At 38.0% G+C, this 72,089-nt stretch overlaps 2 protein-coding genes across 2 annotated transcripts; both read right to left on the reverse strand.

Annotated features, from left to right (window-relative positions):
- Nucleotides 1-34,343: 34,343 nt before the first annotated feature.
- Nucleotides 34,344-46,892, reverse strand: LOC126812441 (extracellular matrix organizing protein FRAS1). The gene is made up of 12 exons (XM_050538831.2): nucleotides 46,755-46,892; nucleotides 45,795-46,000; nucleotides 44,988-45,144; nucleotides 43,972-44,172; nucleotides 43,200-43,381; nucleotides 41,219-41,302; nucleotides 39,894-40,944; nucleotides 38,741-38,901; nucleotides 37,933-38,039; nucleotides 35,814-35,980; nucleotides 35,190-35,282; nucleotides 34,344-34,516 (listed from the first exon to the last, which is right to left on the reverse strand). Exons 1-12 carry the CDS (start codon nucleotides 46,816-46,818, stop codon nucleotides 34,344-34,346), a joined length of 2,646 nt encoding a protein of 881 aa, XP_050394788.2. The 5' UTR covers nucleotides 46,819-46,892.
- A 3,827-nt stretch (nucleotides 46,893-50,719) lies between these two features.
- On the reverse strand, nucleotides 50,720-56,579 carry LOC126812435 (extracellular matrix organizing protein FRAS1). Its single transcript, XM_056098411.1, has 7 exons — nucleotides 56,556-56,579; nucleotides 55,507-55,599; nucleotides 54,558-54,708; nucleotides 53,913-54,136; nucleotides 53,082-53,180; nucleotides 51,854-52,019; nucleotides 50,720-50,745 (listed from the first exon to the last, which is right to left on the reverse strand). The coding sequence occupies exons 1-7, from the start codon at nucleotides 56,577-56,579 to the stop codon at nucleotides 50,720-50,722; spliced, it is 783 nt and encodes a 260-aa protein (XP_055954386.1).
- Nucleotides 56,580-72,089: the final 15,510 nt, after the last annotated feature.

Raw genomic sequence — 72,089 nt, forward strand, 5'->3', positions numbered from 1 at the left:
TCTACCCAGTTGATGCATTAATCAGCGATTTGAACCATACGGCCCTCTCCACCGACATGCAGCAGAATGTAATAAGTAGAAACAAATAAATTAGATGGGGTTGAAGGTCCTACGTACCTGTACCAGCAGAGCCATTGAAGACCAACATAAGCCGTGCAGTGTTCATCGAAATTTTCCGGCGTGATTTCCCCATGTCAGTGACGCAGAGGGCCTAACAAGGACAGCTGTCTAGTCGTTTGGATGGGACGACAAATCGATGACTAGTAAAAGATCCTATTGCAGATGGAATTAGATGCAAGTGCCGCTGCCGGGCAAAAGTATGCTGTATGGCGTATGCCCGTCTTCATTAACCCAGTCGGGGTAGGACGTTAAACCCCATTTCATTTCATTTCTTTTGTTGCTTAGGACGTTAAACCCCATTTCATTTTATTTCATTTCATTTGTTGCTTAGTCAACCCATATCAGCTTTACAGTGTAAGCCATATCGCGTGCTATGATGTTAAGCGACCTTTCTGCCTAATCTTTATGGAATTCCAACTGTCCAACTGTCACGTGTTGTTTTCAGTGGACGTCAACGAGTACGTGTTTTTTGTTCCCATCGTCCTGCCAATCTCGATCCAAGAAACGGGCCTAAGCTCCCACCCCCTCCCAACCCCAATTAGGCACCGATTCGTTGCATGAATTACATATTAATGATCCTTGGAACATTTTTCACATCTTGACATAAACAGTTAATTCGAAAACAGCTGATTGGATAATTTACTGGAAACTATTTTTAGCGCACAATATCAGTGATTCGGCTAAATACGTGAAAATATCTGAAGAAAGGCGAATTTGAGCCGCCATCTCGGATTTTTGTGAAGCGACCGACAAAGGGTATACCACGTGACTTTCAAAATGGCCGACAATTTTTACCGGAGATCAACAAAAAAGGGTAAATGTGGGAGTATTTATGAAAATCAAAACGGCTAGATTGAAGAAAAAACATACCTGGGTGAATCGACAGAGGTTTGATTGCCTGACATTACGAATTGTTGAAAAAAGAACGAGCCGAAGCGAAACAGGTAAAATCGAGGCCTCAACAGGCATTGCATTCCTGTTATCTTTTTCTATTATATAATGTCTAGTTCGGTGTATGCACATAGGGATGGAAGGTCAGATTCCTGTGGTTTGCGTGGCGACCTCTGATTGGGCGCTGCTGTTTACTTGTCTTCGGTAAAGGTAAATAACGTAGCTATAAGTTCAGGAATTTCTGCGTACTCCAGCGACGGTTACATATTGTAAAACTCGTGGTCGTTGTTCGGGAACATGCAGCAACACGTACATCGGCCTACCTCATTGATTCCTTATATAAGAGCTAAATCTGTCTATTGAGGGGATGAAGTGGGGTGGAATGGATGACCGAATGGTTAGCACGTGCGCGCTCTTTCATAAGGTGAATCATTGAGTAAACTGGCGTGGTTTCGATTCCTCGATTTTTCGCGACAAGGGACCGAAGACAAATTGGCAACCTATTCGCCTAGCGGCAGATTCGACCGATCAAACTGGTAACCTTTTCGTTGGCAACCTATTCAGAATAAAGACCAGAATCGCCCAAACTCATCTATATTTATCAACCAATAAAATTCAACGTTACATATATAAAATGAAAGTAGAATATATTATACAGTACACTACTAAAATACAAGCTATTCCTTTTGTAGACTTCACACAAGAATGACCCTAAAAGAAATGACCATTAACGCCTCTCCAGTAGGTCTGGCATGTACGTAAAGCCCAAAAGAATAAGCCCAGTACGCAGATACTAATGACGTATTATGTAATTATTAGCACGAGGTTTTTTGGTAAGTTTTTGATGTTGCCAAACGCGCTGGTCTAGTTCCAATTGAAATTTATAGTTTTGGTAGGACACAATTTGGATGGAAACTAAATTTATGTAAAAAAAAGTAGATAAAACACCCCACTTTAATGTGCCTAAACTTTCCTGCCAACTAAGTCATATATTAAGGTGTATTTGTAAATTTATTATAATCTTATTTACTTGCTGCCCAAGTGTTGCAAATTGGCAGCCTTAGCCCCATGCCATATAGCGATGATTATAGCAAGTAATGATTAAGTTTTGATGTGTCATTTCATATGAAAACGTATTTGTATTGATGTACATGTAAGCATGATTTCTGCCTAAGCTGTGTTTGTGAAGTTTAATTAACGTATATCTTGTTGGAAATCTATTATTTGACAGTATGCAGGAAAGGCCTAAATTTAAATAGGGACATAGTCTAGTCCACGACAGATTACGTTTACATGTTTAGATGTGTGTTCTTCTTGTTGTCTTTTGTCTCGTTGCAGCTAATGTTGTCACATGTCACAAGTGTGAGTTTTCCCATGCGTCGAACGATATTGGAATGAAGTTATAATAATGTCATAATCATTTTAGAAGAATGTCTTTGCTGATGTGATGTTAAAATGATGTTACATGTAGTCTGAATCTGCAGTTCAGATTATGTCCTGTTGATTTGTCATGTTATGTGATTGATGTCCTGAAATATAATTGTCATTAAACATTGTCATTGTCATCGAAGAATATTGTTCTGATGTTTGGAAAATTATTCAGCAAACCTACCGCAATTCTAGTAGCCGTAATATGTCTAGTTAGCAGAAGTTACACATTTAGCTCAGAATTAAGGTGTAATTTCGGATTATCGTACAAAATTTTTAGCATCTTACTAAATATTTTCTGAAAAGTAATAAAATAAGCTTTCCTAATTTTATTCATAAAAGATGATCCGAATTTGAACTTCGAAAAAAATTCCGGTATATCTGTACATTTAGAATATTGAAAAATTGGCTATGTTCAGGTTGAGAGCTCACCCCTTGAATATGGCTGTGCCAACTTTTACTAATAATATTTGTAAAGCTTGTTGAATTACCTTTCTGAATATTTGTAGTTGGATGCTCAGAATTTTGTACGATGATCCGAATTTTGACACGGAATATTAACGGTCTATCCTATTAGAATATTGATGAATTGGATCTGTTCAAGTTAAGAGCGCACCCCTTTAATATGATTGTGCCAACTTTTACTAATAATATTTGGAAAGCTTGTTGAATTACCTTTCAGAATATATTTAGTTGGATCCTCAGAAAGTTGTACGATGATCCGAATTTTGACACGGAATATTAACTGTTTTTCTCTTTAGAATATTGAAACATTGGCAGTATTCGGGTTGAGAGCGCGCCCCTTTAATATGATTGTCCCAACTTTTACTAATAATATTTGAAAAGCTTATTTACTTACCTTTCAGAATATATTTAGTGGGATCATCAGAATTTTGTACGATGGACCGAATTTTGACTCGGGATATTAACGGTCTTTCCTTTTAAAATATTCCTAAAAATTGGCTATGTTTAGGATGAGAGCGCACCTCTTTAATAATGATTGTGCCAACTTTTACTAATAATATTTGGAAAGTTGACCTAATTATCCTTCAGAATATATGTAGTTGGATCCTCCATTTTTTTGTACGATGATCCGAATTTTGACTGGGAATATTACCGGTCTTTCACATTAAAATATTGAAAGATTGGCGACATTTAGGGTGATAGTGCACCCCTTTAATATGATTGTGCCAACTCATATGAATAAAATTTGGAAAGCTTATTTTATTACCTTTCAGAACATGTGTATTAAGATGCTAAGAATTTTGTCCGATATTCCGAAATTACACCTTAATTCTGAGGTAAAGGAATAGCTTATATTTTATTAGTGTACTGTATAATATATTCTACTTTCATTTTATACATGTAACGTTGGATTTTATTGGTTGATAAAAGTAGATGAGTTTGGGCGATTCTGGTCTTTATTCTGAATAGGTTGCCAGCTTGATCGGTCGAATCTGCCGCTAGGAGAATAGGTTGCCAATAATTTGTGTTCGGTGCGACAAGGAGTAGGGTCGCCTGTCCAACTTCGTGGGTTTTCTCCGGGTACTCCGGTTTCCTCCCTCTGCTAAAGATTCCTGTCCGCAAGGGAATTATTGAATTTAAAATTGAACCATGTGTTAGTTCCGAAATGACCTAATTTGTGTCTAGCTGACGTTAAATCCTCTCTCTGGGTCCTCCGCCCCCCCCCCCCCCGCCCCCACTGCTATAGACCCCTTCGCACAAACGATTATTGAAATAAAATTGAACCAAGTGTTAGTCCCAAAATGACCTAGTTTGTGTTCGGTGGACGTTAAATCCTCTCTCTCTCTCTCCCTCCCTCCATACCGCATTGATAATGCATTATGATAAGATACCGTGTAAATACAAAGATTGTTAATTACCTGTAGTCAGTTCAGTGATCCCATATACTAATACCATACCAATAAGGGCAATACGCTGCATTGTCATCTTGTTCTACCCTTTCCTTCAGAGAAGGCCTCTTTCTCTGGTATTCAACCGACGCCCTGATCTGTTCCAAAATAATAAAATAAAGATCTTGAAGTTGTTTGTGATAATATATCGATAAGTTTTAACCTTCGATAAATCATGAAGAGGTGAGATGGTGAATAGCTTACCTTGTTACTGATGACAAGACTTTATTCCACTCTAAATAATATTTAATAGATCGATCGACACCTATAATTCATTGTCTTTAATACATCTCTTCTGTTTTATACCTCTCTATTTAAACTGTCTTTCAACCAGTTTTAATCAATCAAATCTATTCTAGAAAAGGCCCTTCCCTGCTGTGTTGTCTTACTGTCTGAGAATCACTAACAACGCGAATCTAATCAATTCTAACTCGAGAGAAACAATGTATGATGGTTTTTTTTATCTTCGTTTGTATTCAAACATAACATTCAGATTTCTATATTAAAGACCGTCTGTCTTCATTAGCCACAGGCATTTGAAGCGATTAAATTAATCTTCTTACTGCTAGTAAATATATAATATATACAATTGATACAATTAATACAATAACAGGGGATTAAATATGAGCTAATCCCTTGCACACAAATTGGTCGCGACGTATTATATAATAAAGAAATCTGATTACAATACAGATCTATATTTGTTTGTTTATTTATACTTTCCATGGCCTACACTACATGAAGATCTGACCAGTTGTACTGGGAGGTCGCGTCAGGGGTCGTACGAGCGGCTTTTGACCTCTGACGTCAGACATTGATTAATCGTCGTAACAGATCGTTTCATTGACTAATTCCTCACATCAACTAGAACGCCTGTTACATAAGAACTCGTCCAGATTCTAGTGTAGCGAAGACAAGTAAAACAAAATTTTGAACTATAAAAAACGAAACGAAATAGGATCTGTGTTTTGATTAGATTGATAATAATGTAATTTTTAATCAGTTATATTCGGCGAAATATGCGAAGAGTTTTTGTCGTCAGACTATTTCAGTCTACACCGGTAATATTTTCCTACATGGGATATGTTTAGCCCCGTTCACTGAGTCGCTTCCTATGTACATTCTGGCACAGGATTCTTGTGCTAAATTCAATATTTGTCCCCCGCCTTTCGAAGAAAGCAGGGGACTATTAAAATGGGTTCGTCCGTCTGTCTGTCTGTCCGTCACACTGTTTGGGACACAATAACTCAGGGTAAGCAGAGCGATACGCAATTTGATTGGCCGAGAATTTGGAACACAATAACTCTCCTTCTAATTAAGCTAGAATGTTCAAACTTGGTGTGGGTGTTTATGAGGTCAATGCCTTAATAGAGTGCGGAGATGAGCATTTTCTGCTTGTGGTAAGTAGAGATAAGCAATTTGATTGGTTGATGCTTTGGGACACGATAACTTTAGTTCTAATTAAGTGAGAGTGATGAAACTTGGTGTATAGTTTCATTACATCAAGACCTTGACTGGGTTCGATGATGAGAATTGTCTGCTTAGGCTAAGGAGCAATAAGCATTTTGATTGGTCAAGACTTTGGAACATAACAACTCTGCTTCTAATTGAGGTAGAATGTTTAAACTTGATGTAGATGTTCGTCTTGACTTAGTTCAATGATTAACATATCGAGCTAAAGCTAAGCAGAGATAAGCAATTTCCTTGGTCGATGCTTTGGGAAAAGATAACTTTGATTCTATCTGATAGAGAGTGATGAAACTTAGTGTATAGTTGATAACCAGTTTGATTGTTCGATACTTTTGAAAAAAAATAGATGTGCGATTAATTAATATGTGTCATCTATTTATTTGGGGATTTCGGCGGGGGACATCAGCCTCACTGTTGGCTTGTTTTATTTTGTCTTAAATATTGGATATCAAAAGCCCAACTTTCCATGGTAAGATAACATCATCAATGTTGATTTAAATTGACTGATAAGCCGTGTTAACAGTGTCGAAGACTGTGGATGATGTTGCGTTAGAGACTTCGCTCCTGCAAAATACATCTTCTTCCTACTGCTTCGCTATATACTACAACAGCCGCCATATTGAATTATTGAAATAAAATTGAACCATATGTTAGTTCCGAAATGACCTAGCTTGTGTCAAGTGGATGTTACCCCCATCTCTCCCAACTCTCCCCCACCCCCTCTCTCTCACTCTCTCATCCTTTATTCCCTGGCACTCCCTGTTCTGCACAACCGAGGATCAAGCCCAGGCCCCCCTGGTTAGCAACCGTGGCATCTGGATGTATTAGCTCTCAAACACACAAAAATAAAATCGACATTATGGAAAGTTTATAATACACGATTTAAAGCCTCAGATTCACACTACCTTCCTGAATCGACAATCGTTTCCAGAGTCGACTAAAGATAGACGATGCACAGACAGATCATAATGTACGGTAGACGATACACAGACAGATCATAGTATAAGGTAGACGATACACAGACAGATCATAATGTACGGTAGACGATACACAGACAGATCATAATGTACGGTAGACGATACACAGACAGATCATAGTATAAGGTAGACGATACACAGACCACTTGGAGGCAGACCACCATTAATTTCCTCATTGACTTCAATGTTAATTCTGGCCTCTTTGCCCAGATTTTCGTTGGGCTGAATGCTTTTCACTACAGATAGAGGAACAAATGGTCATGTCTTTGTACTAAAATTTGTATGAGGTTGACCACCAAAATTTTAAGATACACAAACTTGAAGAAGCATACTAAAAACATGTAACTAGTTGATGTACATATCACCGTAGCCAACCTGATAACCCCATTATCCTTCCGCCTCAAAATCATGAATATTTACCCAAACCTGGCAGAAAATGTTAATGCAATCCCTCTTCGTCCATTCTACACCACAAAATCAACAATTGTTGGTACCGAAATGGTGAAATTTAATGGTGGTCTGCCTCCTACATGTTTTTATAAGTTCATATATCATCAAAATTCTTTTCTTTATAACTTCACGTTTATTGTTGAAACATTATTATAATACAAAAAATACCACAGAAATGGTGACCCTTTAAGGTTATGTACTGTTTTGTATACTGGTTTGCAGCTCAGGTCCATGGGCCTTTTGTTCTAGACTTGAAGATTCTTGCTTAATTTTTTCAAAATGTGAGTTCTGCACAAAGATGTAAAGAGTTTCAAACAAGTCACATCAAAAATATTCAAAATATTGGAATATTTTTTAAAAATTGACTTTCTTGTACCCTTTTTTCCAAAATGGTCCATTTTTTTACACTTTGTATGTCTCAAAATGCTTATATTTCTCCGTAAGGGGCTGGCTCACTTACCGGGAGGTTTAGAGTTTCATCCACGTATCAGTATTATAGGACGGACCCAGGGCTCAGTGGGTAAGGCACTTCCTCATTAATCAGGAGGTCCGGGCTTGGATCCCCGTGTTGGCCTAGAAAGTTCCCCAAAATTTTACAGCGTTGTCGGCGCTGAACAGTAGGACGTTAAACCCCATTTCATTTCCATTTAACTGACACAGTTTTAACCCAAACTAAATTATTTTTGTAGGCCTACTACAGTTAACTCACTAATATGACGTCATAATGTTTGGATGGCCGAATGGTTAGCACGTGCGCGCTGTATCATCCTGTCATTGAGTCAACTGGCGTGGTTCCGAATCCCCGGTTGTGCGTGACAATGAGTAGGGTCGCCTGTCCAACCTCGTGGGTTTTCTCCGGGTCCTCGGGTTTCCTCCCATTGCTAAAGACCCCTACGGCGCAAGCCAATTATTGAAATAAGATTCAACCATATGTCAGTCCCGAAATAACCTCGTTTGTGTCGAGTGGACGTTAAACCCCATTTCTCTCTCTTTCTCTTTTGATCCTTGCCCTGGGAAATTAAAATAAAACCATTGGCACGTGTAATATGAACAATCTCTGTAAGTAAAAATAATAAATCATAGTTTTTATTATTTCAGAGACGCGGTTCAGTGACGATGGCGCTAGTGCACTAATCAGGGGTTCGCGGGTTCACCCTGTCACACTCGGAAAACCTCGGCAGATTCCGTTACTCTACATCTAGCCTCGGCTGTATGACGGTAAGTGAAATGTACCTACGCCTATACAATTGCGATGCGGCACCTGTTTACTTATTAGAAAAAATTCCCGTTTTTAAAAAGAAGTGATCATAATTGTGTCGTTCGAAGCGTGTGTACAATATTTAGTGCAAAGTTGTCCTTGTTTGAAGAATATGGGATAAACTTGAAAGAAAAATAGCTTCAGACATTGAAATATTTGTATGATAAAACATTCCTCAAAGGCGTTGTCATGGGCAACGCTGTTGGTAATTCGAGAACTTGAAAGTAGTTGCAATGCCGGACTTCTTCATACAGCTGAGGCTAGATGTAGGTTTGCCGAGTGACCCTGTCAGTGGTGCTGGTCTAAGGGCGTGGCCAAGAAAGGCGCCTAGAAACACAGATAGCTGTAAATCAAAACAAGAGTACCCCGTCCTATCTGGCATTGGGTCAGACCTAAATAATAAGGTCACCTGCTAATGTTGTCTAGGTCAAGAGATGTAAACAGCGCTAGCGCTAACCCAAACCCAAGATCTAGCCCTAACTCTTACCCTAATCCACAATCCTCGACAACAATCACGTGTTTATATCTCGTGATCTTGACGATATCTGCAGGTGGCCTTAATATTTAGATCTGTCCGCCGTAGTGGCCAAATGTTTCTCCTGTCTATACCCACGTTTATTAGTTTGGTTGGTGAGGGGTTGGATGGCCGAATGGTTAGCACGTGCGTGCTGTATCATAAGGTCTGTCATTGAGTCAACTGGCGTGGTTTCGAATCCCCGGTTATACGTGACAAGGAGTAGGGTCGGCTGTCCAACCTCGTGGATTTTCTCCGGGTCCTCCGGTTTCCTCCCACTGCTAAAGACCCCTACGCACAAGCAAATTATAGAAATTAAATTGAACCATGTGTTAGTCCCGAAATGACCTAGTTTATGTCGAGTAGACGTTAAACACCATCTCTGTCTCTCTCTCTCTCTCTCTCTCTCTCTCTCTCTCTCCCTCTGAAGTTGGGTTGGTGCTGAAAAGTAAGACGTTAAACCCCATTTTATTTCATTTTATTTCAGAGACGAGCTGTATGACGTCAGGTTGGATCTGTAGTGATATTGAAGGGTGGGTCTGTCCAATTGCCCTTCTACCCACCATTTTATTTTAATTCAGAGACGAGCTGTCTGACAGTAACATGAAGTTGGATCGGTAGTGAAATTGAAAGGTAGGCCTGTCCACATTCCATTCCCTATACTAATTGCCCTTCCGCCCATCATATGACAACCGTATTCTACACCGTCTTGATAATTAATGGCATAACAAGTCTGACCTTCTAGGCATTCACGAACACAATCAGCAAGGCTTCGTGAGTTTTTGCCAAGCTTGGGTTTCGTGAAGGCAACCAGTTTAAAGCGTTTCATGCAGATGTATTCTGAAAAGATAAAGTTTATTCAGAGACACCCTACTCAAAATCTTCACGAATAACTATTACTTCGTAAATACGGACGGCCTGACAAGAAAAGCTGACTGACTAGTCGTTCGTGTGGGACGAAAACCCGAGGCCCCGTTTACCCATTGACGTGCACGTAAAAGATCCCTTGCCAGTGGGAATTTGATATAAGAGTAAGCCATAGCGCCGCTGAGGAGGCAAAATGTCACTCATTGCACACTATATGACGTATGCCTGTCTTCATTATCCCAGTCGCAGCAGAACAATAGGACGTTAAACCCCATTTCATTTCATTTTGTAAATACTGTATTTATAAGATACCGTGTAAATATACTCAGCCAAATTAAAAACGTGACAATCGTGATTTTTAGGGCTAGATTTTTAATATTTGGTTTAAGGCAACTATTTTAGTGTTATGTTGTGCACAGACGACCTTGACATCAACAGAAAGCAAGAATACGTCTCGCCGAAAGTCCTTGACATTGATAACGTTCGTGATGTCACAGTACCCCCAAAAATGAAATTCACAGACTTGGAGAACAATCGGAACAAAGTGTTTAGTAACGGTTGTGGCCTCCTCTAGCGTCTCGTACTGCCATACAACGTCTTCTCATGGATCTCAGAACATTAGCAAACACTACCCGAGGAAGACGTCGCCACTGCTCAGCAAGAGCATGTTGAAGGTCCTGCAACGTCAGTGGTGGATTCACTTGCTGGCGCATACTTGAGCGTAAAATAACAATTTTAATTTGTTTTTCCAGTTCAAGTTACCTGTGCGCGTTCAGTTTAAGCAAACTTGCATCGAGGTTGGACAGGCGATCCTATTGCTTGTCATGTACAACCGGGGAATCGAAACCACGCCAGTAGACTCAATGACAGACTTTATGATACAGCGCGCACGTGCTAACCATTCACCCCCCCCCCCATCTATACCGAGCACTGCAGTCACTGGACATGATCTAACTTACAAGTGTCAGGGAATGCTAGAACGTTTGATCTGCCTACCCTTCTTCGGAGCCTCCAGCACTTCTCTGCACTGCACATGGTGCAACCAATCTGATTAAAATACAGATCTATATTTCGTTTCGTTTTTGATACTTTCCGTATGCTCCAGTCGCACCAGGGGTCATGTGAACGGCTTTTGCTATGACGTCAGACATTTGATTAACCAATCAGCGTTGAAGTTTCTAGTGGGTTAACTGCAGTTCCGTGCCCTGCACGTCAAGAACTCGTCGCAACAGACCGTTTCATTGGCTAAACCCTTACATCAACCAGAAAGCGGGTAATATAACAACTCTTCAAGATCCTAGTGTAATAAAGATAAGTAACGCGAAATGTTAAACTATGAAAAACGAAACGAAATCAGATTGATGGTATAACTTACCTGACATCAAGGGATATTGTACATACGTTGGTGTCCCGCCATCTCCTTTATAAGCTACGTATTTTACATTGGATTGTCGACTGATGCCATACGAACCCAGCAAATTTAATTCCGGATTCGTTCCTCTTCCGACTTCAATTTGACTCAAGTGTCTATGAATCCAAAATGGCGCATAAGATTCCTTATTGAACGTCGTGTTACCGGTATAGACAACTGACGCACAAAACTGTGAACAATTACCAACTGTAACTTTATCAGATGTAATGGCGATTTCATAAATCATTTCAACTTCATCAAAAAACCCGACATATACGACATTATCTCCCTTAAAATAGTCAATTGTAGTCGTTGTCATGGAAACATGGGCGAATCCCATATATCTTTTATTATTTATTAGTCCTTCTCGATGATTTGCTGAAATAATAAAATAATAATAATAATAATAATAATAATAATTATAATAATGAAAAACAGCACTTGGTAAATAATAATAATAATAATAATACTACACAGAACCGTTTTCTTGATAGATTGAAATCATGACGTCATAATTCCAAGATGGCGGCCACGATATCATGCGCGGTTCCTGGTCCATATAGAACTTGTTTATTCCTGGACTAGACTATCGTATACACTGTTATTTCTATAGGATAAACAATCTGCCCTTGTTATGTACTCACAGTAGCCCAGTTGATGCATTAATCAACGATTTGAACCATACGGCCCTCTCCACCGACATGCAGTAGAATGTAATAATAAGTAGAAACAAATAAATTAAGATGGGATTGAAGGCCCTACGTATCTGTATCAGCAGAGCCATTGAAGACCAACCTAAGCCGTGCAGTGTTCATCGAAATTTTCCGGCGTGGTTACCCCATGTCAGTGATGCAGAGGGCCGAACAAGGACAGCTGTCTAGTCGTTCGGATGGGACGACAAACCGAGGACCAGTAAAAGATTCTCTGACAGTTAGAATTAGATGCAAGGGTAGGCCATCGTGCCGCTGCCAGGGTAAAAGTATGGCGTATGCCTGTCTTCATTAGCCCAGTTGGAGCAGAACAGTAGGACGTTAGGACGTTAAACCTCATTTCATTATATTTCATTTCATTTGTTGCTTAGTCAACCCATATCAGTTTTACAGGGTTAGCCATATCGCGTGCTATGATGTAAAGCGATTTTTTCTGCCTAATCTTTATGGAATTCCAACTGTCCAACTGTCACGTGTTGTTTTCATTGGACGTCAGCATGTACGTGGGTATTTTTTGTCCCCGTCGTCCTGCGAATCTCGAGCCCAGAAACAACCTTATAATCAGCGTGAAACCGGCCTAACCCCCCCCCCCCCCCAGAGATCAACAAACCAGCGGCTGCCAGGCAGGATACGCCCACATTTTGCAAGAGATGGATAGAGAACAAGCCAAAAATAAAAGCGATTTTCCGAACAATCAGGGCCATAATTCAAGTATTTATGATCTGAAATGCGCGAATATCGAAATGGACTGAGACATTTGGGATATAAAATCTGATAAAAATTGTGACTTCTAGAGAGCCCACAAGCTAAAAACGTGATAATCCAGGAAGTTACGGTCCGATATGCGCAATATTCGACAGGAACCAAGATCTGTTGAGTATAATCACACATTTCAAGTGTCATCAAAATCTGATTAAAATTGTGACCTCTAGAGGGTCCAAATAATTGATATACCATATTTTTACACAATTTGCGTACGAGGGGCGGCCATTTTGTCTGACAGTTTTGGTCGGATTTTCACGAAATTCGAACTCAACCACCATTACGATGTAACGGTGATATATTCAAACAGTTTTTGAAATTGGATAATAATTGTGACCTCTAAAGGGACCACAAGCGAAAAACGCGGTTTTTCGTACAATTAGAGACCATAATTCAGGAAGTTACCATCCGATACGCGCAAATATCGAAAGGAACCAAGATCTTTCGGTTATAAACATCAAAATCAGATGATAATTGTATGACCCCCAGAGTGTCCACAAGCTAAAAACGTGATTTGTCGTACAACCAGGGGCCATAATCCATGAAGTTTCGATCCGACTACATGCCAGTATCGCGAGGAACCGAGATCTTTTGGAGATAAACCTATATTTCAAGTTTCGTCAAAATCGGGCAAGAATTGTGACCAGTAGAGTGTCCACAAACAAATTGTGGACGTATGGACGTATGAAAAGGTTAAACTTATCCCTGGGATCAAAATTGCCGTCCTGCATAAGGCTGGAAAATTAGCCAACACAGATATCGAACCCGAAGCCTCCAGTTGAGTGATCCAGCGCCAAAAACAACAAACCGCCGTGGGCTCCCACGTACATTATAACAATACGAGGGGAAGTCAATAAGTTCATAGAAGTGAGCATTGATACACCCCTGAAGAAATCATCGTTGATGTCATTATCGAGATGGGCCATCTGACGACAGTTTACAGACATAAACAACCCTTCCCGATCAATCATTAACTTGAGATATACCGCCTGGTGAACACAGGTACCCTCCTGTAATCATGGAAAGTTCTAAAACTGAGCATCGTGCGGTTATCAAGTTTTTCGCGAAAGAAGGGGTGAATGCGACCGAAATACATAAACGTATGGCCAATGTGTATGGGAAGGAAACCCCTCAATATTCTACAGTTGCAAAATGGTCAGCTGAGTTTAAGCGGGGTCACAGCTCGTAATTTGAAATCACACTTGCGTGGTACAAGATTTGGCGATGATGATGAACTCAAGGCAGCTACTGAGGCGTGGCTTAGGGGCCAGTCAGAAGACTTCTACCGCAAGGGCATAGACAGTCTCAAAGACAAATGGGCAAAGTGCATCGAGTTCCTGTAGCAATGGGGTTTAACGTCCACTCGACACAAACTAGGTCATTTCGGGACTAACATATGGTCTAATTTTATTTCAATAATTCGCTTGCGTGAAGGAGTCTTTAGCAGTGGGAGGAAACCGGGGGACCCGGAGAAAACCCACGAAATAAAATTGAACCATGTGTTAGTCCAGAAATGATCCTAGTCTGTGTCGAGTGGACATTAAACCCCATCTCTCCTATCTCTCTCTCTCTCTCTCTCCATACCGCATTAATAATGCATTCTGATAAGATACCGTGTAAATATAAAGATAGTTAATTACCTGTGGTCAATTCAGTGATCCCATATACTAATACCATACCAATAAGGGCAATAAGCTGCATTGTCATCTTGTTCCACAACTTTCCTTCAGAATGACCCTGTCTCTGGTATTCAATTGACGCACTGAGCTGTTCCAAAATAATAAAATAAAGATCTTGAAGTTGTTTGCGATAATGTATGTATCGATAAGTTTTAAAATACGGGATTATTGAATCTGTGGACCATAGCTGAGGTAACTCATATTGTCACTTTTATACTTACAAATTCTAACCATAAGACCTTGGGAATCAGACTAGAAAACATTAGAGACTTTTCTCTACCCAAATGGGGTTTCGAACCTATCCACTAAAGTCACTGCTCGACGGCCTCGATAAATCATGAAGAGGTGAGATGGTGAATAGCCTACCTTGTTACTGATGACAAGTGTTTATTCCACTCGAACTAATATTTAATAGATCGAAAGCTATAATTTATTGTCTTTAATACATCTCTTCTGTTTTATACCTCTCTATTTCAACTGTCTTTCAACCAGTTTTAATCAATCAAATCTATTCTAGAAAAGGCCCTTCCCTGTTGTGTAGTCTTACTGTCTGAGAATCACTAACAACGCGAATCTAATAAATTCTAATTCGAGAGAAACAATGTATGATGTTTTCATCTTTCTTTGTATTTCAATTCAATCCTAAGATTCAGATTTCTATATTAAAGACCGTCTGTCTTCATTAGCCACAGGCATTTTGAAAGAATTAAATTAATCTTCTTACTGCTAGTAAATATATAATATATACAATTAATACAATATATACAATAACTGGGGATTAAGTGAGCTAATCCCTTGCACACAAATTGGTCGTGACGTATATAATAAAGAAATCTGAGTAAAAAGCAGATCTATATTTCGTTTCGTTTATTTTATATACTTTCCATGGCCTACACTACATGAAGATCTGACCAGTTGTACTGGGAGGTCGCGTCAGGGGTCTTACGAGCGGCTTTTGACCCTCCGGCGTCAAACATTGATTAATCAATCAGCGTTGACGTTTCTAGGGGTTTACCCACAGTTCCGTACAAAGCACGCCAATAACACGTCGTAACAGATCGTTTCATTGGCTAATTCCTTACATCAACTAGAACTCCTGTTATAAAACAACTCTTTCAGATCCTAGTGTAGTGAAGACAAGTAAAACAAAATTTTGAACTATAAAAAACGAAACGAAATAGGATCTGTTTTTTGATTAGATTGATAACAATGTAATTTTTAATCAGTTATATTCGGCGAAATATGCGAATAGTCTTTGGCGTCTGATTATTGCAGTCTACATCGGTAATATTTCCATACATGGGATATGTTTAGCCCCTTTCATTGAGTCGCTTTCTACATTCCGGCACACGATTCGTGTGTCAATTTCAACATTTTCATTCAGTCTTAAATATTGGATATCAAAAGCCCAACTTTCCACTGTAAGATAACAACAACAATGTTGATTTAAGTGGCTAAGTGGGTAAGACGCTGGCTCGCTAGCCTGGAGGCCGGGTGTTCGATCCCTGCATTGGGCGAGAAAGTTCATCCAGATTTTCCAGCGTTGTTCCCCCTTGTCAGTGATGCCTGACAAGGACAGCTGTCTAGTCGTTCGGATTGGACGAAAAACCGAGGTCCCGTGTACACATTGGCGTGCACGTAAAAGATCCTTTGACAGTTGGAATTCGATATAAGAGTAGGCCGTAGTGCCGCTGTCCGGGCAAAATTTCCCTCATTGCACACTGTATGGCGTATGCCCGTCTTCATTAGCCCAGTTCGGAGCAGAATAGTAGGACGTTAAACCCCATTTCATTTCATTTTCAAGTCGACAGATAATTCGTGTGTTCAATGTCGAAGACTGAATGATGTTGAGTTAAAGACTTAGCTCCTGTAAAATACACCTTCTTACTACTGTCTAGGATTCTTTTACGTACACAGGACCTATATTTTCGTCCCATCCGAACGACTAGACACTGCCCTTGTCAGGCCCTGCATCACGGAAGAGAAACTTTCTCGGTCAACATCTAGAGGTAACCGGAGACCTGTTTGTTTGCGAGCCAATATGTTCTTGAGATAAGATAATTACACGTAGACCTGTTTATTTTATCCACTATTGTTATCATTTCAATAAAATAAAATAAGTCTAGTTGTCATTAACGACTGGCGTCAAATGTTCGTTACTTTACTGGCTGATCCTATAGACAACCAATATGTAAATAAGGCTGTCGGATGTGGCAAGAAATAATTCCTTTTGTCGAAGAAAGAAGGATCACGGTGACAAATAGACGGTAAGGATTCTAAAATAGCCTTAGAACTGAGATGGAAGCAAAATACAAATTTTCATATTAGTTGTCTAAAGCATCCGCCAGTAACAGACTTAACGTAATAGGAAGCATCCAAAGGCATATGTTGTAAAAACATGTTTTCTTTTTGTTTTAGATTTTTATACGTCCACATAAAGATACCCCTGTCTGTCCGTCCACAATTTGCTTGTGGACATTCTACAGGTCACATTTATTATCCGACTTGGACGAAACATGAAATATAGGTGTATCTCCCAGTGATTCCGGTTCCTTTAGATATTGGCGCATATCGGACAATAGCTTCATGGATTATGGCCCCTGCTTGTTATATAGAGAATCTCCCACTCGTCTTTATATTGACCCATTGTTTCCATCAAGGCCAATTAAATAAAAATACGTCCTTTTTAATAAGAAAGAAGTTACATTTAATAAGAAATGAACTGTTCTTTGAAAATAAAATAAAAAAAGTTCCTTTTTGATTGACCAATCAAATTCATGTAAAGCGATATCTCCTTAGATTATGAAATTTATCACACAAGCGATATCTACTGTAGAATGTATTATTGGGTGATAAATGAAAAATCTCCTATTTTTAGCTTGATCTCTATCCATCTCATGCAAAATGTGGGCGTATTTTGCATGGCAACCCCTTGTTTAACTTAAAAGTGTTTATATCAGCCCATACTGACATTGGTATCTTGTCTCAAGCACGTATTAAAGGGCCATTATGTAAGATTTAGATAATTAGATAATGAATATTCTGAATATTAGATAAAGAGCTGACCGTTCTCGCTACGCTATTTTAAAAAAAGATAATGCAAAATGAATATACTGAAAATTTCATACATATTACTTTATTTTGAGCGAAGTTATCAATGGTTGCAGTTTTGAAAAGGTGTGTCATTCGAGTTTTAGCCTTGCTTCTCCATTTTCAAATTGAATCATTAAATGGCCGAACCGTTCAAATCTACTTAAACTCGGCGCCATCCGGGTGGCATCGACAGTTGATTATGGTCTTGTGATGTTAATTAATGTCTAATTAATAATTTGAATAACATTAGAAAGACCTGCACTAGCCAGATTTAGCTCTTGAACAATGCCTGTCTAATTGACAAAACAACGTTTGTACAAAACAGGACGAGGCAGGTTTTTGAATTTGACAATACAATATTTATTATTTAAATTCTGAAACGTTTCCTTTTTATTTCCACCTTGAAAAATGTTTGTTAATTACCTGAAATAATTATCCGTAAAGATGGAATATTAAAAAGTATAACTAATACAATACTATAAATTATATAAAAAAATACCTTTTAACATGGATATGAAAATCATAAAGTTACTTAATTTAAAGTAGCCAAGTCTCTAACTCAATATCATCGTCCACAGGCTTCGATATTGAAAACACGTATCATTTGTCAATTTAAATCAACATTGATGTTGTGATCTTACCAGGAAAAGATGGGCTTCCGATATCCAATATTTAAGACAAAATAAACATTTTATTATTAGTGCACGAATCATGTACCACAATGCGTTTCAGTGCCATTTGTAACAAGAGACTCGAAGAACGGGGCTAGACATATTCCACGAGTCATGTCAAAACGGTAACGCCATATAATTATCTGGAGAGCATGTGCAATAAATACTATCGATATAGACTGGAATAACCAGACGCTAGAGATTACCATTCGATTGAGACTTCTGGCGTATTTTGCCGAACATAATTGAGCAAAAACGGATCGGATTGAATGTAAATCAGTTTATATACATTCATATTACATTATTATATGCGTTCCGTCCCATTTGTGTCAATTTCTAGGTGCCAAATATTAGCGATTTAGCCCCTTTAAATAAATAAATAAATAAACGACAAATACAAATTAGTACATAGTAACTGTAATAAAAAATAGCCTCATTAGTTTAATTCCGTATCTGGTTTTCATGTTTGTGTAATGAAATGGCTTATTTTAGTTGACAATTGAATCGATTCTGAACTGTAGGTAAACAGTTTATTTTCAAACAAAAAGCGCGAGTATAGATGATTCATTTAAGAGCTAAATCTGGCTCTTACCGGCCGCCTTCTTCTGGCTTCATTTAGACATTTTTTTACATGGCGAACCTACGCCATTTTATACTTTAACGATAATGTGGAAAATCGAGACGTAGCAGTGGCAATTTACAATCGAGACTATTCATGCTAAATCTGGTCAAAAACTTCGCTCAGAATAAAGTAATATGACTGAAATTTTCATAAAAATTCCTTTCTTTTATCTAATTTTAAAGGACAATATTGGAAAACGAGAAAAATAGAAAAATCCCGAGCATTCCCCCGTTTTTATTCATTCTGTTCTTAATAAAAACATGGTAATGCACGGACTTTTTCTAATTTGTTCGTTATCTTTTATCTACTGACAGTCAATTCTATTTTTGAATTGTCAGATATCCTCTCACCGTCTCATATAATAACTTTTCAACTTCAATTGGATTATCAGTCAAATGAAATTCGATCGTTTGTCTGTTATCGCTCGTTACTTCAGTCAGATATATAGTAGGATAACTCGTGTTTGTCATGTTTGTCGTCACTTTCCGTTTCTTCACGTGCTTGTTACACATCTCCCGTGGCAATGATCTCTGTTCATTATTATATGCGTTGCGACTAATTTGTGTAAATTTCTAGCTCCGAAATATTAGTGATTTAGCTCCTTTAAAATAGTGGTGTTTCACATAACTATTTTAGGGACAATTTTAACTAAAATCAATTTTAACTTAGGACAGCCGTCACCTTCTCCTAACTTAAAATCGCAACATTAACAAACATTGATTAGAGCTACGTCGTTAGATCTATTGCTACATATAGATATATTTGGAATAATGATAATGTTGCCAATGGCCCGGGTCATATAATTTAAACATACTGTCATTCACAAAAATAATTGTCTGCGATATCACCTCGGTGGAAGCGGACGTAAAATACAACTAACCCATCACAAAAATAATTTTCATTCAATTTCGGGGGATCACGTGGCTAAGTGGGTAAGACGCTAGCTCGCTAGCCTGGAGGTCGGGTGTTCGATCCCTGCATTGGCCGAGAAAGTTCATCCAGATTTTCCGGCGTTGTTCTCCCTTGTCAGTGATGCAGGACGGAGGGGCTGACAAGGAAAGCTGTCTAGTCGTTCGGATGGGACGAAAAACCGAGGACCCGTGTACACATTGGCGTGCACGTAAAAGATCCCTTGGCAGTTGGAATTCGATATAAGAGTAGGCCGTAGTGCCGCTGTCCGGGCAAAATTTCCCTCATAGCACACTGTATGGCGTATGCCCGTCTTCATTAGCCCAGGATAGGAGCAGAACAGTAGGACGTTAAACTCCATTTCATTTCATTCAATTTCGTTTCATTGCATGGGAAATACAGCTGCGGCCCAGCCGTTTATTTTATTGTAAGGCAATATAAGCAATTAGATGTCGCCCCAAATTAAAACCCCAAGAACAAAAAAAAAAAAAAAAAAAAAAAACCAACCAAAACCAAGACTCTTTGTTTTTATTTTATATATTACCATATGATCCAAGTATTAATTATACAGTGGTTTAAAATGAGAGAGAGAGAGAGAGAGAGAGAGAGAGGGTTCGCCATACGTCCATTCGAAACAAACTAGGTCATTTCTGGGCTAACATATGGCTTAATTTTATTTTAATAATTCACTTGCGCATAGGGGTCTTTGGCAGTGCGAGGACCCGGAGTAAAACCCGAGAGATTGGACAGACGGTCATACTCCTTGTCACGTACAAGCGCGGAATCAAAACCACGCTACTTGAAACTGTTATTTCGGGACTAACACATGGTTCAATTTTATTTCAATAATTCGCTTGCGCGTAGGGGTCTTTAATAGCTGCAGGAAACCGGAGGACCAGGAGAAAAACCACGAGGTTGATCGGGCGACCCTACTCTCTGTCACGTACAACCGGGGAATAGAAACACCGCCAGTCACATAATACTAAAAGACACGTCATAGGCAAAGCATTTATGGCTTTGGGGTTATGATGATTTATATAGGAGCCGAGGGTATTTTATATTGGACAAAAAAACATTTTAATTTAGTAAAATAGATAGGCATTATCCAATAAGGAGTGTGGCACTTTGGCATTTTCAAAGTATTATTGAAAGGGTCCATGGGACTGACATTTCAAATCAAGGCAAATAATATTTGGAATGTGTTTAACCAGTTCTATCACATATGTCATAATGACTGGCACCAATAATGTCCTTTAATGGAAAACGATCAAGATTAGACAATAATTAAATTCCTAATATGTTATAGATATTGCAAAAGAATAGGTTTAAAATAACGGAAATGTGTCAGAGGTTTTCGGGATAGCATTCTATATGTGATAGAGGCAGTGATGGGGTGCCGCCTCCTCCTATCTTAAACTCATGCCATGTATAAATGTATGTTAAAGCTACAATTTCATATTTTTAAGTTATATTAATAAAATTTATTAAAATAAAGCCTTAAAATAGATGGTATCCATAAACCGTCCTACCTTGTTAAAAAATAACCCTATTAATCCTATAATTCACTATTGCCAGCTGAGAAATTGGCAAAAATATCATTTTCAACTTCAAATTCCAACGTTTGAAGGTAGCTAATGCATGGAGGCAATAGGAAAACAAGCGAGGTAATTGTGTTATTATTTCCTGTGTCAATGATTTTTAAGGGTGGGAAATAATGCCCATGGTCGTATAATAGTGAGTTGATAACCTATTGAGCCAAAGACATAGAAATAATTATGTTTTGACTTTCTTAGAAAATATGAAATTCTCGCTTTAAGTAGGTGTGTCACAATTTTAATATTAGGAGATTGGTACTTACTTAATGCTTCGTTCACATTATTTACCTAATGATCCTATGGCTATGGCAAATATATAGGCAAAAAATAAGAAAGGTAAATGCAACAGTGCTAGAGAATTTCTGAAAAACTGTATGTGACAGAAGCAGTGATGGGGTGCTACACTCAGTCTTTTGAATTTATATCTATGCCGTGTTTGTTGTTTAGTTTGGCTAATTGCTATATAGCTATGTTGCCCCTATTACTAGGCTAATCAGACTTGATATTTAATCTTTATTGTTTGGATACTGGTCAAAAGTCACACAAACATGTAAATAATAACTGGATGGCATATAAACAAGAAAATTCTGAATGTGTGTGTGGGTGTGGGTGTGTGTGTGTGAGAGAGAGAGAGAGAGAGTGGATCGCCCTGGTGGCATCCTCTGTCCAGTTTAAAACTTTGTGATATAAAACCGTTTTGGGTCACAAAAGACTCTGAATTTTTATATAATGTTTTTTATCCACTTTCGAATTGAAGGCCCAAAGTTAAACTATTTAACTGTATTGTCAATAAATTTCCATGAGACTATCAAATGCTTTCTCAAAATCGATTAAAAGGACCATTCCGCTCAAATTTTGTTGCTTTGTTTCAAACAGTATGTCGTATAATATACGAGTTTATCACCCAATAATAACTTCTTTTTTTTTTATTAAAAATGAACTATTGTTATTCAATTGACCTTGATGGAAACACTGGGTCAATATAAAGGACTTTGCAATGATTGAATTGCTGTCAAAAAATGATGTTCAATCCATTTCAGTTTATTGAATAAAATATTGTTTAAACTAAAAAATGATGTATCACTACGCCGTAATGTTCAGAAAAAGTGAAATCTACAGCAAAGAATTATATTTATCTATTTGTGCATGTAAGAAGGGATTGGGTGATACATAGAATCTCCTACTCGTCTTTTTTGATATCAAAAAATATCAACACTCGTTGATAAAGTAAGAAAAAACTCGACAGAGCCTCGTTTTTTGTTACTTTATCAACTTGTGTTGATATTTTTTGATATCAAAAAAAAACTGGTAGGAGATTCTCTATATATTCCCCAATGTACCTCCGGAATTAAAACCGTTTTGGTCTTCATGGATTATAATTCCAAGGACGTTTTTTATCCTGTTTGAAATAAAGGCTGATATTAGTGTGATTGGTCTCCAGTTTTTTTAGTCTGTTTCTACGTTTCCCGGGTTTTTGGTAGGCATTTAATCATGTCTTGTTTTTGTATCAGAGACAATTCACCAACTTGATACGAGTAGTTTATTGATCTATGTAGTAATTGTCCAATATCTTTCCAGAAGAATTCAGAAGTGAAGCCATCTAGGCACGGGCTTTTGTTATTTTTCATAGATTTCATTGTTATTACATAGTTCAACGTAAGATATTTGACCTTCTATTTGGGGATCATGTGGCTAAGTGGGTAAGACGCTGGCTCGCTAGCCTGGAGGTCGGGTGTTCGATCCCTGCATTGGCCGAGAAAGTTCATCCAGATTTTCCGGCGTGATTCCCCCTTGTCAGTGATGCAGGACGGAGGGCCTGACAAGAACAGCTGTCTAGTCATTCGGATGGGGCGAAAAACCGAGGTCCCGTGTACACATTGGCGTGCACGTAAAAGATCCCTTGACAGTTGGAATTCGATATAAGAGTAGGCCGTAGTGCCGCTGTCCGGGCAAAATTTCCCTCATAGCACACTGTATGGCGTATGCCCGTCTTCATTAGCCCGGATTAGGAGCAGAACAGTAGGACGTTAAACCCCATTTCATTTCATTTCATTTGACCTTCTATTGATTCACTGTCTATGTTTGTCAATCTATTAATATTTATATTTCCAAGGCAGTTTTGAAATTTAAGGGTTTCGTATTCTAAGTCTTTATTTGTATTCAAATTTGAGTAGAATTTTTTTATTTCTAATAGAATATTATTTTCTTGGTCACATGTTTTTTTGACCATCTGTGATAATTAACTCTTGAATATTTTTATTTGTATAGTTTCTTTTTTTCAAGTTTACAGAAATAGGCAGTATTTTCTTTCACCATGTTCAACCCACCTTGCCCTTCAACGGATTATTATACCATCGATTTTATTTTCTGACATTGTCTAATTCTACAATTACATTATTATCTTCAAGATGTTCATAATTTGCTTCTTCTGATTTCAAAATTTGTTTCTCAATATTTTTTTTCTTTTTCAGTTAGCTTTTTCTACTATGTGCAGAAACCCTCGGGGCTATGATCAGACAAAACAAACAAATAAAGGGAATAACAATCTTTAATCAAGTATATAAAATATCTCAATACGCAGATGATACTACTTTGTTTTTAGATGGCAGTGAAGAATCTCTAATACAATTCATGAATAGACGTAAACTATTCTTTAAAATATCAGGACTAAGAGTTAACATAGGTCAAATTACAGAATCCAGATAGAAATTATGCAATAACTTTGGATTTATTTTGAGTAGAAATCGATTCACATCTTTGTGGGGAGGGGAGGGGGTGTCGTGGGTTTTCTCTGGGTCCTCCGGTTTGCTCTCACTGCTAAAGACCCCTACGCGCAAGCGACTTAATGAAATAAAATTAAACCATATGTTAGTCCCGAAATGACCTAGTTTGTGTCGAGTGGACGTTAAACCCACTCTCTCTCTCTCTCTCTCTCTCTCTCTCTCTCTCTCTCTCACACACATCCTTGGGAATTAATTGTAGTACAAATCTGGAGGAAGTTACTGAAATTAATTTCAATGCGAAATTAAAAGTTATCGAAAATTTATGTCAAATATGGAATGCTCGTAAATTAACGCTAATTGGCAAGGTAACTGCACGCAGCGATCCATCTACGTCATACTTCGAGATTATGATCACTGCCCTAGTTACCGTCCATTTAAAACGCTCACGTGATCATTTTGGGGCGGGACTTATCGACTGGACTATTGCTTTGTGTACACAACATAGTAAACATAACCCGATCAATAACTAATTTTACCCAAGCGTTAAAACTAACATGGTTTAAAAGGCTAATCCACAATGGAGAGTAAAATCCCTGATTTAAATTATTTGACTGGTACTTGAACAAAGTACCATACAATATATTTACAGTTGGATCAGAATGGCTCCGGTCAATAAAAATAGGGACTATAACGTTTTGGAAGGACGTCCCGAAAGCCTATGCAGACTATGCTTTCAAAGTTTGCAAAACCCATAATGGAAAATGTACACAAATTCCTTTGCAACCCTTATGGTTTAATGCTGATATTAAGTTCTATTTTATAAAAGATTGGTATAATTTAAAGAATTAGAAATATATATGATATCTTGGAGGAAAACTCAAATTGATATATAAATTGAAAGACACATCCTTCCAATAAGAAGCACTCAAACTAGCAATTCCAACAGAGTGGAAATTAAGCCTATTATCACAATACTTTTCACCTCCGCCGCAACCAATAAGACCTATACCACCAGAATTTCTTTTCAGTGAACAAAAGGGTTGCAAACACGTTTATACTCTAATAACAGAAAATGATAGTGGGGAATTGAGCCCGGGGCCGTAGCCAGCTCATAAAATTTGGTGGGGCTATAAAATTTTTTGGTGGGGCTGAGGATGTGGCCGAAGACGCGAGCCAGGGCGGGGGCTCTGGTGGTCCTCCCCCATAAAATTTTGAAAATTTGGTACTCTCTCCTCGCATCTGAGTGCATTCCTGGGCCTCAGGCTGATTTTTCTGAAATTTCCTTCTTCGATTTCTCACGCAGATATCATCGTGAGGGTAGTAGAGAGTGTCTTTTGATTTACGCGGAGAGCTCTAGGCCGCGCAATACAGCTGTAGTATCAAATTGCAAGTGAACTATAGGTACTCTATTATTCTATTCATTTAATGACAGTATAGACTGCACAATAGGCACCTTATGTTAGACACAATAGGCACCTACATTTTAGGCGCCCGTAGGCAGCCTACATCGAGTGTAGGCAAATGCAAACATTTAAACCGGCGCATTGTAGGCGAACAAATAAACCAGGGTCTCTTTTAAACCCGTAACCCGGGTATAAAAGGGCAGGTCCCAGGAAATGGCGACAAATTATGCGCACCTACATTTTAGGTGCTCGTAGGCACCCTACATCGGGTGTAGGCAAATGCAAATATTTGAACCGGCGCCTTGTACCCGTAACCCGGGTATAAAAGGCAGGTCCCAGGAAAATGGCGACAGATTATGCAGCCTCTGGTACCATCAAGAGCTCGAGCTAATTTGAACTCTTTCTTCTTCCTATAGCGTGCCGGTGGCGGTGTGGTTAACGATGTAGTCACGTCATCAGAAGACGATGGTCTCTTTCTAATCACACATCGCAATCTTAAAACGTTCAAAAATGTTCTGCCTGTGCAAATGGGTGCGACGAAAAACCGAGGTCCTCTGTACACAGTGGCGTGCACGTAAAAGATCCCGTGAAAGTTGGAATTCGATATAAGGGTAGGCAAAATTTCAATCATAGCACACTGTATGGCGTATGCCCGTCTTCATTAGCCTAGTTCGGAGCAGAACAGTAGGACGTTAAACCCCATTTCATTTCATTTCATCTCTAACAAGGGTTTGAATTCCCAGAGAACCTTTCTGGACCAACACCGGGATTGAAAACGGGATAGTAGTGAACTTGCCCCTTAGTCACTGAGCCACCGTGGCTCCTCCCAGCCTAGAAAAATATTACAAGAATTGACTTCAAAATAACGAGTATTTATTTTTATTATAAAAATGGTATCATCAGCATATAAATAGATACATACATATAATATCCTCAACCCATCACGTGATTACTGACGTCATAAAAAATGATTTTATTATAAAAAGTACAAAATTACAGCAACAACAAATCGAGTATTATTATAAAATAGATGCAATATCGTTCTATTGCATGGGCACTGGCCCCCTTCCCGCGATTTTAGGTGCCCCTTGATTCAGTTCATATTATTAAATAACAGTGGCAATTACCTAAAACATGAGCCTCCTTAATTGTTAGCAACATGAGTGATGGATCGGAGCCCTCCTGTGTTTAATTGACCCTTGGAACTCCCCTTTTACAGACAAAACTATTTCATCAATGGTGAGTGAATGACCCCACCCCGAACAAAATTTTAAGGGAAGGTGGAAAGGTCTCCGATTGCTTTTCCCTGGAGTCTAAAATGTTTTTAAGACGGTCTTGTTCCTCTGAAACAGTCCTCGTGTGGATATGAAAACTGGTCAGATGAGTGTGAGTATATCTATAAAAAAAAATATGACATAACATTTACGTAAAACTAACGATCAATGTTACCTGGGCTATATCCATAAAAATGTAAACAGAACACTGTATGGTGTTACCTCCTCAAATCCGCTAATAATACTGTGAAGTTGAGGTCCGAGAATAAAATATAACATCCCCTACTAAGGGGAGATAATGAGTTATACGTCTTGACTGAGTATGTTCCAATATTCCCTTACCAGTACAATATAAATACCCATGCTGTAATATCCCTTCCAGTTCAATTTAAAAAATTATGTTGCTTAATTGGGAAATAAACAAGAAACAAACAAACCCTGATCATTAATGGCAGATAAAACAGGGTTAAAATTCAACCTAGGTAGGAGCCAGTTTATACATAATCTAAGGGAGATAATTTATACTTTACATATAATGGAGCATAATGTTGTTAGGCCACATACAAAAATATATTCTGGTTCTCAGAGAATGAAGTGCCACTTAAAAAAAAAACTGTATGATTCGTTTTTATTTCAAAAATAAAATATAAAAACTGTGTCATTAATTATCGCAAATAAAAGTTTTAGAGGAACTAACTGCAGAAATGTGTTGTAATCTCATGTATGCAACCCTGAAATTTACGTACAATTATAAATAATACTGGATAATCATATACAATCCTATAAACATGACGAAATAGGTCTATGATAAGTCAGTTAGCCCAGGAGCAATCATCCTTGCTATCCCCAGTGGTCTCACTCCGTTCTACTAATCTACTAATCTCTAGTCATAATAAAAACTTTGCTCAGTAATAATAGGCTAAGACTTGTTTGTAAATTGTTTTTTGATTGGTTGGTAGAATCAAGCTACGATCAAGAGAAGATAGTTTGAATATGTGAATACTAAATGGATAAAGTGGGGGTGTAGAATGGAATACGGCCATAGGGGATATCAAGGATGAGCAGCAAGCCTGTGACAAAATAAAAGTGCATAAATAAAAACCACCATTTTTGGTTCAGACTGTCTGACAACCAGAATATTTTTTGTATGGCCTTAATTAAAGCCACTAATGCTCAAGTAAATAAGACTTTAAAGTCTCTTGTCGACATTTGCGGGATTTGAAGAGAGATAGAGAAATGGGGTTTAACATCCACTCGACACAAACTAGGTCATTTTGGGACTAACATATGGTTCAATTTTATTTCAATAATTCGCTTGCATGTAGGGGTCTTTAGCAGTGGGAGGAAACCGGAGGAACTGGAGAAAACCCACGAGATTGGAGAGGCAACCCTACTCCTTGTCACGTACATCCGAGGAATTGAAACCACGTCAGTTGACTCAATGACAGACCTTATGTGTGGGATTTGGAATCCCTTGTAAACTACAATGTCGTGAATGTGGAATCTCTACAAGGGAACGTTTAACATTTACGAAGATATGATGAATTAAAAATGTCACAATAATTCGGCACTTTCTGTAGAACAAATAAGTGTTGGGCCTCTTATTTATTCCATTGAATCCAAGTTGATTCAATCTGGTTAAAACACAGATCCTATTTTGTTTCATTTTTATAGTTCAAAATTTCGTTTTACTTGTCTTTACTACATAGTGTAGGCCATCGAAAGTATAAAAAATGAAACGATATATAGATCTGTATTATAATCAGATTGAAGTTGATTTATTTTGCTTTTGTTTTCTTAATTAAATGATAAATAACATATTATCGGAAAAATCCACAAATGGTATTGGTGAATATAAACAGGTTTAAAGCCAGCATCTAAAATGAACTTTAATCCCCAGTTAAATAAAATGTAAATGGGGAGATAATTTGTGTCTTATTTCACAATGGAATCAGTCCACTCTATTATCACTTCTAATAAAAATTTCATGAAACAATGTAGTGCTATTTAACCAGATGACTAAACTGTAAATTAAATGTATATGCTGTATAAGGATTAAATTAAATGTAGGCCTTAAGGCCCGGTATTTTAACAAGGGATTATCATTTATAAGTAACAAGTAACATAATTAAGGGGGAGATAATCAGTATTTTAAAGAAAGGATTATCTCCCTTGTTTTAAAGTATCATCATGAAAAGGGTGATAATCAGTATTTTATCAACTTATTATCGCCCTTGTTATAAAGTAACATCATTCAGGGGGAGATAATCAGTATTTTAACAAATGATCACTGCCCTGTTTTAATTGTAACATCATTACGGGGAGATAATCACACAGATTATCTACCTTTTTGGGAATGCTCGATTGTCAGTCTGGAACGTCCCGAATTGACAAAATTGCAATCAAGTGATACAGAATTCAGTCCTATCACCGTTCTGTCAGTCCCGACGAGGGAGGTGTTGTGAGTAGCCTAGAATCTTTAGGTAATTAAACACAACGAATATTTTTCTGCTGTCCTGGTTGGTTGAGATAATTTCCTTGCATGCATTGTAGTCCCAAATCTCGGATTTCACTCGATTGTCTCTATTTTGGGGTTGAGATAACTCAATTCCTGAACGTATAATCGAGCATTCCCAGTTATAAAGTAACATCATTAAGGGGGAGATAATTACACAGATCACAACAGATCATATCACAATTTTATCTTCTCTTAAAAAATATCTAGTCTGAACTATTCAGTCTTACAGCAAACACCTTTAACATGTCTAGTCTGAATTGTCCAGTCTTACAACAAACACATCTATGATGTTTAGCTGAAGCACATTTTACACAAGTCACATCGCACATTCCACTAACAAAATTAAATCTTAATTAGAAAAAATGCTTGTATAATTCATATAAATCAAAAAATCAAATCTGGTGCTTGAGTATTAACAGTCATCAAGACTATACAGTTAGTAACACAGTTTACTGATGTGGTTGTACATAAACACAACTCTGTCCTGACAATTTTTCTCATTTAAGTTAAATCGGCAACTCTGGGCACTTTTCAGCTCTATAAGTTCTGGTTACATAAAGGCAACTCTAGGTACTTTTATGTTCTTTAAGGCCTGGTTAAATAAAGGCACCGCTCAACACTCTTTACCTCTTTGAGGCCAGGTTACATGAAGGCAATGCTGGACACTTCTATGAGGCCTGGTTACATGAAGGCCACAAGGCCAGGTTACATGAAGGCAATGCTGGACACTTCTATAAGGTCTGGTTACATGAAGGCCACAAGGCCAGGTTACATGAAGGCAATGCTGGACACTTCTATAAGGTCTGGTTACATGAAGGCCACAAGGCCAGGTTACATGAAGGCAATGCTGGACACTTCTATAAGGCCTGGTTACATTTAAAACTATTTTTAAAACAAAAATTTGGGCAAGAAATATCTTCCTCGGACATGAGTACACTTTCATTACGTTTGAGCAAGTGACAAGCAGCTGACTTAAAAGATTTGCACATCAGTAAATCAGAATTTGGCAAGAAAAAATTCAACACGATGTGGTGTTAAATTATTTTTGAGTAATTAGTGCAATGCTGACGATTTAAACATGTCACTGTGGGCGATTAACGGCAACCTGATGTAGGTAATGATCTGGACTAGCACTCTAACATAAAATGGTTCAAACCTCCGGGTGGCTCTCACGTCAGTAGTACTGTCAGCTATATTTCTGCTACTTATTCAATTCGATTTTAGAACAGCTTACCGTGGTGATGAAAAAATGATTTAAGAAATTTTATTTGAACACTGTTCATATGTCCATAAATCCCGTCCACTCATCCAAAAGATTATTTCACCATGTTTGTTGCATTAGTCATATATATCCAAAGAAGCAGATTGGAACCAATCAAATCTATTAGGAAGACATTTTTCATACTCACTACCAACCCCCAAACTCTTCACAATGGTTTTTGGTGTTAATAACACAACAGCAATCGACAGTCAAATTTACACGTTTCAGTCTTTTCCAACATCTTGGAACTAACACTACCTCCTGCTCCTTTATATACGTCCATGTTTTTATAAACACAGAAACGATGGCTTAATACAAGAATAATAATAATATAATAGTGCACTTTTAACACACTAAAATACACTAAGTATATGATCATAGCACTACAAAAAGTCTAATGACGACATTTTGGTTTATGTGCTATAACAGTTTTATGTCTCATAGTATTCTTTAAACAGGTGTGTTTTTAATAAACTCTTGAATTGTAACAAGGTTGGTGCATCTTTAACTTCTGATAGCTTAATACAACAGTCTACGTTTATCAACACAGAAACTATGACTTAACGCTACAGGATCAAATCTCAATGCCAATTGCTTTATAGAAGCACAGAAACAATGGCTTAATACAGCAGAGTAGAATGGATTTATCACACAATATATAGCTTCATATAGTCTTTTATCAGCACAATGACTTAATACAACAGTATATTTATTAAATGAAATACTGTAAGGAGTTTATATTCATAGCATCAAATCTCTGTGCATGCCAGCTCCCTTATTCCCATCCATATTTTTAACATATTAATACCGCCATGTACATTTATCAAATAATATATATATATATATATCAAACTTCAGTACCAGCGCCATTATTCTTGTCCATATTTTTATCATATTGTATATTCACATCTTTAATTTTAATCGTATTTGTCTTAACTCCTAATTCTACAACCGTGGCCTTTGACTCGAACGATTTTAAACTTCTTAAACTTTTACTCGACTCTGAATGTTTCAGATCTCTATTAGAATTAGAATATTTTTTAGAAGTTCTTTGTGAGTCTGTCAAAATATTTACGTTATTTTCTAACAATTGTTTTTGTTCCGCTACTAAAATATTATTTTGCTTCGCATCGACATGCTCTTCTTTTTTATTTTTCCGTCTTTTCCACAAGAAGATGAAGAGAATTATAACGCAGACAATCACTAAGATGGCTACGATGATACTTGGCGCTAAGATAGCGCTTAACGCCAACGATTCTTTTACTGCTGCCTCAGATAAATGGACAGTTATCATATTCGTTCCATTTTTAACTTCTAATGTTAGACCATCGTCATCGTCTGTTACATCACGTTTAGGTCTATATTTGGTAATTAACGATCGTTTAAATCGTAGGTTCTGTTGATTGGCCGGACCTATTGTATACAGAACTTGGATATACCACTGATGACCACTCGTAACCTGAAATTATACAAAATTAAAATGTGGAGAAAGGAAATGATGAAGGAATTCAAGCAAGGACAGGTTCTTTTTACCACAAAGGTCATGAAGAATAGTCTCAGGGAAATGGGTTTAACGTCCTACTGTTTAGCTCCGACTGAGCTAATGATGATGGGCATACGCCATACAGTGTGCTATGAGGAAAGCGGCACTATAGCCTACTCTTAAAATTAAATTCCAACTGCCAAATGAATCTTTAACGTGCACAAAGGACATCTTTTTGCATCCCATTGGAACAATTTTCTTATCCCTTGCGAGACCCTCCGTTCTGCAATGAATGAATGAAATGGAGTTTAACGTCCTACTGTTCTGCTCCTAACCTGGGCTAATGAAGACGGGCATATGCCATACAGTGTACTATGAGGGAATTTTTGCCCGGACAGCGGCACTACGGCCTACTCTTATATCGAATTCCAACTGCCAAGGGATCTTTTACGTGCACGCCAATGTGTACACGGGTCCTCGGTTTTTCGTCCCATCCAAACGACTAGACAGCTTTCCTTGTCAGCCCCTCCGTCCTGCATCACTGACAAGGGAGAACCACGCCGGAAAGTCTGGGTGAACTTTCTCGGCCAATGCAGGGATCGAACACCCGACCTCCAGGCTAGCGTGCTAGCGTCTTACCCACTTAGCCACGTGATCCCCCCTCCGTTCTGCACCACTGTTCTTGGAGTAATGAAACATATTTTAACATCCTACTTTTCTGCACCAACCATGCGAATGAAGACAGGCAGACGCCATATTATGCAGAATGCTATGAGGAGAAATCGTCAAAATCTAATGGACATTCTTTTTGAAGCAATGTTGATCTGGGAAAGTCAAGATGGAATAGCCTCCTTCAAAAGACAAAACTAAAAAAATTGGCTAGGAACGACAAAATAGAATGGCCATCTCAGATGCTCAAAATGTAAAGGTTTTCTGGGAAGGTCAAAACAAAACAGGTAAATCAATGCCGACAATATGACATTACCTTATATAGGGGATCAACGCTCAGTACAAAACCATCTACTCCTGGCATGGATGTCAGCTCTGTATAATCTGGATTCTCGGAGGCTAGCTCTGCTTCAAAAGATATGTCATTAAAAGCTCTGACAGCCATATCTGGACTACCACGATCCTATAAAAAAAAAAAAAATAATAAAATAAAAAAAAATAGAAACAAATTGTTTATTATTCCTGGAATCTACTTGTCAGCCATATCTGGACTACCACGATCCTATAAAAAAAAAAAAAAATAATAATAAAAAAAAAAATAGAAACAAATTGTTTATTATTCCTGGAATCTACTTGTCAGCCATATCTGGACTACCACGATCCTATAAAAAAAAAAAAATAATAAAAAAAAAAAATAGAAACAAATTGTTTATTATTCCTGGAATCTACTTGTCATCCATTTAATAAACCATGTTAACTCCAAGCTTGGACATAGGGCACAAATTCAGGCCTTATCAGCTACAATCTCTATGGTGAATGCTATTTTGTCGGCACAGATTTTCTATCGATCTGTGTTTTATCTGCTATTTAAACATACATTATGGGAGATTAGATAAAGGGCTGGCTGTTCTCACTATAATAGTTAAAAACTACATAATGTAAAGAGAATTTACTGAAAATGTCAGTCAAATTGATCCACCATAACCCAAGTATTCATAGATAGAATTTTGGGCCTAGCCTCGATTATTATTACTAAAGTCAGTATGATAAAAAACATAGTCTCGATTATCCATTCCATGATTTAATCAGAAACAGCAGACCGGGCTCTAATCCAGTAAATATCACAGGCTAGTGATGCCATCGAGAGTTGATTATGGTCTGGATAAGTTAATTAATGTCTAATTAATAATTTAGACAACATTTCAGGACTAAAGAAAGACCTGCAATTGGCAGATTTAGCTCTTGCATAATATATGTTTAACTAGAAAATGTCAGCTATAGTTCTGTTATCCTTTAGAACTATGCAAAAAATAAAAGTCTAAAGGTTAGTTCTTCTTGCTTTTCTAGGGCTTGCAAAAATTCTTAGCAATTTTATCTTTGTATTTATACGTTGTATATCTACAGATATAAAGCTCCAAAATGCGACAATAACAGTTCAACAGACCCCTCCCCTCTCACGCGTTATGGCATCATTCTTCCACTAAGTCCCCTGCGATCTTATACTATCTCATCCCCATCATATTCACGGATATGATGAACATCCCAGTTAGTGGAACGACAGACTGTAAAAAAGCTGATTTCTGATCCTCTCGTTCACAAGAATCTGCTCCCAGCAATGACCTCAAATGCCAGGGAATGGACTCCCAGCCTACCCCCGTCACAAAACTCCTGACTACGCCACTTGTTTTATAAAACCATGTTCTATTCTAATAGATTGAATCAAGATACTTGCCAAAATCAGAAATCTGTGTTTAAGTTTCTTGTTGGGTTGTAAACATCCAAATTGAGGTCCATTGTTATAAATTTCTCCATCAGGGTCATAGGTTGGAATGTAGCCATCGGCCCCTGCAAAACAAATACAACCAAGTTAATAAACACAGGTTGGGATGGCCTAGTGATCAAGAGTGTCGCGCTTCGACATCTCCCACAGGAAAGATCCCTGCGCGTGCAATAAGATAATAAAAATGAAAAATAAGACTTGTCTGCAATATCACCTTCAGTGGAAGCGGACGTTAAAAACCAAGAACAGACAGACTGATACAGCTTTTCATCAAATTATTTTACATGCACCCCAACAGGTACAAAGGTGGACCTTGTTTTGTTTTTTTGTTCCATCCGAATAACTAGATGTTTTTTGCTTGCCACCCACTATTCGTTCTGGAAAGAAATGACAAGGCAAAGCAAAACTGGAAACCCCAGGGAGCTCTCTGTAAACAATGTGATCAAATCCAGAATCTCGGCAATTCCAAAAATAGTGTCAATCGAGTGAAAAGGAAGATTTCGGAGTACAACGCATCTGCCGACTGCATAAAAAATATATCAACCAATCATGACAGCTGAAACATATTTATTACTTAATAAACATCACGATTCTACTCACACCATCCAGCTGTCGGCCCTGGCAGAACTGTGACAGGACTGAATTCTGTATCACTTCGAGACGTTCCGGACTGACAATTGAGCACCCCCAATTTGAAACAGTAATTTTATTTTTTTTTGAACAAGGGGAATAACTCACCAGTACAAAGATAGACCTTCTGTATGCCCAGATTATATGCAGATTTCAGATCTTGATCAGGATTCCATAAAACACGACCGTATATTTTCTCTCCTGCAAATATTGAATAATAAATCATTGTTAATGCCCAATTAAAGACAACCATTAAATTTCTCTTTGAAAAAAATGTTTAAAATTCCCTACAACCTTTTTAAAAAAGAAGACATTAAATTCCTCAGTGAATAAATTTCCTGGTGAAAAAGGCGCATTCCTCTAACCCTCATTCCTCTAACTCACATTCCTCTAGCCCACATCCCTCTAACCCACATCCCTCTAACCTACATTCCTCTAGCCCACATCCCTCTAACCAACATTCCTCTAACACCCACATTCCCCTAACTCACATTCCTCTAACCTGCATTGTTCTAACCTATCAGAACAGTAGGACATTAAACCCTATTTCATTTCCTCTAACCTGCATTCCTCTAACCCAACTATAAAATTCCACTGCAAAAAACCTTACAACAACATTCCCTGTAAGTTGAACTATTAAATTCCCCCAGAAAAATGTCAATGAACTGTGAAGTTTCCAAGCGAAAAAAAAAAGAAAAAAAAGTTTTATATGAAAAAATCCTTAAAATCTACCTGGCAAGAATGAACCATTAAATTCCCAGTCTTCTGCCTCCATCATATCAGTTTTTGGATCCAGTAAAAACATTTTACGATTGTTGGCGAGTTGAAAGTCTGTATTTAGAGAGTAAACAACAGGTACGGGGCGATTGGTCTGCTGAAATGCGATTGGAACCTCAAACCTGTAAAACATGTGTGAATTTTGTAATTTTTGAAATAAAAAGTATCAGTATAGTTAAACATATATAGTTAAACATATATTATGCAAGAGCCAAATCTGCCTATTGCAGGTCTTTCTTTAGGCCTGAAATGTTTTCTAAAGTATTAATTAGACATTAACTAACTGATCCAGACCATAATAAACTCTCGGTGGCATCAGATTTCTCCGATATTAAACAGATTAGAATGGTTCAGCGATATTTATTATTAATTAACTTACAAAGTTTGTAATCAACTGACAATGCCATCTAATGGCTGTGATATATGTAGATTTAAATATGTTTTGTGGTCGATGCGAATACCGTAAAAATGGATAATCAAGACTTTGTTTATTATCATAACAATGGTAGTAATGACAATCAAGGCTACACTGTAACTCTATCGCTGATATCTAGACTCAGAATGAAGTAATTTGATTGACTTTTCAGCATATTCTCTTTTCATTATCTATTTTGTTCAGTATTATGTCTAGAACAGTCAGCTCTTTATCTAAATCTTACATAATGCACCTATAAATGTGTGACAATAGTACTGTGTGATACTAGTAGGAAAACAACGGAATGCTTCATCAGGTCTAGTCTACTAAGGTCAATTTGGACCCAGGTTTTGGTTTGTCAAAATTTTGAATTTGCTAAACCTCATCTTGTTTCAATGGCATTTAGTAATTAAACTAGAGTATACAGGTCACAATTCTATGGAATACAAACACTGCTTTTTACTGAGCGACGTTTCTACTAGGTTTCTCTAGTCATTATTTAGTCATTGATGTGATGCAGGGATGTTGATCTCTGGTTTGTCAGCATTAACTAAGTATTGTTATGTACATGTATATATTGTCCTGTCATATTTTCATATTTTATCATTGCTTGATAATGACTAGAGAAGTGTCGCTCAGTAATAAGCAGTAATTGTGACCTATATAAACCTCATCTTGATGTCCATATTTTTGCCATTCTAGTCAGACATCTCCACCAATTACCAACGAAACAATCTGATTAAAACACAGATCCTATTTCGTTTTTTTATAGTTCAAAATATCGTTTTACTTGTCTTTACTACACTAGGATCTGGAAGAGTTGTTATATTACCGGCGTTTTGGTTGAAGTGAGGGATAAGCCAATGAAACTGTCTGTTACAGTGACCTCATGGCGTGCCATGCACGGAACTGTGGGTAAACCACTAGAAACGCCAACACTGATTGATTAATCAATGTCACACGTCACAGGTCAAAAGCTGCTCGAACGACCCCTGACACGACCTTCGAGTGCAACTTGTCAGATCTTCATGAAGTGTAGGCCATCGAAAGTATAAACAAAATGAAACGAAATATAGATCTGTATTTTAATCAGATTGCGAACGAAGCAGAATCCCTACGTTGTATTTTTTTTCCTAAAAATCTATCAATGAGAACTAAAAGAACAGGATCTTATTCGTTTAATGTCAAAAGGGTCATTTATGTGGAGTACTAAATGTACAGGGAGCCATGATGGCTCAGTGAGTAAGGCGCTGGCTCAAAACCATGGGGCTTCTGGATTTGATCAATATTTTTGCTGAGAAAACTTCACATGATTTGTCAGCATGGTTTCCTTCCACATGTTTTCTTCATATTCTAAAACAGTGACATGGACTAGGGAGAAATTCCATTTGGCTTACAGGAGCCATGGTGGCTAAGTGGGTAAACACTGGCTCGCTAGCCTGGAGGTCACATGTTCGATCCCTGCATTGGCCAAGAAAGTTCATCAAGATTTTCCAGCAAGGTTTCCCCCTTGTCAGTGATGCAGGATGAAGGGCTTGAAAAGGGCAGCTGTCTAGTCGTTAACATTGGACAAAAAAGGAGGTCCTGTGCATACATAGCCGTGCACGTTAAAGATCCCTTGGCAGTTGGAATTCGATAAAAGAGTATTATTCAACTTACCTTTGTGGTTGTTCACCTGTACAAGGTATAACATCACCTGTCACATATTTCTGAGATGATTTCACTTTACAAGGAATCAAGTTAATTTCATATAACCCTGTATAATCCTGGAAAATATAACATTTACACTTGGTTATCACCTGGCCCATCATTCGATTCACCTGGTATACACAAACAATAAAATGATGTCTACTCTGATAAACTATGGTAAGACAATTGGTGAGACAATGTCTACTCTGATTAAACTATGGTAAGACAATTGGTAACACAATGTCTACTCTGATTAAACTACGGTAAGACGATTGGTGAGACAATGTTTACTCTGATAAACTATGGTAAGACAATTGGTAACACAATGTCTACTCTGACTAAACTACGGTAAGACGATTGGTGAGACAATGTTTACTCTGATAAACTATGGTAGGACAATTGGTGAGAAAATATACTTATAGTAGTATTGGGTTTGTTTACTAATTTATCTTTCATTTTGGCTTGGGAGCCACGGTGGCTAAGTGAGTACGATGGCTCGATAGCTCTAGTCATTTTAATGGAACAAAAAAATGAGGTCCGGTGTACACATTGGCGTGCATGTAAAAGATCCCTTGACAGTTGGAATTCGATATAAGAATAGGCTGTACTGCTGCTGTCCGGACAAAATTTCCTTGATAGCACACAGTATGGCACATGCCCGTCTTCATTAGCCCAGTAGGAGCAGAACAGTGGGACGTTAAACACCATTTCATTTCGACTTACTTAGATGTTATCTGAAAAAATTCACGATCGAGATCGTCTACTCTTGAAATCTTACCTTGAGATTGTAATTACTGGTTGCTCGCCATAACTGATACGGACTGTCAAACGTAGCTTGACTCCACAATAGTTCAAGGTCAAATGATACACCAAGGTCATCTGGAGGAGCAACATAACTTTCAAAACCTTTCAATGTCTGGTGTCGTAAAACAAACAATCCTGGAATATAGAACAGATAATGTGGGTTCTAAATATTTAACGCGTGCACGTAATATCATAAGGGGTGTGGTTTCGATTCCCCACTTGTACGTCACAAGGAGTATGGTCGCCTGTCCAACCTCGTGGGTTTTCTCCAGGTCTTCTGGTTTCCTCCCACTGCTAAAGACCCCTACGCGCAAGCGAATTATTGAAATAAAATTGAACCATATGTTAGTCCCGAAATGACCTAGTTTGTGTCTAGTGGACGTTAAACCCCATTTCTCTCTCTGTCTCTTCAATTGTTTATGGGAAATTAACCCATTTGTTACTGGTTACTATGGTCACCAGTTTCCTATACCCATTTTTATAATAGGCTATTGGGGGTCAAGGTGGCTAAGTGGGTAAGACTCTGGCTCGCTAGCCTGGAGGTCGGGTGTTCGATCCCTGCATTGGCCGAGAAAGTTCATCCAGATTTTTCGACGTGATTCCCCCTTGTCGGTGATGCAGGACGGAGTGCCTGACAAGGACAGCTGTCTAGTCGTTCGGATGGAACGAAAAACCAAGGTCCTGCATACACATTGGCATTCACGTAAAAAATCTCTTGACAGTAGTGCTGTAGTGCAGCTGTCCGGGCAAAATTTCCCTCATAGTGCACTGTATGGCGTATGCCCGTCTTCATTAGCCCAGTTCGGAGCAGAACAGTTGGACGTTAAACCCCATTTCATTTCATTTCATTTTATAATAGGCTATTATAATAATAGAATAGGACTTGGTCCAACAACTCGCAAAACCAAGTAATGACCAGGTCCCATCTAATGACAGTTTGCAACTGGCCATTGTGGTCTCTTGTGACGACATCGTATAAACCAGAGATTTGACCACACCTAATGACAATTTGTTACTGGTCATTCTGGTATCTTGTAATGTCATCGTATAATCCAGAGATTTGGCGATTTGTTACTGGTCACAATTAAATGTTAAAATAAAATTTCATTTATGAATGTCTTACTTACCTCTGTACTTGGCCTTTGTCTTAAAATCAATAACAAGTTTTCCATCTTCTCCAATCTGAATTCGTAAAATTTGAAGTTTCCCACCAAGATGTCCTTCTGTTTCTAAACCAGAATGCCACAAGATGGCGTCATAGTAGAATGAGAAATCCATCTCTGTACGATGCTCCAAGGAACCCCATCCAACCGGAGCAGTGGCATATAGATAAGACACGAACAAGGGTACTCGGGCAGTAAGATGTGTCTTCCCAGTGTCCTTGACCTCAAAATCGGAAATAACACGTCCACCACAGATGTCCACCAAATCAGTCATGTGATACCAAGCATCGAATTTCCACGTACACGATTTTAAATTTAAATGACGATACAGATTTAAGGTTTTCTTTTCTCGTAAGGTGTCGTCAAACTGAAACGGAAAGTCATACCCTGCTCCAAACGGCTGTGGGTGGTCTTCGTTCTGATCACCAAGGAAACCATCTGCTATGAGTGGCGCCCTCTCTATCTCTGTTATGATATTAGAGCAGACATGTTGTTGACGGTATACTGGATCAGCCAATAGAAATCGTAGATTATGTAAAGGGAAAGTAGAGATTAATGGAAGCATCCCATCAGAGTGAGGTATTTCCACGGAGATATGGATAGTGTTTGGATGATCTATATCATCTGGTTGGAGATATTCAAGATTTGCTAGAAACGACTGAGCTTGGTAACCATAGGGATTAGGTCCAAAGACGGGTGATTTGCAAATTCCGTTATCGAGACCAATCGTAACCGGTTTAGATTTCAGTGGAACACCAAGGTTCCCGTTGTTGTGAACTGGTTGAGCTACGCATCGAAGATTGAATTTAGGGCGGAAATAAATACTGTCCAACACCATGCGATCGGTACTTGTAAATAGAGTATTATCTGCTACTCTCACAAATGGTGGCCTGACTCCATGGTGATCTGTTGGCATGGCAACCTCCCAGTTGTAGATGATTGTTGATTGGTTGATACCAGATTCTTGACAGAGGGAATGAGTTGTGTGATAGGCTGGATGACGATGGTCACAAGGCTAGTACAAAGACACAAACATATTATGAAAAAGTGAGAACCATATTTCATATTATTATTATTATAAAACATACATAATGTGGATAAGGACAACCTGGAAAGGGTTAAACTATATATACAGACACAAATGCAAGGATAACCTGGAAAGGGTTAAACTATACTCACAGACATGGGGACAACCTAGAAAGAGTTAAACTATAAGGGGATAACCTGGAAAGGGTTAAACTATACTCACAAACAAGGGGATAACCTGGAAAGGGTTAAACTATACTTACAGACACACAGACAAGAGGATAACCTGGAGATGGATTTATTTTAATTCCTTGCTCAGCATCATCATAATGTAACAACGATACAACCTGTCAATCAAAATATTTAAATATTGCACAATTTAAAATAGTTAAATATTGTACTTAAATAAACAATCAGAATATTTGAATAAATATTACTCTTCAAAACGATCAAAATATTTATATACTATTCAAAAAAAGTAGGGGATATTTGATTTTTAAGTGTTATTAAAGTCACCTAATGAAACTGACGAAGAAACAAATGACAAAATGAAATGAAGTTCACATTCATCGATTTATTCCAAATGATCGTTAGACTAAGTAAGGCACATACTGACCATTATAAGGGTAAAATGATACCCGGGGTCAAACAGCAAAGTTACCACAGCATCACAACCAAGTCAGTAACGGGTAAATCCTCCTCTGTTTGCCAAACAAGCATTGATCCGACGTGGCATACTCCTAATGAGACGTCTAAGGTCATTTTGGTCCAGATTGTCCCATTCCTGTTGCAACGCAGCAGCAAGTTCTTGGACATTGGCAGGACGTTGTTGACGTTGACGTAACCTCTGTCCAAGCATGTCCAAGACATGCGCGATGGGGGAGAGGTCGGGACTCAGTGCTGGCCAAGGTAATGTGGTGATGTTCTGTTGTTGGAGGTAACCTGTAACGATCCTGGCCCTGTGACATCTTGCGTTGTCATCCTGGAAGATGAAACGGCGGCCATGACGTCGTGCGAACGGCACAACATGGACTGCCAAGATGTTGTCCCGGTAGTACTGGCCTGTAACACGCCCTGCAACAACATGTAAAGCCGTTCTTCCAGCAACAGTGATGCCTCCCCACACCATAACAGAACCACCCCCAAATCGATCATGTCTGATGACGTTAACGTCTTGGAAGCGCTCGTTTCGACGACGCCACACCCTCCTACGTCTGTTCAAAAAATCAACAGTGAACCTTGACTCATCTGAAAACATCACATTGCTCCAGCGTCAATTATCCCAGTGTTGACGATCCCTACACCAACGACGTCTTGCCTGAATGTGATGATCTCTCAAACAAGGGATCACGCGAGGACGTCGGGCGCGAAGGTGACCCCTATGCAGTCGATTCCGAATCGTCTGGCTACTCACTCTCACACCAGTGTCTGTTTGAAGACGAGCGCTGATCTGATTTGCTGTGATGACACGATTTCTCAAGGCCAAGGTACGGATAAATCGATCCTGGGCTTGAGTTGTCGCCCTTGGTCGACCTGAGCGTGGTCTGTCCTGTACAGATTGTGTATCACGGTATCTGGACCATAGCCTGCTTATGACAGACTGAGAAACATTCATCGTCCGCGACACAACCGCCTGTGTTGTGCCGATCTGTAGCATGCCAAGGGCACGTAACCTTTCATTTTGGGTAAGCCGACGCATATCAAAATTTATTTTCTGGTCACTAAAACAATTAAACTGATGTTTCCACCCTGGAATTCAATGCCACAATGACTGTAACATTCAAAGTCAGAGTCGTGCAAATCTTGGGTTGGACCCCCATGATGATCCCAAGCATCACCTGCATTCCATGCGGTAGCTATTGGTGCGTTTGGGCGTCACATGTAACTGGAAATGTTTCTTCTGTTAGGTTCTATAGTGACTTTTTTCGTAGTCATTTCCATATTTTAGTATTATGCCCCCAAAATCAAATATCCCCTACTTTTTTTGAATAGTATATATATATTTTGCAGTTACAAAAAACAATCAAAATATTGAAATAAAAATTACACTTCAAAAACTATCAAAATATTTAGGCTATATTAATATTGCCCACATTTTCAAAGAGATGGACAGAGGACAAGCTAAACAAAAAGAAGCAATTTTTCATACAATCAGGGGCCATAATCCAGCAAGTTATGGTCCGATATGCATGAATATCTACAGGAATCTAGAAAAAGAAATCAAAAAGAAATATAAACACAAACCATTGGTGGAGCTGGTAAAATGAGACTACCGGAGACTTCATCGTCCAGTATTGTTATAGATGTAACTTTGATTGGACCGAGTACAGCACCATCTGGTGGGCCGAGTTGAATTGTAAATGATTCATGCCACTCAATATCACTGTTATATAAAATATCAACAGGAAATTCTACTTCTCTCAATCCTATAAAATATCGTAAGAGAAATTGAGTACAACAACACAATTAGTTAAATTTTGTAACTAGGTAACACAAATTCTACATCTCTCAATCCCATAAAATATCATATCCAAATAAGGGAGAGAGAAATGGGGTTTAACATCCACTTGACACAAACTAGGTCATTTTGGGACTAACATATAGCTCAATTCCCCTGTCTGTCCAACCTAGCAAATTTTCTCCTGGTCCTTCTAGGTTTCCTCCCACTGCTAAATTACTCTGACCGTATGTTAGTCCTGAAATTACTTAGTTTGTGTCATTTCTCTCTCCCCCTCTCAGATGGTACCACAACCTTGCACTCACTGGAATAATTCTCAGATGGTTATCTTATGATCATCTTCGTCAATCTTGAGATTTATTCCCCAGCACCGTCTTAATTCTCTTCTTTATTTTGCACCCCTTGTTATTTCATGTACTTAAGAAGGAAAGGATGTTTTTGTAAGTTTATGTAACTTTTGTCCGATCCATTTACTTTGTGGTAATAAAATAGGTTTAAACCACCTGAGAAGTCAGAGATGTCTTTAAACAATCAAACTATATTTGTGATTGAACCTACCTGGAGGAAACCTGACGACCAGACTTTTAGGATTATAATCTAATCCTGATTGCGCTGATCCATCTCTCGTACTGACTCGTACACTTGACGTATGATTAACATCTCCTGACCTCTTGACCTTGACTGTAACCGTGGCAATCTGATCAACAACACTAGGTTCGTTAATACTATACGCCAATTCTTCAAACTCTAACGTTGGTACTGGAAGTAAAGATATTTGATTTTAGTCACGGAACAACACAATTGGTTGTGTATTAAGACTGACTTCACATATAGAGTAACCATTTCAACAAATTCAGGTTGTTTACCCATTCTGTTTTTATAAATTACCATGTGGTCGGCACCATTTTGTTTTTAAAAATTACATTGTGGTCAGCACCATTTATAAATTACATTGTGGTCGGCATCATTTTGTTTTTGTAAAATTTTTTATGAATTATGATTTGCCTAGGGATTTCAGCCAGTCAATTTTATACTATTTTCTTTACCTCATAACATGTAACATGATTAATATATAATTTTTAGCATAATCTCAACTTTTTGAAATATATTTTAAGGAGATCTTACACATTAAAAACAAAAAACATAAATGTATTTACAAGGTTAATGTTTTTGGAAATTTCATTACATATAAAATTGACTGACAGGTAAATTCTCTAGTCTGACGTTTTTCATTGAATGTCAGTCAAAACAAGTAAACATAGCTGAAACGAAAACCCTGGGATCCACTATGTATGTTATCTTGAAAATAAAGAGAACTAATTCATTTAAAATAAATGAAACAATTAGACACCATTCCTTGCCAGGCCGTCCTTCCTGCATCACTGACAAGGGGGGGTAACTGTGCCAAAAATCATGAGGAACTAACTCAGCCAACACCAGGAGCGAACACAAAACCTCCTGGATAGAGAACGAGTGAGCGAGTACCTTACTCATTAAGCCACCACGTCTCATGTACTATATATATCACCTGGGCAGTACAGAGAATTAATTTATTTAAATTAAAGTTGTCCTACCATCGTTATGGTTTGTGATTGTAACAACTGTTTTATTGATTGCACCTAATCCAGCTCCAAAGTCATCTGAGCTTTCTGGTAAGGTCAAACGTAGTAGAAACTTTTCTTCTTCCTCAAATTCTCCATCTTTCACAATTTCTACTGTACAATTCTTAATCTGAAAAAATTATAATTAAAAATGCCTTTAAAATATTAACCACATGACCAAGACTAGTAATTATTTCCCCAAAAATCTATTTCATCGATTTACAGCAATTCTACACCTAATTCAGTAACCTAAACATCCCTTTTAGTCTTTATGATGGCTTACCCTTTCTCCTGCCAAGGAATCTTTTAGGTGCATGCCAATGTGTACATGGGACCTCTGTTTTTCACCCTATACCAATGGCTAGACAGCTGTCCTTGTCAGGCCCTTCGTCCTTCACCACTGACAAGGGGAAACCACACCGAAAAATCATGATGAACTTTCTCGGCCAATATCGAGATCGAACCTACAACCTCCAGGTTATAAAGCTCGGTGGCAGATGGATCGGTACCTTAACATCCTAAAGATTCATTTGATTAGGGATAGAAAAATAAATTGAGACTGACGCGTGTTCTTGTTTGGCGTGCATGTAAAAGAACCCTTGACACATGAAATTCAATGTAGAGTAGGCAGAAACCATTCCTACGATCCGGCAACATGGCGTATGTCCATCTTCGTTAACTTGGTTGGTCCAGAAAAGTAGGACGTTAATTTCAGTTTTATCGTGATCTACACCTAATTCAGCCACCTAAACATCTCTTTTAGTCTTTATGATGGCTTACCCTTTCTCCTGGTAGAAAAACAATTCTTGAACTCTCTCCACGAACACGTTCCCCATAATCCATCATAACCTGGGCTGTTTTCTGTCTGGTAAAACAAATCACAGATGACTGGTAGCTCAAGTCTCCAGTCCTCATGATGGTGGCATTAAGAGTTTTATTCGATTCATCTACCACGTAAGATTCTTGAACAAAACCCATTTTTGGTACTGAAATAGAAAACAGAATATCATGCTCTCTTATTCATCATAAAGATAGGCTAATTCTAATCTTACTGGCATGTTCCAGATTATGGAATTGGATTTCAAAAGCCAAATGATCATCTGAATGTTTGGGCATACTTTTCCTGCCAGCTAAATCTAATGGAACAAAGACTTTCCTCATATCCTGTAGAACACACTTCCCCTATATAAGCTTAACCCTGTAGAACACACTTCCCCTGTGAACCTTTTCCGTGGAATACACTTCCCCTATATAAGCTTAACCCTGTAGAATACACTTCCCCTATATAAGCTTAACCCTGTAGAACACACTTCCCCTGTGAACCTTTTCCGTGGAATACACTTCCCCTATATAAGCTTAACCCTGTAGAACACACTTCCCCTATATAAGCTTAACCCTGTAGAATACACTTCCCCTATATAAGCTTAACCCTGTAGAACACACTTCCCCTATATAAGCTTAACCCTGTAGAATACACTTCCCCTATATAAGCTTAACCCTGTAGAATACACTTCCCCTATATAAGCTTAACCCTTTAGAACACACTTCCCCTGTGAACCTTTTCCTGTGGAACATGCTTCCCCTGTCAACCTTTTCCTGAGGAACACACTTCCCTTCAACCTTTTCCTGTGGAACACAGTCTTTCTGGGGGATACACTTTTCTCCACAGTGTTGTTCTGTCAGCGTTTGCCCCAGCAGCCTACCGCTGTAGAACACACTTCCATATCCACATTTACTTACCATCTAATGTTTTATCTGAAACCACCACAGTTGCAATATACGGCTCAGCCAGAGTACTACCCATAGCAGAACTCAAAAACACTTCAAACGTCTCATTTCCTTCCAATTTAGGTTCAAATTCATCATCCAGTATGGATATCTCACATTTCTGAAAGAAAACGTAAATATAGTTTTTGATATATAGGTTTAGGCTGGCAGGCAATAAGCTCATCATATGCAAGAACCACTGTCAAAGTTTAATTTCAAAATAATTTGATACAACTCTGGGAATAATAAACTGAAATGAATGAATGGAATTACATACAAAACATAGACTGTTTGATTACATTGAGATAAGCAATATAGCATGAAGGCAAGAAAGGACAACATTAAAACAGCCCATATGCAGTCACATAAAATCAAGCACTAATTTCTTTCACATTCATTTGATATCAAATCTTTGTTTAAAAATTCATAAAAATCATTTAAAATCACCTAAAATCATTTAATTTGTACTTGTGTCCAGTTTAAAGTTGACTGATCAATTTTAATAATGAGTGTCCAATTTACAAGTATTCAATTTCCTGACCACTGTTCAAAAATTAATCATTACACATCAATAATCAATTGGAGTGTTTATTTTTAAACAGTGGTTGAGAAATTAAACACTTATAAATTGGGACACTCTTTATCAAAATTGAATTGTCAACTTTAAACTGGACCGGAGTACAAATTTGATGATTTTGGGTGATTTTAAATGATTTTCAGAAATTTTTAAACAATGATTTGATATGAAACAAATATGAAAGAAATTAATGCTAAATACACAAGATTAAATGATATCCAGGTACTACAGGGATACTAGCTTCACAAGATGTATGTCTATCATACTGACCGCTGCTGATTCTCCTGGTCCAAATGTGATTTGACTTGAACTAGGAATGTAGTCTTGACCTGGAGTGGCTGATGGTGGGAATGACAGTCGGGTAGCACACCATACCATAGTACTGTGCGACAAGTCGGAACCTCCGCGCAAAACTTCAATTTCAACTGTACCAGCATTCTCATTATATTCGTATGTATTGACAGGCAAATAAACAGTCGATTCTGAAAGAGCAACATCTCAAAAATTATAATGCTTTCAAAGCAAACACAGTTAAATTTATGGTTCCATTTCTGCGGTAGCGGCACTATGGCCTACTCTTATATAAAATTCCAACTGCCAAGGCATTTTTTACATGCACGCCATGAACGACTAGACAGCTGTCCTTGTCAGGCCCTCTGTCCTGCACCACTGACAAGGAGAAACCACGCCGGAAAATCCTGATGACCAAACATGCAACCTACAGGCTAACCACTTAGCCACCATGGCTCCCCCAGTACAGTAGAGATGGCACAATATATAAATGTTCCTGGCACATCATCAACAAGAACTGACAGATGTTCCTGGGACATCTGCAACAAGAACAGACAGACAGATGTTCCTGGCACATCAGCAACAAGAACCGACAGATGTTTCTGGGACATCAGCAACAAGAACAGACAGATGTTCCTGTAGAATAAATAAATTCAGGATCGAAAAAAGTTAATTATATTTAACAAATACATCCAGTATACAGAATGTTAACCATTTTTACATATAAATACTTACGATCATTGGGTCCATCTATCACAACAGTAGCTTTATCAATAACACCTAAAGATGCTGGAAGAGATGGATCAGCTAATCCAACATCAAACTCTTCAGAACTTTCTGATATACTGTCATCTATAATCTGGTAGAAAATAAGAAAATAACAATAGTTTTAACATCAGCTAATAATATTGGAGGATGTTGTTAACATGAATATGCATGACTTTTGTATATATGAATAATAATGAGTTTCATGTTTGAGTAACTGCAGAGTTCAGTTGCCATGATAAAGCTTGCAGCTGTTTTCTGTCCATCTGATATGATAACTGAAGAGCCTAGGGGAAGAACAATCTAAGTCACGTTTTCCTTGAATCGCACCATCTGGTAGCACATTGTATAACTCTTCTGTGGAACAATCGATTTCAGATAAAAAAGGATCATAGTCACATCGAACCAGGGCCCTTCTGAAATGGCCTCCCGGTCGAGAACGATCTAAATCCACAGCATCCCTGTCACATCAAGCATTCTCGTCCATCAGGTTTCAAAGTTTTTTTAGCGTTTTATGCGAAAAGACAAAAATGTGACTTAGATCGTTCTTCGCTGGGGCTTTACTTAACTGTCACCCGTACTTTAATTTCTAACCTATACTAAAAATGTGGGGTGGGATACTGAATGACATAACGATAAGGGTCCCAAGAGCAATCTCCCAACCTTGCTAGTGGGACCAAACTAATAAATAAAGAGGCAGATTAAGGCTATGTCCTACTCTTATTTCTGATTCCAACTGTTAACGGTTCTTTTACAGGTATACGTGTATACAGGGTCTTTGTCCAAACGACTAGATTAATAGCCAAGCACACCATCATCCACCACCAACAAGGGGATACCATGCCAGACAATCATTCTCAGCCAATACCAGTGACCATATATGGCTCTCCAGATTAAAGCAACCTACCTTTATATCACAGTTAGCTGTAGTGACACCTGGAGGGAAGATAACTCTGTTGATATTAGTTTTACTTCTGCTGATGTAATCTGAACCTGATGATAATCTATTTTCATCACTTCCTTTTGCTGTTCTAGATGTAGTGTAACAGATAACTGATACGGTGCTGCTTAAATCACCTGGTAATATAAATAATATATAATGATTTACAAAAAGGTTAAAAGAGGGAGAGAGAGAGAGAAATGGGGTCACATGACGGAAGTATTAGAAACCTATCGACTTTCAATAGTGTTTACAATCTGACTGTACAAGTTATCAATGACATATTTTATAATTGGAATTGTTGAATTGGGTAAGGCTGAGTTCATTCTGAATTCACATTATAAAATATTGGAGTTGTTAAAGAGAGAGGGAGAGAGGGAGAGGATTAACGTCCACTTGACACAAACTAGGTAATTTCGGGACTAACACATGGTTCAATTTTATTTTATTAATTTGTTTGAGCGTACAGGTCTTTAGCAGTGGGAGGAAACTGAAGGACCTGAAGAACTCCCAGGAGATTGGACAGACGACCCTACTCTCCGTCACTTACAAGCGAGGATTTAAAACCACGCCAGTTGACTCAATGACAGGCTTTATGATACAGCACGCACGTGCTAACCATTCGGCCATCCAACCCCCCGAAATGGGGTTTAACGTCCACTAAATACAAACTAGGTAATTTCGGGAGTAATACACGGTTCAATTGTATTTCATTAAATCGCCTGAGAGTAGGGGTCGTTTAGCAGTAGCAGGAAACCGGAGGACCCAGAAAACTCCCAGGAGATTGGACAGACGACCCCACTCTCCGTCACATACAAGCAGTGAATTGAAACCATGCTACTTGACTCAATGACAGACCCATGATCCAACGCGCTCGCGTTAACCGTTCGGCTATCCAACCCGCCGGTTAAAAAGAGAGGTTGAGCATCCAGTCAACAAGGCTAACGAAGAGGGAAAATTTATCCAGGCAATCACATTTCAGCCTACGGTTCAACGAATGTCAACTCCTGACGAACTTTGAACACCGCAACGAACTCCCTTTGGGGCTAACATCCGCTACATTTTCCTTTAATAACGACGATCAATGACTGATTTATCAATGAAAAATGAGGCACATCATAGCTTAAATTTACGAACCAAAATCTTACACGACAGCCAGTCGTCTCCCCCTTTCAGTCACCAGGTAAAATTTCACAAATATCCTGATAACAATCACACACCATTTTTTCTTACACATAATAAATAAAATGTTTACCTGATCTGACTATAGTAACAGCAGCATAGGAATCTGTTTCATTCAGGTGATAAACATCACTCGTAAAATCAAATACAGGTACTGAAATATATAAATTACTTAAAGATGTATTACACTGTATTTAATTCCCTGATCACTGTTCAAAAATTAATCATTATATAGGCCTATCAATAATCAATTGGGTTGCGTATTTTTTAACAGTGATCGGGAAATTAAATGCTTGTAAATTGGACACTCATTATCAAAATTGAATGGTTAGCTTTAAACTGGACACAAGTACAAATTAGGTTATTTTTGGTGATTTTAAACGATTTTTACAAATTTTTAAACAAAGATTCAATATTAAACGAATGTGAAAGAAATTAGTGCTAAATACACAAGATTCAATATTAAACAAATGTGAAAGAAATTAGTGCCAAATACACAAGATTAAATGATACCTGGGTTACAGTGTTGTGTAAGAGGTTTGGCTCCAAAATTCAAAAGTTATATAAATTATTATTTAGACATTTATTAACACAACAAGCCAACAATCAACTCTCTAGAACATCGGATGGCTGAGATTTAAATGGATTAAAACATGGTTGGCATTTAATGAATTAATTTAAAAAGGACAGATCAAGACTAAGTCCTGAATAGAGAGAGACAGAAATGGGGCATAACGCCCACTCGACACAAACTAAGTCATTTCAGTCCTAACATATGGTTCAATTTTATTTCAATAATTCGCTTGTGCTTAGGGGGTCTCTAGCAGTGGGAGGAAACCGGAGGACCAGGAGAAAACCCACAAGGTTGGACAGGCGACCCTACTCCTTGTCACCTACAACCTGGGAATCGAAACCACGACAGTTGATTCAATGACAGACCTTCTGATACTACGCGCACGCACGCATTAACCATTCGGCCATCCACCCCCCTAAGTCTTGATTAACATGTACTATTGTTATAATAATAACCAATCTATGCCTCAACTTGTTCAAACTTCAAACGGTGAAAACTTTGCTCAGAATATATTTATTTTGCATTATCTATTATAGCAAGAATGGGTAGCTGTTTGAATGGCATTTAGTAATTGAACACATTAAAATAAACACAACAGTTCTACGGATAATTGTGCTTGATAACGACAAGAGAATCATTGTTGAAACGTAGCTTTAATAGAAATATAGTAATTGTTATCCATAGAACTGTTGTGTTTATTTTAATGACCAGCTCTTTATTGAAAAATTTTGTGTATAACTTACCATCTTCTGTGTCATAAATTGTAACAGCAGTTTTTCTCATATCACCTAATATGGAATAAACGGGCGTGTCGAGATCTACGTAGAAAGTTTCTGGTCCTTCGTGTAGCGAATCATCGTTGATAATAATCGTACACATCTTCGTTTCCTGCCAGTCATCAAACTGAACCTAATAAAATAAGTTTATAATTTGTCATTAATTTGTCTTTTAATATACCAGAGGTGCCATTATCGATGGGGGCTGGGTCAAGAGGAGCCCATCTCAGTGGTGCCCTTATCGATGGTGATTTGGGAAAGAGGAGCCTATTTCAGTGGTACCACCATCGGTGGGGGCTGGGGAAAGATGAGTCTATCTCTGTGGTGCCACCATCAATGGGGGCTTGAGGAAGAGGAGCCTATCTCAGTGGTGCCACCATCTTGGTGGGGGCTGGGGAAAGAGGAGCCTATCCCAGTGGTGCCACCATCTCCGTTGGGGCTGGGGGATGGGGAGTCTCTCTTAGTGGTGCCACCATCTATGTGGGGGCTGGGGGAAGAGGAGCCTATCTCAGTGGTGCCACCATTCGTGGGGGCTGGGGTAAAAGGAGCCCATCTCAGTGGTGCCATTATCGATGGGGACTTGGGAAATAGGAGCCTATTTCAGTGGTACCACCATCGGTGGGGGCTGGAGGAAGATGAGTTCTGTGGTGCCACTATCAATGGGGGCTGGAGGAAGAGGAGCCTATCTCAGTGGTGCCACCATCTCAGTGGGGGCTCGCGGAAGAGGAGCCTATCTACTGGACTATTGAATAATTATGGAGTCACCACTAAGATTCCATAAGGTACTATTTTTTTCTATTTCATCATGTATCTGTCCTCTAAAACACCAGATTTTGGAAACTCTTGGCTCCACCAGTCAGATATCATACTGTACTAAATCAATGATGAGAGAAAATGTTCTTTAATATCCAATAAGAAAGCATTAAAACTTCATTGCTGATAAACTTTTCGAAAGCAGACCTTAATGAATGAGAAAAAATAAGCTCAAACAAGTATCTGTTTGGGACCATTTAAACATATTATATTTCTTTCGTTCCAGGATGAAATCTAAGAATTCAAAGAACTCTTATAACAGTGGTATTGGACCACTAACTGCTTCTGGCTTATAACTCTAGTTTTTGAACAACCGTGGTATCAGACCACTCACTTCTCACCACTGTTGTCTAACATGTTGAATACTGTAGTCTAGAATTACCTGTCCAGAGTGTGATATGAAGTCTTGAACACCAGGTCTGGGTGCCAGTTCTTCAGATGTTGCTGATCCAGGTACAGTTTTACATGTAACTATTGAATACTGAAAATATATCATAAATATATACACATATTAGTTTCAGGTATGGGCAGGTAAAATAAATGAAGTAAAGATGCTCCGTAGGTTTTATTTCAATTAACAGCGATGGAAATAATTTTCTATCTGACTTAAACATCGACACAAACTAAATTGATGGTCGCAAGGTATTAGTTCATGTGTGAGCGATAGTTATCAAATATCAACCGCTGCTTATCTTGTGCACTTGAAATTCAAAGCATGTGGCTCAATAATATCAACCCCTATTGACTTTACAGAAGGTTGATACAGGGGAATTTCCACCTTAAAACATCAATAGTTGCTATAGGAGGTGTGTAAAACATCAATAGTTGCTATGGGAAATGTGTAAAACATCAATAGTTGCTATGGGAGATATAGTCTAGGGATGTGTAAACATCAATAGTTGCTATGGGAAATGTGTAAAACATCAATAGTTGCTATGGGAGATATAGTCTGGAGATGTATAAACATCAATAGTTGCTATGGGAGATGTGTAAAACATCAATAGTTGCTATGGGAGATATAATCTGGAGATGTGTAAAACATCAATAGTTGCTATGGGAGATATAGTCTGGAGATGTATAAACATCAATAGTTGCTATGGGAGATGTGTAAAACATCAATATTTGCTATGGGAGATATAATCTGGAGATGTGTAAAACATCAATAGTTGCTATGGGAGATATAATCTGAAAGTGTGTTAGAAATAAAACTGACCTGTTTCATATTTCCGCGTCTCGTTACAGGTATCTGTATAATACCTGAGTCTTCTGTTATATTATACTGTAACTTCTCAAAACTCAACACAGACCATAAGATATAGAAATTATTCCCTGGAACTATATTTGGTTTGCTGTCCTGCAGGTCAAAGGTGAAACTATCCTGATTGGTTGATGAGTTACGAGTTAGAACGTAACGAATTCTTCCCAAATTTAGATCCTCTGCAGATGGTAATCACATGAAAAAGAAAGAATGGCGAGTTCAGACGTGGTTTTAACAAATAAGAAACACAGGTTGTCATTCTCATGAGATTCATCCGTTTGATGAGAGAGAGAAATAGGTTTTAACGTCCACTCAACACAAACAAGGTCATTTCGGGACTGATAAAGACCCCTACGCGCAAGCGAATTATTGAAATAAAATTGAACCATATGTTAGTCCCGAAATGACCTAGTTTGTGTCGAGTGGACGTTAAGCCCCATTTCTCTCTCTCTCCCGACTCCTGTCTTCATTAGACCAGTCGGTGCAGAAAAGTAGGACATTAAACTCCATTTCAGTTTAATTCATTTCATTTCAGGTTTCCAAAAAACAAAAATTCAAATTTTTGTAGCCTAACATGTGAAATACAAACATAGTACACACCTTGAGTAAAGACATTGATTGGTCGTCCGGCATTCGTTGTTTTCTCAATACGACCATATTTGGTAGGTTTTTTGATGACATAACGTATCCCATCATCCTCAGTATCTTCATCAGACGCTTTTAATTGTTGATTTGTGATCAGGTTGGATATCTGGAAGTAGAAATGAATAATATTTAATGTTGGACCCTGGATCCATTCACTTGATTTGATAGTATTTCCATTGTCCGTGTGTTTTGTCTCTCTTGTCCGTAGGTTTGCCTTCTGGGTTTTTGTTCATTTACGTGGTTGTCAAGTATCTTTGGTTCCGAGGAGGAAAATCGAGTAGGTTACTAGAAAATGAGTAGGGTTCATCTGTTAACAGGGTGATTTAAATAGATGAAGCAAATGTGAAATAAGTCTGAAACCCACAAGGCTAGTCAGAATAAGCCTATAGCTAGACCCACAAAAGTCATAAATAAATCTAGAACCCACAAGTCAAGTCAGAAATAAGTCTAGAACCCACAAGGCAAGTCAGAAATAAGTCTAGAAACCACAAGGAAAGACAGAAATAAGTCTAGAAACCACAAGGCAAGTCAGAAATAAGTCTAGAACCCACAAGGCAAGTCAGAAATAAGTCTAGAACCCACAAGCAAGTCAGAAATAAGTCTAGAACCCACAAGGCAAGTCAGAAATAAGTCTAGAACCCACAAGGCAAGTCAGAAATCTGTCTAGCTAGAACTTACAAAGCAAGTTAGAAATCTGTGTAGCTAGAACCCTCAGAGCAAGTCGGAAATAAGTCTAGAACCCACAAGACAAGTTAGAAAACCTGTGACATGTACTTGATCATGTGCACAAATGGATATTAGTTTTTCATACCATCCAGATGACTAGGTATCATTTTCCTTGTTGAGTACATCCACCTGATACCACTTGTTGTATAAAGAATCTATTTTGTATTTATAGACTTACTTTATTTCTGGATTCTTCCAGGAACTGTAATCCAAGATTTTTCTCCAGAACTGGAGTGCCATCATCCATTGGTAAAACCTTTATCTTGAATTTCTGAAGAAAACAAAAGAAGAATTATGGTACTGAAGGTGGTTCTATTTGAGTTCTCAATGTGGTTTCATTTATTTGTAAATATTAGACATAAAGTGAATATAATTATGTACTCAATGTAGTTCCATGTGTCAGTAAATGATATACATAAAGTGAATTATTATGGTACTCAATGTAGTTCCATGTGTCAGTAAATGATATACATAAAGTGAATGTAATTATGGTAGGCTACTCAATGTAGTTCCATGTGTCAGTAAATGATATACATAAAGTGAATTATTATGGTACTCAATGTAGTTCCATGTGCCAGTAAATGATATACATAAAGTGAATGTAATTATGGTAGGCTACTCAATGTAGTTCCATGTGTCAGTAAATGATATACATAAAGTGAATTATTATGGTACTCAATGTAGTTCCATGTGGCAGTAAATGATATACATAAAGTGAATGTAATTATGGTAGGCTACTCAATGTAGTTCCAGGTGTCAGTAAATGATAAACATAAAGTGAATTATTATGGTTCCCAATGTAGTTTCATGTGTCAGTAAATGATAAACATAAAGTGAATTATTATGGTACTCAATGTAGTTCCATGTGTCAGTAAATGAGAACCATAAAGTGAATGTAATTATGGTACTCAATGTGGGTCCATGTGTCTGTAAATGATATACATAAAGTACACCTATTTATAATCAATTTCTTAATGTGGTTCCATTTGTTAGTGAATGATAAACATAATTAATTAAGTGCATTTACTAACTTAATTTCTTTTTTCAAAAATTAAATTTTAAATAATGTCAATTTTCAATGTTTTTTTTATTTCCCTTAGATTTTAAGATATTTATACGACGATTTTTAGAATTATCCAAATTTTTAATATATTTTTTATAGTGTACAGGTAGAGCCCTAAAACATGATTCCTGTTAATAAATGCAATAATTACAAACATTCCTTACCTGTGGTGTTGCTATGGGAACCATTTGTTCAGCATCATCATTCTGTACAGCAAAAACATCATTAGAGCCATCACTGACAGTAAACGTGAATTGATCTTCAAAGTTTTCTGTTCCATGATGTTCGTAGGTAACACGATTCTCATAGATGTCTTCCATGGTGAACTTTGACCCTCGAATAAAGTTATCTCCCTTCTTGATTTTTACGGTTCCATGTACGGGTGCACGGATGATCGTAAAAGTAAGATGATCTTCCTAAAAATAATAAAAAAGAACCAATGAACTGCACTTTGAGAGAAAGGACTTTATCGATCTAAACAGGTTGAAATGAAATAAAACTGGGTTCTATCGTTTTACTTCCTGCACTAACCAAGCAGACCAGACGAATGAAGTGTTCTATGAGTGTTCGTGGATCACATGGCTAAGTGGGTAAGACACTGGCTCGCTAGCCTGGAGGTCGGGTGTTCGATCCCTCAATTGGCTGAGAAAGTTCACCCAGATTTTCCGGCGTGGTTTCCCCTTGTCATTGATGCAGGATGGAGGGCCTGACAAGGACAGCTGTCTAGTCGTTCGGATGGGATGAAAAACAGAGGTCCCGTGTACACATTGGCGTGCACGTAAAAGATCCCTTGGCAGTTGGAAATCTGGATGAACTTTCTCGGTCCAATTCCGGGATCAAACACCCGACCTCCAGGTTAGCTAGCCAACGTCTTACCCGCCTAGCTACCGTGACCCCCAGGTATAAAATAAACTGTTGGCTATGAAAATACCTTTGCCTGCGATATCACCTCAGTGGAAGCGGACGTAAAATACAACTAACTCACACACATGAAAATAACAGTTAAATACCTTTGTGTCTTTATCTGTAGCCTTCAACTCAAACTCGGAGATGATTTTACGCACACCTTCTTGAACAGTTAAACCATGATTCTCTACCATCGGAATAGAATCGTCTACAGGTGTCACCATAATACGGAACGTCTTCACAACCTGAGATGATAAAATCTTTTCAATTGTTTATAAACAATTTAATACAATATATATTTCAGGACTAACATATGATTCAATTTTATTTCAACCTCCCACTCAATGACAGACCTTATGATACAACGCGCATGCACTAACTATTCAACCATCCACCCCCCAGTACCAGAAACCTACCTCATTAGTTCCATCTGTTACAGAGAACATGAACCTATCCATATATTTCTCATCTGGACTTGTATGTGTGTATTTAACACTTCCAGCAGCTAAATCTGATTGGCTGAACTCTAAAACAGGAACACCTGGCAAACAATAGAAAATACAAAGATGGTGAAATTCTTTTATCCTTTGGTTCACCAAGATCTATCGTTTTGTATTGCAGCGTTATCAAAGCTTGTAATACCACAAGCGCCAACGTGGAAAATCTCTTTAAGAAATATCATTAAGTAATTTAGGGGCAAGTAACTGATCAGTCAACCAGTCAATTGAGTTAGTAATAAATAGAGGTAGGAAACGAAATATATATTGCACCTCCAGTATCATAAATAGGCCAATAACTTTTTTCTTGTCTATTCTCCAGAATCATTGTACTTATTAACAAGACCGATTCCACCACAAAAATAATTCCATGGTTTTGGGGGAAGAAGTATTTTTACCTTTTAACAAAGAAAGGTAGGAAAATAGGTTGCTACCTGGATATTCATATAACGAAAGATTTCATTGGCGAGAAAGTGCTTTATTTTCTGTCAACCATACGGAATACTGGCTGACCGCTGGATAACCATGACCCCTACTTTAACAGATGGTCTTGGTGAAAATTAGGACTTTCAGGCATTTTATCGTTGATAAATTGAAATTTAGAAGGAAATTAACAGAGAATAGTAGGATAAAAGGTTGCTACCTGGATATTGAGCCTACTTTATATAACAAAAGATTTCATTGGCCAGAAAGTTCTTTATTTTCTGTCAACGAGACGGAATACTGACTGACCGCTGGATAACCATGGCCCCTGTCTTCACAGATCTCGGTTTTACGGAAAATTCATCGTTGATAGATTTAGGAGGAACTTACCGGGTTCAGCTGTTAGTTCGATATGTCCGAGCATTGGACCATCAAGAATATGATAAACCAGACTTCCTGTTTCAGAATCGACGTCCGTAAACGATAAAAACTCTGTTGTTATTTTCCGACTCTCACCCTCTTCGATTATAAACTGTTGGTTCTGTTCTTCTGTTGGTGGGAATCGATCATCTGTTAATAGAATCAAGATGGAGAATAAATATTAAACATGCATTATAGAGTTAAATCTACCTATTGCAAGTCTTTCTTTAGGCCTGAAATGTTTTCTAAATTATTAATTAGACATTAATTAACCTATCCAGACCATAATCAACTCTAGATGCCATCTTATGTGTCAGATTTTCACTGGATTTGAATCAGATCAGCTGCTCAATGTTCAGTGACGATTAATTGAAAAGTGGATAATCGAGACTATGTTTTTTTATCATACCTACTGTAGTAATGATGATCGAGGCTAGGTCTAAAACTCAATCGTTAATATCTCGGTTCAGAGTGGATCAATTTGAATGAAATTTTCAGCATATTCCCTTTACATTATCTAGTTGTTAACTATTATAGTGCGAACTGCCTACTCGTTATCTATCTCCATATAATGTATCTTTAATAACTTTTGATTCCATCTCAACGATTGTTTTTAAAGGGGTTGCCAATTTTGAAAATAAGTACCATCAACCCTGATAAAATCATTGATCCAGACTTCATCTAAGAAGACTTTTAAAGTAAATAACTGTCATCTGTAGAGGAAGTCGAATACTGAACAGAACTGATGAACCGTATTTGGTCTTATATTCCTTGTGGGGGGGGGGGGGGGTCACGGTGGCTAAGTGGGTAAGACGCTGGCTCGCTAGCCTGGAGGTTGGGTGATCGTTCCCTGCATTGGCCGAGAAAGTTCATCCAGATTTTCCGGCGTAGTTTCCCCTTGTCAGTGATGCAGTACGGAGGGCCTGACAGCTGTCTCGTCCCGGTCCCATGTACACAATGGCGCGCACGTAAAAGATCCCTTGGCAGTTGGTATTCGATATAAGAGTAGGCCGTAGCACCACTGCCCGGGCAAAATTTCCATCATAGTACACTGTATGGCATATGCCCGTCTTTATTAGCCCGGTTTAAGAGTAGAACAGTAGGACGTTAAACCCCCCTTCATTTCTTTTCATTTCCTTGTATGGATTTATATTTCACCACATTGCAGTTTGCAACAGATTAATAAATTGTTTTAATAAATTTGATAATCAATTTAGACAAACTGTTCCATAAAATTGCAGTATAGAGCAAAAGTTTGCTTCACAAAAAAAACAAGGGGTTGCCATGCAAGGTTCACCAGAGATGGACAGAGAACAAGCTAAAAAAAGCAACTTTTCGTACAATCAGGGGCCATAATCCATGAAATTACGGTCTGATGCATGCCAATATCAACAGGAATTGAGATCTTCAGAATATAAACCTATTTTTAAAGTTTCATCAAAATCAGAATATAAATGGACAGACGGACAGGGGGCGACAACAATATAGGTCCAAATCAAAATGTGGGCGTATAAAAATGGTTTGGATCATGTTAATTATTCATTTCTCTAAATACTTACCTAATATGGTAATAAAGAAAGATTGATCAATCAAATCATTACCATCTGGATCAGACAACATGAACTTAAACTTATCTCTACCAGTTCTCTCCCCTTGTTCATGAATAAACATGAAATAACCTGAAATAGAAACATATACATTGAATTAGTTCTAACATGAGAATGAGAAAGTACAGTCACATGTATATCCTGCCACATTTTAAAGAGATTATGTGTAACAATATATCGTCAGTGAAGTGGCAAAAGGTCGTATCTCCTTTTTTCCTAACTTTACAGGAGAGACTAAAGACTTCGTTAATGTTTTTCTATAAAAGATACAAGATTGATCTTTTACGGTTCGGCGTTGTATCAACCAGGAAAAAATTCTCATACAGTCCATTTAAAGAAATCCACCGTCATTTTTTTGTGTACCGAGTTACGACAATTTGACACGTAAATTATTCAATTGGACTAGGAATATGATTATTAGATAAAAAGATGCGCCATACGATGGGGAAATCAGAAATGCCAAAAATCATTTTTCATCAAAAAAAACAAGATACAACCTTTTGCAACTTCACAGACGATATGAATAATTTTTGACGTGGTTTCCCCTTGTCAGTGGTGCAGGACGAAGGGCCTGACAATGACAGCTGTCTAGTCATTTGGATGGGCGAAAATTTTCTATATTGGCATCAACTTCCTACTGCCAAGGGATCTTTTACATGCATGCCAATGTATACACGGGACCTCGGTTTACCGTCCCAATCCAAACAACTATATGTTGTCCATAGCCCTACAAGACTGACATGGGGGAACCAGGCCAAATTATTTCGATGAATTTTCTCCGTCAACACAGTGATCGAACATGGGACCTCCAGATTAACAAGCTAATGTCTTACTCACTGAGCCACCATGGCCACAGATTGCATAGGCCACAAACATTGAGATATTGCTCACCATTATCTATGTCTTCCTGTGTGAAAGTATTTGCTGGACTTCTGGCCGATAAGACATACGACACATCGTCATTTACAAACATCAATCGACCAATCATTGGATCCGTGGACAGAGTGTAAATAATAGTCTTGTCATCGCTATCCAGATCTGTGGCCGTCAAGTCACGGGATGTAATCACAGTATTTGAACCTGAAATAAAATAAAATGGGGTTTAATTTTTTATTTTTCTATAGCAAGAGAGAGAGAGAGAGAGAGAGAGAGAGAGAGAGAGAGAGAGACGCACACCCACCCACACGCTCACTCGACACAAACTAGGTCATTTCCGGACAAACATGATATATTATATATAGTTTAATCTACACTCGACACAAACTAGGTCATTTTGGGACTACCACATGGTTTAATTTTATTTCAATAATTTATGTGTGCGTAGGCGTCTTTAGCAGTGGGAGGAAATTGGAAAAACCGGAGAAAACCCCCCGAGGTTGAACAGGCGACCCTGCTCCTTGTCACGTACAACCGGGGAATCGAAAACAAGCCAGCTGACTCAATGACAGACCTTATGAGACACCGCACGAAGCTAACCATTCAGCCATCCAAACCCACTCATCCCATATGACTTGATTGTTCTTTGTCAGACCCTCTGTTCCACAAAACTGAAAAGTGGAAACCATGATTTTCTTGGTCACAACTGGTGGGATCGAAACAGATTAAGGAGCCATCTCTACGTTGTGTTGTTTCTTAAAACCAGCTCATCTCACCTGGAGAAATGCGTAATCCTCTGTTTATGGTCATCCGTGGCGTTTCATCGTTGATTAACCCCACGATTATATTGAGAGATTTAGTATCGTTAAATTCTCCATCAGTAAGATGAAGTTCGATCATATCAGTATTTATTTCTTCGTCGTCATGGTGATAAACAATCAACTCATTCAGTATATCCTGCAATGAATAAAACAGTCTTTAGTTTCAAAATGGCTGGGGATTCCTACATCTAAAATGGAGAGAGAGATTAACAAAATTTATTGTTAAACTGGATAACCAAGACTTTGGTTATTATTGTAACAATGGTACTTGACAATGGAGACTAATTAGACTAAATATTGTCAAAGCTTCTAACATCCTTCATTTCGCTCAAAATAAAGTAATTTGACTTCAATTTTCATTATATATTTTTAGACTATTACACTCTGTTCAGAAGCCTATTTTTAAACCAGTTCAAAATCGCCGGGGTTTTTAAGACAGGATCGTGTTGCATTCACACATACTACATGTATAAGTCAACTCTGTTTAACTATTCTGACCTCTTCGGTCGGAGGTTAGAGTTAACTATGTATGAAGAGCTGTGTATTCTTTATTCGGTTCTTCCATGCTTGTGATTACACTGGCACTCCATGGCGCCGCCATTTTCCCAAGAATGTAAGTTACTGCGTACTGCGCATGTCAAAACCAAGCTACAGCCGGGGTTTTTAAGCCAACCCGTTCAGACGTCCAAGATGAACCAATTTAAAATAAAACGCCTTTTTGAAGACAGGTCGCGAACTGGGGTTTTTAAATTGGTTTATTTACCCCACATTTGCGTTCAGACGACAAAGTTGAACTGGTTTACTGATCGCCAGGGTTTTTAAACCAGTTCAACTTAAGCGTCTGAACGGGCTATTATTAATGTCCAGCAAAATAAAAAAAAAGTTCTGATCATGTCTGGACAAAATAATTTCTGTGGCATTAAGAGAATTTTCATTTGAAGATGATTTTGTGGAACCGCAATTTTGATCTTCTGTATCAGCCTCGTGTTTGGCACCAATCTTTTCATCAAGGGAAATCACTCCAATTTTGCTTTTGCACAATACTGCCTTATGGGAATTAGACCTTAATCATAGAATTTGCCTATCTTTAATTTATTGCAATGAAATGAAATGGTGTTTAACGTCCTACTGTTCTGCTCCAAACTGGGCTAATGAAGACGGGCATACACCATACAGTGTGCTATGAGGGAAATTTTGCCCGGACAATGGCACTAAGGACTACTCCAACTGTCAAGGGATCTTTTACGTGCACGCCAATGTGTACACAGGACCTTTTTGTTTTGTCCCATCTGAATGACTAGACAGCTGTCCTTGTCAGGCCCTCCGTTCTGCATCATTGACAAGGGAGAACCACGCCGGAAAATCTTGATGAACTTTCTCGGTCGATGCAGGGATTGAACACTTTAATTTATTTGGTTTGCAATAAATTGTTCTTACCATGTACGTGAAGATGGACCCTGTTGATAAACTTTTAGCAGTGAGAGGAGTATCTCCTAAAAACTCTTGTTTGCGTAGAGATCCATGAGTCGGTGGAATATTTACGGTGAAAACCAAATCCTCTGGATCAGTGTCAATGTCAAGGACAAACATGGAGGCATTCGTCAGAGTCACATAGCGTCCCTCCTGAACAAACAGCTGTTCTGTGATAATCTGTGGAGCTTCATCATTGATAAGCTGTAAGAAAAAAAGGTCAATTGAGAAAATTTATATAATTCACCAATAAGAAAACACCCCAGAAGAAATAACATCAAAATGTTCCAACCAGCTAGGCTAATGAAGATAGGCATTACAGTATACACCACACAGTGTGCTATGAGAGAAAATTTGCCCTACGATACAATCTGATTAAAACACAGATCCTATTTCCTTTCATTTTTCATAGTTCAAAATTTCGTTTTACTTGTCTTTACTACACTAGGATCTTGAAGAGTTTTTGTATAACCCACATTCTGGATGATGTGAGGGATTAACCAATGAAATGGTCTGTTACCATTGAGGTTTTTGGCTTGAGGTACACATCAACGTTGAATGGTTAATCAAATGCCTGACATCATAGGGTCAAAAGCCGTTCGTATGACCTCTGACGCGACCTATCGCTACAACTGGTCAGATCTTCATGTATTGTAGGTCATCGAAAGTATAAAAAAAAAGCGAAACAAAAAATAGATCTGTATTTTATTCAGACTGACTATATGTACTCTTTTATGTACAACACCGGATCTGGTTTTTACATCCATTCAGCTAGATATTGTTCCTTGCTAGGACCTCAGTCCTGCACCACTGATGTTTCTTGGCTAATACTGGGATCGAAACCAGGATGTCCTGCTTAGTTAGCCAGCACCCAACCCACTGAGCCACCGTGGCTCCCAACAAATGACATTAAATGACAAGATTCCTTTAATTGACAAAATAAAAACCTGAACAAGTCAAATCAAATATCCCACTGTCAGAAAGAAATGGGGTTTAACATCCACTTAACACAAAGAAGGTCATTTCGAGAATAACATCCAATACAAGTTCTTTTATTTCAATAATTTCTTGCACGTAGGGGTCTTTAGCAGTGAGAGGAAACCAGAGGACCCAGTGAAAACCCATGAGGTATATATTTGCGGTATCAAAACCATTCGTCTAACCAATCTCCTAGCAGTATATAGATGAAAGGAGCTAGTGTTTTCTTTTAGAATGAGTGGCATGATTTACCCAAATCCATGCAAAATATACACAAAATCCACCATTATTTCAACTTGTATAACATTAATGCATATGGTAGCAATTAATCATACAGAGCTGAAATATTTGGAAAATTTGGTTGGATTTGGATCTAGCTTGCAAAGATTGGATTCAAATACGCAAAAAGCTGATACAGGTATGTCTCAAGTCGCATTTCATATTTACCACTGAAAAATGAACAGGTCTATGGAATACAATTATTGCTTATTACTGAGTGACGTTTCGGCTAGGCTTCTCTAGTCATTGCCATCATTGCTTGATAATGACTAGAGAAGCCTAGTTGAAACGTCACTCAGTAATAAGCAGTAATTGTATTCCATAAAATTGTCACCTGTATATTCCAGTTCAATTACTAAATGCCATTGAAACAATTTATCAGACACTGAAAAATAGGCACTGCTTTGTTTACTTGGGTTGATATGGGAGAGAGATATAAGGTTTAATGTCGACTTGACACAGGCTAGGTCATTTTGGGACTAACATATGGTTCAATTTTATTTCAATAATTCGCTTGCGCGTAGGGGTCTTTAGCAGTGGGAGGAAACCAGAGGACCCGGAGAAAACCCACGAGGTTGGACAGGCGACCGTACTCCTTGTCATGTACAACCGGAAATTCGAAACCACGCCAGTTGACTCAATGACAGGCCGTATGATACAGCACGCACGTGCTAACCATTCGGTCAACCAACCCCCCCTAAATACCTTGAGCAGTGATTTAAATATGCACTGTTTCATCGTTTGATGTATTTAGCACAAGGAAAGTCCAAGTAACAAAACATGGTATATACTTACAAGTATAGTAAAATTTAATCGTTTTGGAGGTGAATTATTGTCTCCATCTGTGACGTGAAACAGAAATCCATCCCAGACGGGTTCCTTGTTCAAGTGATCTGATTGGTTATAAATTATAAAACCATCCAATAGATCCTGTACAGGAAATGATGTCACTGAAGTCTGCAATTCATTGTTGATTACACCTGAAAATTAATAACGAAACATTGATTAGTTTAATCTGTTGATAAATTCCCATTCATTGTTCATTACACTTGGAGAAAGTAAGATTATTTTATAAGGTTTTGGGAATGTACCGTTATGTCAGTGGTGCAGGATGGAACTGAGCGTCCTACTTGTTGCTGTGCTTGTAAAATAACCATTTTTGATTTTGATCACAGGTGAACTGTTCGGGCAAATTTTTCCAACATAGCACACTGTAGGCCAACTATAGAGTCTTTTATCATTAGTGCACAAAGTAAGATGTTACATTTCATTTTATTATACGTCCACATTCATAATGTGAACGTATTATGCCGTCGCCCCTGTCTGTGTGTGTGTGTGTGTGTATGTATGTATGTATGTGTGTGTGTGTGTGTGTGTGTGTGTGTGTGTGTGTGTGTCTGTGGTTCGCCTACAGGGCGCAATTCTTCATGGATTTTCTTCAAACTTGGTATACTTATTCCTTATACCCCAAGGAAGATCCCTATTGTTTTTGGTGCATGCCCGACCCCCCGGGGCAGAGCCACGCCCATTTCTAGTATTTGTTTGTTTGTCGTCTACAGGCCACATTTCTTAACTAATAATCTTGAAACTTTGCATACACATTCTTTGTACCCTAAGGAACATCCCTATCGTTTGGGGTGCATGCCCAACCCCCAGGGGCAGAGCCACGCCCATTTTCTTTTCGTGTGTCTTTGTGTCGCCTACAGGGCGCAATTCTTACTGGATTTTCTTCAAACTTGGTATACTTATTCCTTATACCCCAAGGAAGATCCCTATTGTTTTTGGTGCATGCCCGACCCCCAGGGGCAGAGCCACGCCCATTTCTAGTATTTGTTTGTTTGTCGTCTACAGGCCACATTTCTTAACTTATAATCTTGCATACACATTCTTTGTACCCTAAGGAACATCCCTATCGTTTGGGGTACATGCCCAACCCCCAGGGGCAGAGCCACGCCCATTTCCCATTTTCTTTTCGTGTGTCTTTGTGTCGCCTACAGGGCGCAATTCTTACTGGATTTTCTTCAAACTTGGTATACTTATTCCTTATACCCCAAGGAAGATCCCTATTGTTTTTGGTGCATGCCCGACCCCCAGGGGCAGAGCCACGCCCATCCCTTATATTTATTTATTTGTTTGTCATCTACATATCGCATTTCTTATCGTATCACCTTGAAACCTAGCATACATATTCCTTCTATCCTAAGGAACATCCCTATTATTTGTGGTGAATACCCAACCCCCAGGGGCAGAGCTACGCCCATTTTCTTTTTTTATGTCTGTGTGTCACTTGCAGACCGCATTTCTTAATCGATCATCTTGAAAACTTTTTTATACTTATTCCTTATAGCCTAAGGCTACTTTTTATACTTATTCCTTAATCCTAAGGTCGACCTCTATTATTATTTTTGGTGCATGCTCGACCCCTTGGGACAGAGCTACGCCTAATGTTTGTGTGTCTTGTGTTTTGCCTACAGACCGCAATTCTTAACAGATCCTTTTGAAACTTTGCATACCTATTCGAAACGTCATGCTTTTAGAATAAAGACATCGATTGTTTTAAAATAAAAAAATTGTGTTCTGTTAATGTGAACGAAGTGTTAAACTGATAGCAGTCCTACAACCCAGTTTTAATTCACAGACCCTCAAAGCAAACTGGACCATATCAAACAAAACAGGAATGTGGACGTATATTGCTGCGTTAGCGATGCTCTTGTTTTATTTATTTCAATAATTTCCTTAAAGCGAGAATTTCATATTTTCTAAGAAAGTCAAAACATAATTATTTCTATGTTTTTTGCTCAATAGGTTATCAACTCACTATTATACGATCATAGGTATCATTCTCACACTTAAAAATCATTCAGGCCGGAAATAATAACACAATTACCTCCCTTGTTTTTCTATTCCCCACCATGGAATAGCTATCTTCAAACGTTTGAAGTTGAACATGATATTTTTGCCGATTTCTCAACTGGCAATAGTAAATTATAGGATTAATAGGATTATTCATTAACAAGTAGGACTGTTAATAGATACCATCTATTTTAAGGCTTTATTTTAATACAATTTAAAAATATATCTTAAAAATATGAAATTGTAGCTTTAACAGTAGGATGTAAATAACTCAACTCAAAGAAAACCTACAATGTTGGGCCAATCTGATTACAACACAGATCCTATTTCGTTTCGTTTTTTATAGTTCAAAATTTCATTTTACTTGTCTTTACTACAATAGGATCTGTGAGATTTGTTATATTTCCGGCATTTTGATTGAAGTGAGGGATAAGCCAATGGAACAGTCTGTTACGGTGACTTCTTGGCGTGCCATGCACGGAACTGTGGTTAAACCACTAGAAACGCTGATTGATTAATCAATGTCTGGCGTCATAGGGTCAAAAGCTGCTTGTACGACCCCTGACACGACCTCCCAATACAACTGGTCAGATCTTCATGTAGTGTAGACCATGGAAAGTATGAAAAACGAAACGAAATATAGATTTGTATTTTTATTAGATTGATTTGGGCATGCGACCATTCTCCTTGAGGAAACACACAAAGTTAGGACAGAACATGAGGCTTGTATAGATATCAGACCTTATGATCCACAGTGCAATGTTTTAGACCATTAGGCCAACAAACCTGCTTTCATGTTATATATTACAGACTTACCTTTGTTTTTGTTGATAATTTGACCGAAACTAGGTTGAATATCAACAATAACTTCCAGTTCTGACACTGGTGTGTCAATATCAGTGACAGTGATGATGTCACTGCCAATACTGACACTTCCTCCTTCATCCACCTGAAGATAAAAAATAAATCTTAAAACAATAAATAAATCTAGCAAATATACAATTCTGACAACATGTTCTATTACGAAACACTTTAATCCAGAACTAATGGACCAGAATCAGGGCTGTCGGTAATTTTTCACAGTTGATAAGCAGCACTGCTAATCAAAAAGTCCAATTTTGCCAAATTTGATTAGCAAATTTAAAAATTGATTAGCAGTTTTTCAGTTTCAACGTAAAACACCTAAATAACAAGATATTACTTTAATTCATAACGAATTGAAATATGATTAGATTCCATTCTGACTATTCTTAGATTTTTTAGCACTGCCACAAGTACTTGAAGTACTACTTGTGACAGTTTGTGAATGTGATGTAGACATTTAGTTAGGTCTTATGTCTGAAGCCAATTCTTGACAGTGACTTCCGAAGCCCCACTCATTTTAATTGTATTTTTTTTGTTACGTTAGAAATCTTCGTTAGAAAACAATTTCGTCTGCTTTTTATGTGTATTATTATTTTTGTTCAATCGGGCGCACCTCGATTAACTAGACACACGCGATATAAACAATGATATTTTACGGGAATTTTTACTTTGATTTATCATTTTACAATACGTTAACATGTATTGAGATACACTGGATTTATTTCTTTCAAAATGAATATGATATAATTACTTGATGTCTCACAACGAGAGTGGTACTACTTGATTCCCTATTTCCGGTTTAATAGTCCCTATTCATAGAGTTATGTCCCTGTGTTATATAGTATTGTGTCTGGGCAGTTCGAGAAGAAAATGTCACACGGAGAATTCAGTTTTGTTTATAAAATTTTATTCAACATTTTATACACGTTGAAAGTTATAACATAATGACTTATGTCATAGAGGCGTCCTGCCATATTAAAATACGTGTTAGTGATTGTAACATAAACCTGTCGCTATCAATACCCGGCTGGAGATCTTGGTAGTATTCCTCATGTCATTGCGTAACTATAACTTGTTGTTGGCATGTCTTATCTAACTTTCTTTGTCTGATAAACTATATTGAATGTTAAACCTTCATATGATGCTTGATACATTAGACAGGTGTCTAATGAGCTCCTTTGTCTCGAATACGTTTATAAACTCAGAACAGAAACGAATCTTCAGGCGGGTCCAGGAGGCCATGCTAGGCGGGTGCCTAGATCAAGGTACCTAATGGATACGAGTCAGGTCCAGGCAGGGCTAGGAGTTAGGTCCGGCCAGGACTGAGCGAAGGCCATGGGCGCCTTGGCACGAGACGGTACGAGACGACAGCTTCTGGAGTTAGCACACTCATGCTAAGCCAAGCTAATTAAGTCATGACTCCTTCCATATAGTTAGTTCTACGGTCGTTTACATCACGATGTTTGTACCTAATATTGTAAGAAGCAGAATAAAACTATTATTAGATGTATATACCAGTGTTGTCATCCAAGAACCTGATTAAAGTACAAATACTGTCACATATAAATTGGTGCCGTAGACCAGAGCAACGCTTGAAGTCTTATACCACTAGACGACCACAGGCCACAGATTTTAGTATTCACAGGTAATTCTTTTTCTAAATCCTACCATGGCGACGGTTCATAAAATGACATTAGTGCTATGTATTATAATTTAACTGGAAATCTGCAGTTTATCATCACGCGTCATTAAATATCATGGTGTAGTTACTAAATTTTATATATTGCCTTTCAAGCTAGTAGTGGAACAGGAAAATGGCTAAAACAAAATTGTATATATATTATTTGTTTTAAAATGCGTCATGTTGTTTTTAAAAGATTATGAATTATCATTGGTTGTTTTGAACACATATTTTGGCTTTTAAATTTAGTAGTAGCTAAGTATTATCAGGCTAATAACTGCGAAGTGAAATGTTTTATGATTGTTTAATTATCTGGAATAGAGTTAAGCGTATCCTAATTGAGAGATATAGCTCTTTAATCACACGGTATTAACGGTTTTATCTCTTATAATTTTTGTTGTTGTTATTTTATCTATATATATTTATGCCCCGAGGTTTACGGGAGACCCGATATTTACGGTAGAGAGTTTTATTTGTAATACCCCAAAGTTTTATTGGGAAATGCCCTGATATGTAACGGGAGAAGTTTATGTTAAGTGGTGTCTCGAATACGTTTATAAACTCAGAACAGAAACGAATCTTCAGGCGGGTCCAGGAGGCCATGCTAGGCGGGTGCCTAGATCAAGGTACCTAATGGATACGAGTCAGGTCCAGGCAGGGCTAGGAGTTAGGTCCGGCCAGGACTGAGCGAAGGCCATGGGCGCCTTGGCACGAGACGGTACGAGACGACAGCTTCTGGAGTTAGCACACTCATGCTAAGCCAAGCTAATTAAGTCATGACTCCTTCCATATAGTTAGTTCTACGGTCGTTTACATCACGATGTTTGTACCTAATATTGTAAGAAGCAGAATAAAACTATTATTAGATGTATATACCAGTGTTGTCATCCAAGAACCTGATTAAAGTACAAATACTGTCACAAAGTGTTGAGTAAGCCTTCTAGTCTTCAAAATGTGGATTATTCTTGTGTCAATATCCAAAATGACAGGCATATTAATGATTCGCAGTAACTGCGAATCAAAAATGTTAGATTTTAATTTTTGGTTAGCAACGGACAAAATATGTATCGCAAATTGCGCTGCGATACTGGTTGTCGAATTCCAACTGTAAAGGGTTCTTTATGGGCACACCAATGTGTACACAGGACCTAAGTTTTTCATCCTAACATAATGACTATATGTTGTCCTTTGCCAGGCCATCCATTCTGCACCAATGAGGAACCACATTCAGAATCAGAATTTTTGTGTTCACCTTTTCATCTTGTTCTCGTATTTTTAAGCCAATAAAAAAAGGTTTTATAGATAATGTTTCAAAATGTTGCAGACAGGGCATAAATATTAGGAACAAAATTATGGTACCATTTGGTATAGTTTCAGCATCTGAAATGTGCTATGTCTGGAATATTGAACAGATAAATGGCATTGAAGTCATAGTTGACGATATTTAAGTTTGGTGTGAAACAAATGAGGAACATAATTCTAGATTTAAACAGGTTTTACAAAGAGTTTGTGACGTGTGCCTTAATAAAAAAACAAATATAAATTTGAACAAAGTGAAATTTCGTATATTGAACATTTGTTAACTAAAGATGGTCTTAAACCAGATAATAAGAAGATTAACCCGATGGACAATCCAGTTAATAAACCATCGTTACAGAGATTTTCAGGAATGGTAACATATCTTGCTGCACCTTCACGTTTATTACTAGAAATAGATGTTGAATGGCAGTTTAAAGTAGTTAAGTCTCTCACTCAATATCATCCAAAGTCTTCCACATTGAAAACACAAATTATTTGTCAATTTAAATCAACATTGATGTTGTTATCTTACCGGGAAACGATGGGCTTCTGATATCCAATATTTAAGACAAAATAAACATTTTACCATTGGTACACGAATCGTGTACCATAATGCGTTTCAGTCCCATTTGGTAAAATGGTACTCGAAGAATGAGGCTAGAGATATTCCACAAGTCATGTCAAACAATGATGCCATTCTTATCTGGAGAGCATGCGCAATAAA

The sequence above is a fragment of the Patella vulgata genome, chromosome 2 (assembly GCF_932274485.2).
Source record: "Patella vulgata chromosome 2, xgPatVulg1.2, whole genome shotgun sequence".
Classification (NCBI taxonomy): Eukaryota; Metazoa; Mollusca; class Gastropoda; family Patellidae; genus Patella; species Patella vulgata.

What these genes read in the sequence shown, in the direction of transcription:
- LOC126812441 (XM_050538831.2), bottom strand. Translation starts at nt 46,818, where the DNA reads ATGGGTAGTACTCTGGCTGAGCCGTATATTGCAACTGTGGTGGTTTCA. An exon ending in ATCCTCTTGTCTGTGTGTCT is followed by an intron (nt 40,945 to 41,218) that starts GTAAGTATAGTT and finishes TCTTTGTACTAG; the next exon opens with CCTTGTGACCATCGTCATCC. An exon ending in GACAAAGGCCAAGTACAGAG is followed by an intron (nt 38,902 to 39,893) that starts GTAAGTAAGACA and finishes TCTATATTCCAG; the next exon opens with GATTGTTTGTTTTACGACAC.
- LOC126812435 (XM_056098411.1), bottom strand. Translation starts at nt 56,579, where the DNA reads ATGGTTCCCATAGCAACACCACAG. An exon ending in TGGAAGAATCCAGAAATAAA is followed by an intron (nt 54,709 to 55,506) that starts GTAAGTCTATAA and finishes TTCTACTTCCAG; the next exon opens with ATATCCAACCTGATCACAAA. An exon ending in TCATATCACACTCTGGACAG is followed by an intron (nt 52,020 to 53,081) that starts GTAATTCTAGAC and finishes TTATTTTATTAG; the next exon opens with GTTCAGTTTGATGACTGGCA.